The sequence below is a fragment of the Pollicipes pollicipes genome, unplaced genomic scaffold, assembly GCF_011947565.3.
Source record: "Pollicipes pollicipes isolate AB1234 unplaced genomic scaffold, Ppol_2.1 Scaffold_7261;HRSCAF=8764_pilon_pilon_pilon, whole genome shotgun sequence".
Classification (NCBI taxonomy): Eukaryota; Metazoa; Arthropoda; class Thecostraca; order Pollicipedomorpha; family Pollicipedidae; genus Pollicipes; species Pollicipes pollicipes.
In genome coordinates this window covers 39071190-39142594 of record NW_023597054.1, presented here as the reverse complement: position 1 = coordinate 39142594, position 71405 = coordinate 39071190, and the positions used below count along the sequence as shown (strand labels likewise).

Below are 71405 nucleotides of genomic sequence, written 5' to 3'. Positions count from 1 at the left end.
GGGTCGGAGGAGGGGAAGGACCGATTTCGGCGGTGCAATGGCGGAGGACATACTTGGTGGTACCGGGGCAGCAGCACCATTCGGTGCAGTACACATTGAACCACACATTGTGAACCATTGAGCAACGCGAGCAGATTGCATCTTGCGGCAAGTGAAATCCACGGATGGGAAGTAAATGTAGACTTTCACTTTGTCCCAGCCCTTCATACGCCAACAAACGTACAAACATCTGAACAATCACGAAGGTATACGATTCCTTTTCTGGAAAGTAAACCACTACATGCCGCGCTTATGCTATGAGGCATGAGCGATCGGTCCACATAGCAGCGAATCCTCATAATATGTTAAAAAGTTGTCGAAAGTCTAACAGCCCCTGTCAAACAAGTCGAAAAGCCCCTGGCAACAGACCAGGAAAGTGTCATGCATCGCTCACAGACCACCAGCACAGCGAACCAGCGGAATCATTTGTGTTACATTTGTCTGCAGACGTGGCAGCTCCTCGCTTCAAGAGTTTCATTAGTTTTTTTTTTCTGCGGGTGGTTGGGGACAGTATTTTGGCGCCGTCATTAGGGTCGAGCATTGCGAAACAATGCACCTGAGCTCAGTGCTCACTGTGACTTGTTCTGCAACATTCGGACCGACACTGGATACCAAAAAAGGTGATTTTTCTGGAAGCAAAGAAGTGACTAAAATTCAACCAGGAAATATCATCGGTATCATTCTATGTCACTGGTAAATTACTGTGCTATTAGTGAGGAGGAAAAAAGTGAAGAGCATATACATGTTCACATAAAGCACGACCGACACCATGCAAACTACACAAACAGTGGCGTCATCTAACCTGCAAAAGCTTCTGCAAAGAAAACTTACGATGTTATGGCTTCATTTTTATCTGAAAGCGGAGACAGCGGCCAGCACTTTAAAAACGACAATTCTGGGCCCCACACCTATATCGCCTATATGTTTAATCCTGGGTCACCACACGTACTATCGTCAGTACGCTGATTCCCACCCACGCCAATACACGACCATGGGCCCAGGACGTCACACCAACCGGCTGCCACACTAGGCCGACTCACGTATGCCTTGGTGGCAGCGGCGACGGCGTCCTCCACGCGCTCCTTGACCTGCTGCTCTGAGAAGCCCGAGCCGACGCCCTGCGCGTCGGAGCTCTGCTGCATCTGCGAGGCCGTCTTCTTCTTGTCCAGCACGTTGGCCTTTTTCACCACCTTTTTTAGCTCCTTTTTCGGTGTCGAGAACACCGGACCGTCTGCAGCACGGGCCACGACGTGAGGACATGAGGACATGAGGACATGAGGATATTGGTCGAAAGGGTACCGACGCTGCCGAGAGTCGGGAACTTCTGCCACCACAACATAAAGAACAATGGATAAGTGCCCTACAAGGTTGTGAAACAGATCGTAAGATGATAGCCTGGTGTGTTTGGGTGTACGGCCCGGAAAATGACCAGCCATTATAATCAGGTCCGAAAAAAGTGCAGCCGTTTTCTTAGCCCCGGTGCGAGCACGTAAGGTTGGTACATCACTCGAACTAGTGGGTTCATTTCTACGACGCAAGTACAGCGCAATGAGGGAGAAATAAGCCGCTTACGAATCGCCATCAAACGTTTGAGTGTACGTTGCTTTTAACCACGCAGCGCCAATAACCCGGCACTCCATTATCTTCTTCCTCCCCCGTTGCATTATTAAAAGGGATCCAGCAAGTGACATTAGCTCTGAGACATGCGGACATTTCGATCTTGTTGCCCACTGCCAAGAGTTCCCATTCTTCCTTATGCTTAAGCTTATTGTCGACATTCTCCGGCGTTCAACGAAGCCGACTTTTCTACACAGCCCCCAAGCCTGCTTTTAGCTGTTTCTAAACGGAAAGTACGCACTGCTCGACCCGACCAACCAGCTGACCGCGAACGGTGCAGTCGGCGCGTCCGGCGCCGATGACCCGCGACCGAGACCGAGGCGCTCGCACCAACTGCCGCTCACCTTTGAGCGAGACCAGGATGGGCTCAGCGTTGGCGCCCTCCAGCCACTCCTCAGCGGTGATGGCCGGAGTGTCGCCCATCGTGTCTGGGTACAGGTCCTCCTGGAACAGCTCCGACTGCAGCCGGCCAGACACCGTGCGTCAGCGCCAGCTGGCCCGCAAAGCACACGCACCACACACCGCGGGCCACGGACCGGTGAGCGGCCCCGGCGCCGCCAGCGGCGTCACCACATCCGTACGCCAGGCAGTCGCTTAGCTCCTTTGACATGGGATGGAGTGGGTGACAACCCGCATTCAGGTCAAATAACCAGGGCGCATGGCCACCGTGACGTCATTAAATTTGGCACGCAAGATTGGTGTTTGGGTTCTGGATTCAATTGAGAAAGTTTGACGACGTTCTTGATAGTAGTAACGAAGTTACGGGTGGCTTAAATATTACAGTTCAAGATACGTGCCCAATGATTAACCGCCAGCCGATGAATATCAGATAGCATGACACCCTCGAATGCATGAAGGGTGGGCATTTAATGAAAAAACGACCTCTGTGTAAGTGACATTTCGTTTCGTTGATCCCGAAGCCAGGGGCAATCGAGGATTTGAAGGCATGATGTCAACGTGCATATACAGGAATTTGTTTCAAGCGCAGGCAACTAAGTGCTTCATTCTGGCTTTAAATGTGGTGTCTCTGAACCGCTGTCTAGTGCAACAGCTGGATTTGGCGGTAGTTATGGCCACGCGGTTATGACGGCGATTTTGGAGAAGTTCAAGCGTCGTCGTTTCCAGACGCCACAAAGCTCTGCATGGCAGCTGTGGGAACAAGATGAAGTTGTTTTCATCATATGTCTTGTTCATTCCCACCGGTGCGTGCCAAACGCAACTAATGGCGGATGCATCGCAATGACGCCACTCGGCTTCTCGTCGCCAAACGACCCCGGCGGCTGGGGCGAACTACGTACATGGCCTGCGGGCGGTCATGGACGGGCCGAGGACAGCGCGTTTGCGGGGTCCGCGGCGACCCGACCTCTGTCCGGGGCGGGGCGCGTCCTCCCCTCTCCAGTCGGCCGCTCTGGTCATGTGATGTGGCGTGGGGACAGCCCCACACTCTCATCTCTCACCTTCCGCGGTACGACGAACGGGTGTACGGCCACGAAGCCGTTGTTGCTGACGCGGTAAAACCGCGAGATCTCGCATGCCTGGACGTCACAGCCTCGTTTGGGCATCATTCCTACGGGTGAAGCGACCGTTGTCGTCAGCAGGGCGAGACCATGCCAGGCGCGGCTACAACGGGAGACGGGCCATGGCAAGATGGGCAAAAAGAACATTGGAAGATGGACACTCGCAGCACTCGTTAACAGAAACACCGCTGATATCTCGATCAATCTATATTAATCGATCGTCTGGGTGGAGCGGCGGCATCGCACGACAGCATGAAGACTAGCAACAACTCATGTTGGAAAGTTGAAATTCAAATTCCGTTTCCAAAAGCATAAACGGGGCTGCTCCTCTTTTGGTTTTTCTTTGCATTTGGGAATTAAAGTGAATGCGTTTATGTCATGATTTGCATATTCACGTACGCCTTGCAGGGTTGCTTTCCAAAGTATTTTTCATGGCACCAAACGTGAATATCTCTTTCAATGTCAGCCAGGGAAACTGTGCTGTAATGTCGTTTGCTATTGTTGATGGGAGTATGCCGCCTCTTGGCACTTTTGATTAATTACTAGATCAGGCGCGTCCGATTTTATAGGAACACCAGTTTTAAAATAACGTAGGTTGTTCAGTGCATTGGCGAGGAACATTATTCGCATAGATAAGACTGCAGTATTAGCCTTATTCATCGGAGAAAAAAACCAGGAGAATGGGGGTATAGTTTGGTTGATGGTTGGCGACATGACTTTATCGCTACAATACCAGAAACAGGCCTCTGCTATTGTTTAGATAAAGGCATGTTGCCGAAATATCAACCCAACTATATCTATTCTCCTGGTTTTTCTCCGAGGAATAAGGCTAATACTGCTGTAATATTTATGTGAGCACCAATTTTCTCGAAATCATTCTGAAAAGCCCCCAATTTCGAAAGGAGGTAGCCACTCCGGCGGGAGAAATGAGCTAACTGAACTACCTCCAACATGAAAGTAATACTTCTCATCTGGGCTGTTTTTTCTCTAGTGGGTGTGAAACCGGAATGTTTGCGCAATAATTTTTCAAAAGCTCAACATACTCTAATCAGGGAGAAGATATACAAATATGGTGCTCTCATCATACAAAATGAACGAAACGTATTAATATGGCTTTGATTTCTCCCCTGTCGCGTTTTGCACCGTGGCCCTTTTCGAATCACATTCTAGCTTTGGGAAACAGAGTCCCACACGGTCTCTAGTGACGCACTGGTCCAAGGTCCACCGGTGCGCTTCTGGTAAATGGCCGTCGCCGCCCGCGGTGCCAATCACAAACGTTCACTTGTACTGACGCCAATGATACCAGTACAGGTGCCATTTTAGGCCCGCAGGCACGCACTGCGCGGGTTACACCGGATAAAAAGTGGCAACTCTAGCCTGCACCAGCTGACGACGGCCACTGGCAAATTCTGTCGTCGTCACGACGGCCACAACTGACATGAAGACGGCAGTCACGACAACTTCGGTCGTCGCTGACTAGTGGTACACTCTGGGGGTCACCGCGAAAGAAAACGTGTAGTGCTGGGACAGAACGCTGACAGCGAAATTGGGAATGGGAAATAATTGCAATTAACCTCCTCACTTTATCCTGGTGGTGCTACAATAACATAACCCACCAACGTCCTTTGACCTAGCTGGTCCCGACGTTACGCCGGACCATGTTCTTGAAATATGCCCCCAAGGCGTGACATCCCCTTTCGAACTTCATATAGAGGTCGCAATTCACATTTCTTTATTGTTGCCATGTCTTCATAAGCTTGAAAGTTTGCTGCACATCGTACACCCCCTTCAACGGCCACACAAGAATACGCTTTAGGATGTCAAGCTCGCGCCGGTTGGCCCCAGGTACCAAGTCATTCCATCAGCTCCACAGTCCATCTGATCACAGTTAACTTAATCGAGTCGCGCCGCTGGTCACTGCTTCTGCAGAGCTGCAGCGCCAGCCCGTCTCGGCTAGGTGGTGAGCCTCCTGACTCGGACACCGACCTATTGCTCGCTGGGGGTCGGGCGTCTGGAAGGTATTGATGTAATGGACGAACGGCGGCTCTGGTGTGATCTCGAAGTACCGGATCACACTGTCACCCTGGCGAGCGGAGCACAGGTGAGTGAGTACACCAACGTGATGCTCACTCCTCGTGCGATTACAGCAATGCTCAAAGTGTCGGTGGAAACATGCAGTTTGAGATGCATTTCACAATACATGATCTACAATTTAATCCACCTTACTCTGTTCACAAATGAATATAATGATCGGTGTTTTACGGGAAGCAAGTCACATTACAGTACATGGTTGCATCCATACTTCAGTTATGACACGCACAAAAGCCTTCTTGCAGAGTACACGGGATGAAAACATTAACAAATTGAGTTGTAGAAAACTAGTCACAACTTTGGTCAACATCAAATTTGTTTTCGAGTTCGCATTTTCCACAGAATTTCGGTTGAAAACTCAATCGACTTCTAAAATTGAACAAGCAAAGACGCATCAAAAACTCTGGGTGTCTGCGTCATTCATAAGCTCCGTTATCGAAAAACGATCACAACCACTTCCTTGCCGGATATGTTGCACTCATGCCTTCATATCTGAAATTGCCACACAATTGTGGCCCAACCATCTGCATAGCTTTGAAGAGGTATCACAAACTGGTCAAAATGGATGTTCATAGCTGCGTTGTTTCTTCGAACACATCTTCACGCGACAACTAAGGCTGGCTGATTAGGTTTGTATGCGGACAGCGAAACGAAACGCCGTTTTCCTTGCTCCGACATTGACCACTGACGACAAACTATTGCATCTAAAGTCCTGGAGTTATTTCCAACTTTGCCAGCAAAATGAACAGGATTGTAGTGTTCCAAATGTGGTATGGATGTAATTATAACCAAGTCAGCACTACAACAAACCTACATCTCATGAAATCACAAACAAAGAACCTAGGCATTAAATATCTGGCGGAGTCGTGCGTTCGCACGGCAGCAAACCCGCTTCATGAGGCGAGGCCTGGCTCGCGCCGCGCCCTACGGTGATGGTGATGATGATGATAATGATCTGAGCTTGCGGGCGCGTCGACGGCAGGGGTCATTCTGCGCCCATTTGCGCCGGGCCCTACCTTGCCACACAGGTAGACTAGGTTGGTGTCAGGGTCGTAGAGCGGGAACATGACGCCGTTGCTCGTGTCCAGCTCCACCATGACGATGGGATCGCTGAGGTGGCCGGGCGCCCGCAGTGAGTACTGCCTCTCTGACATCCGGCTGAAGCCGGTGGTGAACACCAGTCCGTTCTTCAGGAAGATGGCCCGGGAGCCCTTGCTGCCCTCGTGCGACACCGCCTCCTAACAATGGCCAGAAAGCGTCATGCACTTACATACAAGTGTACTCTGGCACAGGCAACACCCCCTGTTTACGAACTAGCTGCTGGTGAGACCGCAAAGATAGGGCCGAGGCAACCACAAGTCAGTCATTTGATTTGGTCACGGAGGTAAGCTTACTGGAGATGGGAATGAAAGGGTGCGGCAAACGGGGCGCGGCACAGTTGACATACAACACAAACCGCGGGCCAGCTGTCACGTCCGATGCACTAGGACTGCATTCCGAGATACCGACTCGTCAGTAGCTTCACGGCAATCGCCATGGGACTGAATATGACTAAAAGGCAACATGCATATCTGATGGAGGACTCGGGTTCTGCGCTCTCTGACTAACTCAGTTCACTCTCTAGTTCACTCATTCTTATCGTTCCTTAGTTCGCTTCTCATTCCTTTCCAGCCCGCTGAGCGCGTACAGAAGTCTCGGGGGCACGCGCGCGTACAGCCGTGCCCACAAGCCTCGGGGGCACGAGCGCGTACAGTCCTGCCCACAAGTCTCGGGGGCACGAGCGCGTGCAGCCGTGCCCACGAGTCCCGGGGACACAAGCGCGTACAGTCATGCCCACAAGTCCCGGAGGCACGAGCGCGTACAGCCGTGCCCACAAGTCCCGGAGGCACGAGCGCGTACAGCCGTGCCCACAAGTCCCGGGTGACGCACCTCCTCAATCTCGCCGGAGCGCGGGTCGAGCACGCGGATCTTCTTGTCCTTGCTGGTGACGAGCAGCTTGGAGCCGTCCCACGCCCAGCTGGCCGACCAGATCTGGTCAGGCACCGTGTCGATCACCACCATGGCTTCGCCGTTCCCAACGTTCCAGACGACTATCAGGTTGTCGCTGCCGGCGCTGAGCAGCACGTTGCTGGCGGAAGGGTGCCAGAGCACGAGGCCCACGCGCCGCTGGTGGTACACCAGGTCCACCACTGGCTCCGTCATTGTCCGCGACAGCCCGTAGTCGTACAGCTGCCATACTGCCGGACAAGGGGAGCTTTACTGCAGGAGGACACGGCACGGTAGCCACTCCAACCACGGCTCATTCAGGGAACGCAGACACTCAGCCAGCTCGGCTATGAGCATTCGTGGAGCTTTGCGTCTGTGTAGCGGCCTTGCTATCCCTTCCCCAGTACCTGTGTGCTGACCTGTGAGTGACCTCACGCCTCAATGCTGAACCGATGTAACAAAAACAAAACAAAAAAATCTCCAAAAACGCAAGAACGCACAAACACACGCACGCACGTACGCACACACACACATATACAAAACAGAGAATGTGCGTGTTGGTGAAGGTCTAGCCCTTGTCAGTGTGTTTCTTCAGTCAGTAGTCTAGGTCAGTGAATTTAGTGACGCCCGCCGACGGGTGCAAGGTCAGCTCCGCACCGATTCACGGCGCGAGCGCGCGTGACGGGGGCAGGCCAGCGGCGCGCCGGGGCCGGCCAGCTGCCGGCACGGCGCCGACCCGTCAGCTCCAGGCGTGGTCGGGAGGCCGCTTCTCAACGCCGTCTATGCATAGCCAACTTCACGTTTCCGCGAGTCATTGAAGGCAAGCTGGGCATGCTGACTCCCGCAGAGAAAACAGACAGCCTATGTAACACAATATGATGAAGAAATTGGATATCATCGCCGAGTGTGGAGGATGTCCCCGACGGCATCAAGATTTCTGTTATTCCTACTCTGCCCGTAATAGAGTGGCGACGCAGAAAAACATGTGTCTGCGCCCTGACGCAGTTGAGCATGACAGCTTCTTGGCAACACTGAGACGCAGGCGGCACTGTGCCGCCCTGCCTATCGGCGGCCGCGTTTGGAATCAGCCCGGCTGGGCTGGGCCGTCGCCATGACGTCACTGCGCCGGGCGGCGTCCGGTGGCGCCGCGTGGCCGTATGCCAAATACGGCAATCGGCCGCTCAGCGCCCCACTAATCGCCCCGACTCGCAGCGCGTCCACGTGGGTGAGGCGGGCCACGACGCCGGGCCGGGCCGACGGCCCACAAAGCGGCGCTCGCCGCCGCCCCAGCACCGCTGCACGGCCCACTAGTCGCCCGTGGAGTGAGCGGACCGGCGGACCGGTTTTTACGAGTGGTCCTCGAGCGGGCGGGCCGGCCGGCCTGGCACGGCACGCCGCGTGCGCCTCGGTTACGTCTTCCCTCATCTGCCGGCTGGACCGGGCAAATGGAGCGCCCTCCACCGAGTGCAGACCACTGGCGAGCCCGGCGCCCGGACGGCCGGCCGACCGTGGGCAGGCGGCAGCTCGGCTTCAGCCGCCACACTCAGCACACCACGTGGGCGATACACGCGGGGGTGCGCTGTGCATCCAGCCGCCACACTCAGCACACCACGTGGGCGATACACGCGGGGGTGCGCTGTGCACCCAGCCGCCACACTCAGCACACCACGTGGGCGATACACGCGGGGGTGCGCTGTGCACCCAGCCGCCACACTCAGCACACCACGTGGGCGATACACGCGGGGGTGCGCTGTGCACCCAGCCGCCACACTCAGCACACCACGTGGGCGATACACGCGGGGGTGCGCTGTGCACCCAGCCGCCACACTCAGCACACCATGTGGGCGATACACGCGGGGGTGCGCTGTGCATCCAGCCGCCACACTCAGCACTCCACGTGGGCGATACACGCAGGAGTGCACGGTGCACCCACCCGCCACGTTTGGCATCCCGCCCCGGAGCAGAAATCTGGGACCTGGACGGGGGCGTAAGCCGACCAGCAGCGCTTCCAACCTTGCATGGAGTCACCGCCCCTGCTTCCGACGCGATAACGGTCGCGATCGCCTATGACAGCCATAACCAGAAAGCACCTCGAAGAACGGGTATGGATTGCGAAAAATTCAACTGCCAGTGTCAGTACGACGCACGAAGTGTTACATCAGCAGCACCGAGTCTCACAAAACCTTCAATCATTGCACCCATCTTTCGAAAAAGAACAGAATGAACTGACCTCTAAACTTCGCGGTGTGCTGGTCACCCCACACAGTGTAACAGTCCGTTCCATTACGTGCCGTAGAGCCCCGCCGCTCGCTGCCTTTGCAGGCGTACATGGGAAGCCCGCGACTGCAGCAGCTGGGTCAGGCCGACCCGACCCGACACCCGACCAAGTCTCACGACACCGGCCGTCTACTCACCTTTGACCACGCAGTCTTCGGACGAGGACGCAATCACGTTGTCGTTGAACGGATCCCACGCAATATCTAGCACGGGTCCTTTGTGACCGCCAACGATGGGCGCATCCGGCGCCTGTCGACCCATCTGTGGACACCAGAGGTCAGTCAGAGGTCACGCTGAGGCCCGCCACGGATGACCCCTGACCCGGCACGCACGCCGGCGCAGCACTGCGTCCAGCTTGGCCGAGCCGGGATGGCGCCTGGCGCGGTCCCCAGCCGTCGATCATTTTTGGATGATGTGCAGCGGCAAGAGTCCGGTCCAGCGCGTGTCGGGCCTGCCCGGACGCGCCGAGGCTGTACGAGCGCGCGTCACCGTCACTGGCTCGGCCGGCCTCCTCAGTGCCTCATCAATGCTCAGTCGGCGTCGTGCGGGTGTTTGTCTGCAGTAGAGGCCCTCACGGGTCGGAATGATGCGCCGGTACCCAGACGGAACGAGTGCAGGCCGAGTCGGGTTAGGAAAGATCCACGACTGGGTACGGGTACAGGTGCGGGTGGAGAAATGAAGAAATAGAGTAGTGACCTAGGAAATATTTTACGACTTTGTCATGTTGTTTGGTTACTTCCGGTCCTCTTACTTCAACTCAGTTGTCAAACTCCCAAAAATGGTTCCAAATGGTTCGCAGAATGGCAGCCGGCCGACATGGCCTGTGATTGGTTTAACGCCGAGAACCCCAGCGCCCGGCAAGCGCCGACGTGGTTCTGTGTTTAATACGGCATAAAAGGGGCTCTGCGGTTTTCGGCCTGTAGTGGTAGTGCAGTTCGAGATCGAGTCTGGCAAGTTGAGCATGGCCCTTTCTTAACCATCTCACAAAGGGTGATCAAGGGGAGGTGTTCCCGCCGTCGCGCCACGTCAGGCCGCCTCGGCACTGCCTTAGAGGCTATTTTCAGCCGTCGGCCCGCGGTCCGGTCACCCATATGGATGCCAAGGAGCTAGCATTGGCTGCCATTGAACGTGTGACGGAGATTTTGCGGGAGGGTGCCAGATTCCTTTTCATTGCGCTAACCTTGTTCTCATTACATTCCGCCAGTGCCGGGACTGGTGGACTGGCGACTCCGGCCACGAATATGTAGGATGTGTCACTAAACATGGTAAGGAGCAGCATCCGCCAGTGCGCGCAGAGGCAACTGCGGTGGTTCGGGCTGATGGTGGCCGTATCGCTCACGCGTTGCAATCAAAAATCGGAAAAAAATAATTACGTTTACGCGTCATATTTCGTAGCTGGTAGCGGAAAGACGCATCGACAAATTCTCTGAAACTCCGCGCGTCCGTCTTCACTGTATTTTCATTTCACACGCAAAACACACCATCTATTACCTTATTTTTCGAACCTTAGATCTTAATTTGGTTTCTAAATATTTAACTAGGTATCGCAACTGGAGGGGGTAGGGGGAAGGGCCGACGCAATGATTGCTGTCAAAGCCCTCCAACTGTACTTGTTCCCTATCGGCGTCAATTTGCGACCGCTGATATCAATCTAGGTCATTGTGATCACGCATGTTTTGTATTGCTATGCAACTGGTATATTTGAGTATATTACCTACAACCATCGGAAAAACGCAACTTGGATTTTTTGGCACTATGCCACTTGGCAATTGTTCGAATTGTGTGCTCCGTCTTTGGTAGGTTAAGGTTCAACCTGCTTATGAGGCCAACTATTTCGCCCATCTGTCACGTGATACCTCCCACGTTGCGACAGGATTACCGACGTTCGGCGCAATATGACGAACGTTTCAAGATGATTCATGCTTGAGTACATGTGGAAGACGTGTCAGATTTAAACCAAAGCTGAACAAACAAGCACGTTCATAAAACAAACAAGCAGCATGTCCCAATCGCCAACAAGTGAAGTGCATTAATGATGTAGTAAAACCTGACTGTCATGACTTTCGCATATGTGTCATGGGTCACGACCCATTCGGATAAAAGAGCTGAAACATTGACAAGATGCGTTAAAACGCCATTAAGCCAGCCAATGCAAACAGACTGATCATTCAACGGTTACCACACTATTCAACAAAAACCTCAGGCTAATTTACATTAATTTCTATCGTCCAACAAACCGTCTTGAACGACTTTTTTCTCCAACACCCACCAACGATATGTCATCAGTCGTCACCCACACCCCAATCGCAAAACCTTCTCATCGGGTCTAGTTTCCTCTGTGTTCTCAATGCACATTATATACGGCAGCTGCGCACCAACCTTGCCTACATTCGCGTCTGCGCGCGCCGGAGTCGGCCGCATTGTATACGCCAGCCCCGCGCCAACCTTGCCTACATTCGCGTCTGCGCGCGCCGGAGTCGGCCGCATTGTATACGCCAGCCCCGCGCCAACCTTGCCTACATTCGCGTCCACGCGCGCCGGAGTCGGCCGCATTATGTACGCCAGCCCCGCGCCAACCTTGCCTACATTCGCGTCTGCGCGCGCCGGAGTCGGCCGCATTGTATACGCCAGCCCCGCGCCAACCTTGCCTACATTCGCGTCTGCGCGCGCCGGAGTCGGCCGCATTGTATACGCCAGCCCCGCGCCAACCTTGCCTACATTCGCGTCCACGCGCGCCGGAGTCGGCCGCATTATGTACGCCAGCCCCGCGCCAACCTTGCCTACATTCGCGTCTGCGCGCGCCGGAGTCGGCCGCATTGTATACGCCAGCCCCGCGCCAACCTTGCCTACATTCGCGTCTGCGCGCGCCGGAGTCGGCCGCATTATGTACGCCAGCCCCGCGCCAACCTTGCCTACATTCGCGTCTGCGCGCGCCGGAGTCGGCCGCATTGTATACGCCAGCCCCGCGCCAACCTTGCCTACATTCGCGTCCACGCGCGCCGGAGTCGGCCGCATTATGTACGCCAGCCCCGCGCCAACCTTGCCTACATTCGCGTCTGCGCGCGCCGGAGTCGGCCGCATTGTATACGCCAGCTCCGCGCCAACCTTGCCTACATTCGCGTCCACGCGCGCCGGAGTCGGCCGCAGACGTCCCCGGGAGCATTCCCCCGTTCTCGGGGTTGTCTCGGAGACATTGCTCTCCGAGCTCGCCGGCGCGTGATCGGCTATTGCTTGGCGTGGGGGGGGGGGGGGGCGACATTGCTTGCGTCATAAGTGGATGCCCATCTGTTATGAAAACAAATTGCTTACGAAACCAGAAAGTGGCCCATGGTGCCGCGTATCAGTTCGGGTTTCATCGGCTCATGTGAGATCGAATATGGTAGAAAAGGAAGAAGCGCGAAACCCATGCCGATGAGTAGCTTCTCAACGCAAAGAGCGAATGGAAAGGAAGGATTACGAACCGCGAGGTGTACGACGAGAAGGCCCATTGGGATCACTGCAAGCACGTTACATTCCGTGTTTTATGCATTCGTGTACATGGCTGAAGATTTCGTACACATTTTACACCATAAACATGGGGGTATTTCGATAAGTGGACAAGACTGGATGCCTAGACCGCTTTGACCCCATGGTATCCGATGGGAAGTCAGCGGAACAAAACAGAAGCCCATCTAAATTTGATGAGTTCAAGCGTTACGTTGCTTACGAAAAAACACCTTTTGTTTGTGCTACTGAGAAATGGCTTACTGAAGAATGTTATGAACATGCTGCAAGGTTTTGAAATCGAGAGGCATTCATTCTGTGTCAAAGGGATATGCATCAATGTGCACTAGGAAAGCTTGCTAGAGCTGGGGATTCACAGCATTTTATGATTCAAACATTAGGATATGTAGATTTGGGTTTGAATTCGAGCTCAGAATTGAAAAACGTGTGTTCAAAAAATATTAAATAAAGAGGAAAAAATCGATAAAAATTGTATCTAAAGAAATTGGATCGAACCCTTGCATCAAAGTCTCGAACTAGCACTGATATACAACCAAGGAAAGGACCTGTAGACTAGTCAGATGGAGAGCCAACCGATTCAAATGTCTTTGTTTCAGTTCCCGGAATGTAATGTTCGTCTAAAAGGCAGCTAATATATATATATATATATATATATATATATATATATATATATATATATTAGCTGCCTTTATATCTATATATATATTTACATCGGATACATGTAAATATATATATATATATATATATATATATATATATATATATATATATATATATATATATATTTCGAACCTCTATCATGGCCGCGATGTTGAATATTCCAAACTGTTTAGACAGTTTCAAACCCGTCCATCAGTGTTAATCAATAACAATCAAGTATTTAATTAAGTATTTAGTTAATTAAGTAAGTTAATCAAGTATTTCAATCCTACAGATCCATATCAATAACTCTAAATGGGTGCTGTTTGGCTGTTCAGGTGTCGCATACTCCTGGGGATAGAATGAGAGGCTGGGAAATGGTTAGCTGTTACTCCCCCCCCCCTCCCCACCCGAATGGAAGTTCTTATAAATACTTGAAATGTTCTACTTCCCTGCATCGCGTTATAAGAGCCAGCGAGTCGGTAACTACTATTTGACCTTGTCTTTTGAGCTACTGACTTTGTTCAAGCTTCTTCTAGGGGAGGGGCTGGATACTAACATGGAAGGACATAAGCTCTCTGACTAAATCTCAGACACACATGGTCTCGCAGCCCTCTCCCGTACTTACACACATGACCTTACGGAGGGTTTTGGGACAGAGGTAACGGTAAAGGAAGATGTAATGTTCAGAGGTTGCATGCGGGCCCAAAGGATAAGCTCTCCAAGGCTTCAAGCTGTAACCAGGCACATTAGCCCCAAAAGAAGTGTTCTTGAGGCAGTGAGATGGGAAGCAATGTTAGCAGTTTGTTTGTGAAGTACACATTATTCAAGCCTTCGTTAAATGAGTCAAAACATGTACCTGGAAGCATAAACACGACACAATTAGGGTGATTTGATGATCAACAAAACTCGCTGAGGCAGCTGTTAATAAACAAAACACACGGAAAGTGAAGCGACTCAATCTTGCCAATAAACTATGATTCCACAAGGCAACACCTTCCTTTTTACTTGAACTTGCATATGCAAGCGGACACAAAACTTCACCTCCAAACTGATAGAGAAAAACACAATCCGGCCCTGAGATCCCAAATCAAAATTCTCACTCCGCGGGTCCTCTCCCCCCGCCCCCCCCGTCAGGAGAGGGTTGATGTTTCCGTTTCCGTTTGCGATGACCAATTTGTGCTAAGCGTCTGAAAATCTATCAGGTAAAGACAAAAACGTTGAATTGGTCACTACTCCATGTCAGGTCCATATACGCGCGAAGACAAGAAGTCATTAATGCGAGCATGAACGAGCATGTCTACAAGCGAAAGACAATAAACAACCCCGAAATGCACTACAATGATACAAATTAAAACAAATTCGATTTCAGCCAAATATCTCTCTTTTCATTCGTCCAAATATGTCCACACAATACTGATTATTCGGGATGCACTACATAAACACAGCTGAAACCTGGAGAGAAAGAGAACATATCAACATTTAACAGAAATGGGTAAAGACAGGAACTTCAACTTTGCCAGTACTGCTCGCATGCATCATGTGGCTCACTTCACCGATTGAACCAACATAGGTGTCTACACAGCGCATGCGCAAGCCTACATAATAACGTCATTGAAAACATTAGCCGGTGTCAATAAAATTCTGTACAATGCTAAGTGCATTCAAACTAATGACCCAATGAAGCCATGTCAGGAACGTGCTACACAACTTAAATTAAACGCGAAAAATTACCCACAATAAAAGAAGACAGCAAGGTAAACAAAAATACACAGATCCAAATGCAACCGATTTTGGATAAATTTATCACCACAACCTGCCGGGTCGAAGAAGGAATCACCTTCTGCCGCCTGGAATAATATTGAACAAACATCCTCACATGAGCCGTCTTTAACACGCGCCCGGGTGTCCGGCTAGATACCCTTCGCTCGGGTGGGGGGTGGGGGTGGGTCAATTTGACCTCCCCCCCCGTTGAGATCTCGGGAACTAAGAAAGCTAGAGACACCAAGTTCACAGGGTGTGTTGACCTGTACGTGAACTCACTTAGGTCAAAGTTTTAGGTTCCTAGGTCATCATCTCTGGGTCGAAAAGGTCGAACAAGGTCAAGTTCCAGGTTGGTCTCCAAAGTGCCCCCAGAACCTAGATAACCGTTTCTAAGCAAAAGGTCACATGCCTATTCAAGGTCAGTGACCTTGTCTGACCTTTTGAAGGTCAAGGTGACCAAAATCATGCAAGATTGCTTTGAGTTTTGCATTTGACTAAGCGAGAAAGATTACGCTAGGCAGCATGTTCCTAAAACAAAATGTTGACCTGGGTCATTTTAGGTCAACGACCTATTCTGACCTCTAAGAAGTCCATAGAAGATGTATAATGTGGTTCCTGCTATCAATCAATTCGAAATGAGCACCAGAAACTATCCCATACAGCAAGCCCTAGAGTAACAAAGCAGGCTGGTTTGATCTTGGTGTGACCTTTTACCTGACCTAAGGTCAATATAATTTCCTCATTCAACCGTTGTGTTGCCTAAGAAAACATCTCAGAGATGTATGGCTTCGTCTAACACTCCATTGCTAGATCAGATTGAAGGATTTCCTAGAAATTGCCTTCGCTGAAACCATGGTCTGACTTCGACCTGCCATAGGTCAGTGACCTTACAACGTATACCTAAATTTTTGGCGCCAAACGATCCGCTATTCAATTGTCTACTGCTATGAAAATTTGGCGCGGCTACGCCGCGACGTTCAGAAACCACTCTGGAAAAACCTTCGGGGGGAGGGCAATTTGACTCCCCCCCCCCCCCACCCGAGAGCGTGTTAAGTCTGCTATTTCATTATTATCGGGATAAGCCCCCAAGGACATGGTAAAGCAAAGATCTGGAAAAGAACACCGGGCACCGCGCGAACATAGAAGCGTCGAATAAACAACGGCTTATCGTCATCACGCACACTTATTTCCAATGTCACAACCGAAGGGCGGATCACGCTATGCAAATATTACCAAAAGACCCTCCCGTGCATAAATGTGCCAGAATGACAGTCCATGTTCAGACAAGGTTTGCTAGCTGTTGCTTAACAATGACTGGTGAGTACGACCTGGTCCAACCCAGAGTAATAGGTACCGGGTATAGCGAAGTTCAGCACATAATTTAAAATATAAAATTAGAAATACTAGTTAAGCAATGTAGACTTAATTTCTAGTTTACACATACAGTTGGCGGCCGGCAACCGAAGGTACGAGACGCGGCGCTACAGTTGTGAATGCGTGCATCACTGAAATGCGTATTTTACAGAATTACAGAACTTTCGCGAGAAACTCTCAACAAACGATAAACTTCATAACACTGACGGCGTGCATCGACTATTACGAAACAATTCAGCATATTTCATTGGGAACTTCAAAAAATTAAAACACACGACCATGGACACACGACCTCTCGGTTGTGGATCCGGCACGTTACCAAACGAGCTACTGTTATCATTCGCACGCCTCGAAAGTCGGAAACTTCAGAGAGTACTGCGCGTGAAAACTTTTTCAGTGAGGTGCATGCATAAAACTGACCGATTTGTGCCACCAGGTTCCTGGCGTGCCTTGTCTGCCATCGGTTTTTTGTCACTGGTACTCTTGCTATAAAAAATAAAAATATGTTTGTTTCATGATTGCTTTGTGTTTGGCAGCAAACTCTAGCTTTGGGACGATTTCAACTTATGAAAGAGCAAAAAAAAAGTTATTTTGCGCGTCAAAATTTTTGACTCACAAAAATCCCGCAGTCGGGCCCAAAACAAAGTCGAAAACGTGCGGGTTCTTGCGAGTCAGAAACTGGCGGGCTGGGAAGTTGCATTCCGCATGCATGCCTATTACCTACTGATGCGCTCCGCGCGTTTGAATCTCTCTCTGCCTCCCTCCATCTCTGCCTCCGACGATCATGATACCGATCACGACCATGCTCGACTCTCGCTCTCACTCCCTGGTGGCTAGCTCAGCCCAGCTACGGTTAGGTTCGGTCGTCAAGACCGGAGCACGGAATTCTCTCTCGCCCGCCCCTCAAAGCGGCCGCGCACCGCCTCGGCTGCTACCGCCAGCGCGCCTCGACGCTGGCGGCGGAGCTGGACGTCGCCGCCGGGTGCCACCGTGGGCGGCTATCGTGCCGCCAAGTTCGCCTCGACCGTGCAGAGGGCGGACCGATAACAGCCATCGGCGGCAAGGCGTCTGTCCTCCCTTGCACCGCAGCCGCTAAGACAACGGCCCGGCGACCCCGACGTAGCCCACATATGGCCCACACATGGGTCGTGCCGGAGGCGGCGCGCCGCTGGCCGGACCGGCGTCGGCCCGCCTGGGGCATCGGCCACCCGGCCGTGGCTGCGCGCGACTCCGCTGCCCCGGAGCCGGCTGGGGGTCAGCGGGCGGCGGCTCGGTGACCCCGGGTGAGCGCCGCCGCCGCCCGGACGCAGACGGGGCGCGGTGAAAGTTGCCGCCCGACGGCCGCGGGCTGGAAAACCGCCACGCCACTGATCGTTCATGCCGTCATCGCTGCGGCGAACGTGGCGGGGGCAACACGGGGACAACATGCCGAAAATAACGGGCCGCGTCATCAACAGGGCCATGGTGCCGTCAAAGTGGCGGCCCGCAGCGCCGACTTATCTGGCCGGCGGCGCGTGGGACCGCCCGGCTGACACGTGACCGGGCGGCGACGGATCTGGGACAGCCCGCAAAAATCGACCCGCCACGTCCGCGACGGCGCCGCTGCCAGCCGCGCCGCCTAACCTTGGCCGACAGGTCGAACACCCCTGCGCCCCTGGTGGCCGGGCGGCGCCGACGCACGCGCCCCGCCACCACGCAGGGCTGTCCAACCCGGCGAGGTCGCCGCCGCCGCGTGCGCCGCTGCCCATATTCGGTGATGTGGCCCGGTGGAGGACGGGGAGGCGGCGGGCGGGCTACTCATGCTCACTGATAGACACATGATGCGCGCCGTGTGGGCTGCCGCCTACCGTTGGCCCAGGCAGCCATATCTATACACGATGCCGGCCACATGCGCCTATTAATAGCGGTGAGTCACCGCGGGCTGGACTGGCGCCGGCTGGGTAGGCGGCGGGAGGGAGAGGGGACGGGCAGGGGCCGACACAGGTGGGGGCGTGGCGGCCACGGCGCCCAGGCCGGCGTGCACCTACCTGTGACTGCCACCGTCGCCTATGGCCGCACAAACAAAGAGCACACACAGGTCATTGAGCTGGCCACTGCTCAGGCGATGAGGACGCCGCTCGGCCGGCAGTGGCACCAGCTCGCACGAGCTCGCAGGCCGCGCAGTGCGTGAGGCGACAAAACCACTGACATCAGTGACGCACACGAGGTACAATGTGCGCCGGAGCACGCCGGCCAGCAATGAATTTGGCACGGCGAAACTGAACAACCGTGTTTAAAACGCACTTGCCGGACGGGCCTATTTCGCATCCGGCGCGCGGTTCGATTTATATGCGCTGGTTTGTGCGTATAAGTTGCAGTTCCGCTTGAGGGTACCGGTTGCGAGAACGGGATGACGAAAGCGATTCAACGGATCTGGTGGTCTTTTTATTACAAGATAATGCAGCCGGCTAGGTTCACCTGAAGCAGAATATAAATCATACTTGAGCGTTTACAAACACTGTGGATGCTGAACCAGCGACGTCACTCAACTCGATCAATCATAAGATGTCAGGTAAAGTCGCCCCGTCCACAAAAGAAGCTCCCCCGTGACGGCACCAGAGCGCGAAATAAAACGATTTGATATCAAGGCGGGAAATTATGCAGCGGTGCAGGTGATTTTCCTAGAATCAGCACTTACAGGTACGCCATTCCAACGCTATATGACCCCGTGACGTCGCATGTTAGGACCTAAGTCTCACTATAGGCTGCTACACGGATGGATTAGTCATACCTGGCTATCAAGATCAGCAGGCACCGTTCCAACACTAAGTGACCTCGTGACGTCACATGCTAGGACTTTATTCTCACTACAGCCTGATACACGGATGGATTGGGCATAGCTGGTTATCAAGATCAGAGATGCAACTCAGAACAACCGCGGGTACGGCCCAAGCCTACGTTCAGGCACAGCGTACCTGGGGCGGTGATGGCGCTCAGGTAGGCCGTGCCTATGCCGTACCCAACAAAGAAATGGCGGACTACTGAAAACCGTGGTGGCATAAAAGTTGGTGAGTGAGTTGAGTTGAACAACAATATCACTTCACCAAGGTGGGCAAAATACATGTTTACGTAAGTTGCTCAATACATTAGCGATGAGGATTATTCACATAGATAAGACGGTAGCAATAGCCTTATTCCCCGGAGAAAAACAAGAGAATGGTGATATAGTTGGGTTGATATTTCGGTAACATGCCTTCATCAAAACAATAGCAGAAATGAATAGGCTCTTCTAATAAAGGTCTGACTTCTCACCAACCGTATGTCAGCGATCTGACACGGTACATCTAATTGTTGTGAACCAAAAAATCTACTATGCAATTGCCTATAGCTGTGCAAGGTTTGGTACGGCTACGCCACGCTGTTCGGAAACCATTCTGGGAAATCTTCAGGGAGAGGAGGGGTCAGATTGACCCCCACACCAGACCGCGTGTAAATCAGGCGACCATTTCTGGAAAACACAATCCTTTAATTTTATGCACTGGTTTCATACGTTGGCCTATGGGGTTGGAGTACGGGAATGACTTCGTGATTTGCGGAAGGTTTATGTAGGAAAACAGAAGATTGGTAGAACGAAGCTTGCTATATAAATTTCAGTATTGTGCTAGAAATCTAAGTAGAGTAGGTACCAGCCTTCTACCTTCCCCGGAATATTTGGCAGCCCCTAATTGGCGGCAGCGTGGTGCAGAAGTTTCGCTAGCGGATACATTTCAAGTATGAGCGGGTGCCATGTCTTGAATGTTCGTAAGACAACGCCATTGAGATCAATGCTGTATCATACTGGCAGCACGTATCGGCTGTGTCGGCTAAGAACCCAGCAAATTCGATAGGGAACTGGAAGAAAGGTCCTGGTCAACCCGTGCATTAACGCGAGACCTCCCACTTATGGCCGCGGCGCGCTGCTGACTGCGTCGCCGAGACCGGACGGTGCGGCACTCACATTAACGCAACCGAGAGTCGACCTTCTTTTCAAACATTTTCCGTCTAAGCGTGCAATTAACAGAAGAAACGTGCCACCACACAGCTTACGTGACTGGCTTTTCGAAACTGACGTCTGTTTGCCCTGACACCAGATGTCATATGCTTACATCGTAAAGAGAAGTTTGCCGCCGGCCAAAAAGTCCGTAAGTTTGACTTACAGACTTCCATCGTCACGGGTCCTTACGCCAGGTGGCATATTTTGGCTGGAGCTAGTGCAATCAGTGGATCGCAATCAATTGCAATGTAAATGGACGGGACCTGTAGCCGCGTTGAGAACTGCTGAGTGCGTTGGTGAAGAGAAAGGTTGCTGGTACGGAGGCTAAGCAACCCTTAGCGCTGGTCTCATTGTTTGATGTAATCCACTATCATTGATCAATATCACGATCGGCTGCAGATCGTGGCACAATGCGCAGGAATGCATATCATCACCATACACATCCACATCAGACAAAAAGCTCTCAAATTTTCGTCACTGTCAAACAAAAAAGTAATTACAAGCACTTGCAACGCACAAGGTTGGTAGACATGACAGCAATGCTGAACTCTATTGATGCTCCTGCACGGATGAGCGTGGGAACCAAGTCGAACGGTCCTATTCTGCTTCTATTGTAATTGCGATCATTTCAAATATGTAGTTAAAGGAAATGTTCCATGTTTGTATGACATTTCAAGCCGAAATAGCCACTTTCAAGATCCTTCGGTACAGCTCGCAGTCCTGGCCGTCTGATGATCTAAGCCCTAATTCTGAGCTACACGGCCACGGAGATATGCAGACTTTTTCCAGATGACTCTTTCCGGATTATCCAAGTATCCATGACGCGATAATAACGACGTCCAAATCCTGCTGTTCCATTAGCTATGCGGCGGTCTAAGCCCATACAAATGTGATTGTTCAGCTGTTCATCTCGCGATTGTGAGCAGGATTTTCAGATATGACGGCCGTAAATTGGCTCTCAATCAACATTGTGCGAGGTACGACCACGTAATGAAACAATGACTTATTAAGGGGCGTATTTACTACACTGTGAAACTGTGTTGCCAAGAGCAGTCTTTTTCTTTTAAAAGTATACCAATAGCTATAAGTGAACTTATCTCATCATATCTGATGCTCGCTTCAATACCTTCAAATGTGAAACATTTCGTTTAATAAAAAAGACACTGTGAAGCACGGCGACTTTCTAAAATTGATTTTTTGGCCTTTGTATCGAATAAAATATCCCTTTACGCAGGGATTGCTTTCAGGGCGCAGTCTATTACACAAACAATAAAACAAGCTGAATAAAAAGGCCTCTTGCAAAGAAATAGCGTTACGTGTTATACGGATTGATGGCACCACTTCGACATCACCGACGCTACTTTAGGCACATTTAATGGCGGTACGCGACGTGTAACGCTCGCCACGCAACGCCAAAACATTCTTCAACCAGTAATGGCAGATGTGCTGGGGTGCCCGAACAAAACAATCGAGGGGAGAGTACGGTAGACTCACCACTCGACGAGCAGGATTAGAGCGAACCCTAAAGCTCGGTTATGTTACAACGGACTTTCGCTTGCCGTATTATCCAGCACAACCAACCCGATGAATCTTGCCTAATGCCGTTAAGTTACCTACTTGCGCAACAGAGCTGCGCAAGTAGGTAACCCAAAAAAACCCACCTGTTTTAATGGGAAGACGATGAAGCCGCCGCCGCCGCCACATTCAACGATTATGGCCACGAACTTGGGATTGACCGCACAAAAGGTTGAGTCCCAGGATGACTTGGATACCCGGATGTTGTCATAGCACTGCTCCTTCTTCAAGCGTCTGGCCATAGACGTGGCGGAACTTGCTGCTGCGTACCCGGAACGACATGGCTGCCGATGAAGAGGGAAAGCGGTTAGAAGATGTGAGCAGAGACCTCTGGCTCTGTCTCCCCCTCTGTCTGAATAATCTTTAAAATATGCCGAATAAGCAACAATGCAGAAGGATAAAGACCAAGGCAAAAGTCAAAATGAAAAGCAGGTAAGGGAATGCAAGTCTAGAGGATGGAAGCCAAACGCAGCCAGCTAAACAAAACGTCGCTTCGTCAAAAAGCTGTTCAAGAATGAGGTCTGTTCCGGGATCGTGGAGAATCGAGAGATCGATCGAGATCGAGCCTTCATGGGCTCCTGGACAAAATCCGGGTCTCTCGCCACCCTCCTCCCGGCCGCGAGGCCTGTTTGTCCCATGTACTTGGATCCTCGGACCACAGCAAATTTACACCAAAAGGGGCCGTTTTGTCGACAAGGCCCGGGGCGACACAGCCGGAGGAGGATGGGGTAGGTTGCCTCTGCTGGTAGGCAGAAGGCCAGAACATGCATCTGTCACCTGCATTTTTTTTTGTACACTTTTACCCAAGCTGAGGTTTTGTAGATTTACATATTTTATTCAAATTCAGAGGCCCCATGGTTGAGCCAGAGGCGTACGCAGCATTTTATAACTGGGTGCCCGGCTCAAAAAGTTTCACTGAAAACCGAGTTTAGCGTTTTAGGCTAGCACAGCAGACGCACACTGTTTGTTGCGTGTTCCCCATATCCTTACTTTTACGTACCTGTGTGTAATTTAGGACTTGCAATATTAAGACATGTACATTTTAAGGAACACGACCTTTATCACACACAATAAATGCATGCCATCAAGTTGGTGCGTGCGCCCGGAGGCGACGATGTGCGTACGCTCTGAGCTGAGCTAGGAGATCCTTGGTTTGTTTCAGGAAGCTCTTTCCTGCATCAGGAGGTCAACTTTTTGGATCAAGAAGCCGCTATATTGACGAGTTAAATTCTAAGTAACTAGGCAGGGCGTCATTTCATAAACTTTCGGGGGGAGGCCGCTGAGCCCCGCAATGCTGACTCGAGCCTTACCCCCCCCCCCCCCTCCCGATGCTCCTCCGAGCCACTCTCAATGCAAACGAATGAATAGGGGATACCGGGCCAAGTAAACGCAAAACAATTATATTACCAATGGGCGAATGTGTGTACCTAGGCACTCGGTACCCTAAATACATCACTGTTAGTACCATATTAATTCTGTAGCAAATGATATACTGAAGGCACCCAATGTACTTGTCATTCCCAAGACCCTTAAACGGGTCATACTAACTCTTTCATAGGCTAAGCCAGCCTGCAAATGTCTGACAAGTTTTCTAAAATGATAACGCCTGGATTCGGAAAAAACAACTGACTGCAATATGTGGCGGCTTTCAAAGTCCACGATGGCCCAGATACGACTGAACACATGCTTTCCCCAACAGTAGCAAGTGTATTTGCCGCATGCCCGTGGCTGTGGTGATTATACAGTCCCCATCAGCGACAGCAGTCGTTATCGGTGATCCCTTACTAAAGATTGCAAAGATATTTTCCTGTAAATTACACCCCATTCTAAGTTTTCCCAAAAAGACAGCGCACATTAACTCGAATGGTTAGTCATTTCTTCACGGGAGAAAAATTTTTAATCTACGAAATATTAGGAAAGTTGTTTTTTGTTCAAACATCGAGGTGGCAAACTTAGGTGGCCGAAATCCCGAGAAAAATCATGTTTTAGGGGTAGGTTAGGTCAATCTTTTCGGCTAAGCCCCTCTTCCCTCCCCAAATGATTTTAGAAGTGACACCTCCGAACCATGGTAATCGAGAAGTCGTCCTACAAAACACAATTAACGCTACGCCGCTGATGATGGATCAATACTTGCCAATGGCTTTTAAAAGCCAGACTGTTCCGCAACGAATAACAAACCAAACCACGTTAAAAAGCTGAAATTTTCACGCCCTAATACTGTCCAATAAAAATGTCAGGCCACCAAGCCAACACCAAAAAACGTCCGTAGATATCATTCGTTTGAATTGATTGTGATATACTAACATTCTCTCATCAACCGACAAAACCAGCTTTTCTCTGCCACCCCAGACCCAAAAGTACTGTAAGAAAGGCGAGCTTCAATTTCTCCAAACTAGGAAAGTACACTGGATACAGCTTGGATAGAGCATGTTGCAATGGGAGTTCAATTGCCCTCTTCTCATCGGATCTTGGGAAGCCCTTTGGAAAGTCACGCCCAGGAAACTCTCCTCAACACCCGAGGAGGTCCCATCTCGACTGGGAGGTCCCATCTCGTCTGGGAGGTCCCATCTCGTCCACGAGGCTCCATCTTGTCTAGAAGGCCCGATCTTGTCTAAGAGGCCCAATCTCGCCCAGGAAGCCCCATGACAAAGTCTTCCCTCCACTCAAAATCCATCACGAAGCACGTAGAAGTCTCCATAACCATGAGCTACCCTGGCCGAAGGGCTGAAGACAGACTACTCCTCACGTATCACATGGCGAACAAAATCCTCGCGAGTCAAGAAGACATCCAATTTCGCGCGGGGAGCCCTTCTGATCTACATCCAACCCACCTCTGCACCATCTACGCAAACACGAGACCGTTAATGATCTGGGCCCCACTGCTTAAATGAAGCCGCGGTTTTTACCCCCCCCCCCCCTTCCCCCAGCCGCCGCCCCTGGACCATCAAATGAGTTTGTATCTCGCACGTAGGGCGAGACCAAACATCAGCACTCCTGCACCATTGTCGCCGACCCACAGCTGCTCTCCCAACGGCGGCGGTGCCCAGGGCGGTGACATTTGGCAGCGGAGTGCCGTAGAACACTCCTGCACCATTGTCGCCGACCCACAGCTGCTCTCCCAACGGCGGCGGCGCTCAGGGCGGTGACATTTGGCAGCGGAGTGCCGTAGAATACTTGTCAGTCGATGAGTGGCAGTTTTGTGACTCGATAGTTTCAACCACAGTGTACGGGACGCTGACGCTGAGGTGCACCCCCTCTACCGCGGAAGTTGCCATTTAACGAATTTCTTCGATTTAACGAATTTCTTCTCTAACACGAAGGCACACCAATATTGAGGCAATCAATGCCACGATGTGACCCGCATGCATGTGACCAAGCTTGACTTGGGGTTCCCCACGCAAGGAGGTCATGACCTTCTGAGCATGACCTGGGACCCCAAATTTGGTAGACATATCCTCAGACAGGAAGTCTGATCGTCACCACATAAAACTTTCCAAGTCCCAAAGGTGCACGTGCGGTACACATTGCCGTCTTCAAGTCGCTATCCGGAGGACCTCACCAAGTACTGTTTGTATTTAAAGCAACACGATCATTAACTGCAGCAGGAATTCAGCGAGCGTGCAACAAAATTACAATGAATAAAATGAAAAAGAGTCGAGAAGCGTGAAGAAAAAAGACATGCGAACAACGTGGAAGTGAACGCCGGTGTTTACTTTCCGTTCCACTCTCACTGTAAAGCTCTACACCCAATTAAAATGATCCATACAAACTCCTCTCAGCTTGTTTAAACCATCCACAAAAACCACCTACAAAGCGTGCGCTGACGTCATTATTGTGCACCTTTTCTGGTACGATCAACGAGGCACTCGGGCAGAAAAGCGCACATGGCAATTAGCGTTTGTTTCACGTGTGAGATCTGTGTGAGGCAAAGATCTGCACGCTCCTTTTCTCTCCGTACACGCTTTGATTCACTCCAGGTGCAGGCACGTGAGCACGTAAGCCACCTGTGACGCCTTTCTGGACTAAATTCACCCGACGTTTTCTAAAGTATACGCGTGAATGATCACTCCCGAGTATTTATGCTGCGGTTGCCGCGAGCTACGCGCGAAAAGACACAATACGCATTATTTTCCCCACTACATTCTTTGTTCTCGGCACAAATAAGTGTTGTATGCAACTCGGGATTATGCACCATTAAGTGTACCAAATTGGTAGTAGCAGTAGTAATTGGGCTTTGGGCATACCAACGTGGTAACAAATCATCTGATTTAGCCAAAGTGTACACAAGCATTGCGTCTTTGAGGCGGCAAAGCTGGCGCACAGACAAAGGGTTAGGGCAAGACGCGGCGTGACACGCGCTGGTCACACGTGTCGTGATACGCGATGGTCACACGTGGCGTGTCACGCGCCAGTCACATGCAGTGTGACACTTAACAGTCACACACGGTGTAACACGCGCCGCTCGCACGCACCGTGACGCGCGACCGTCATACGCGGCATGACACGCGCCAGTCAGCCGCCACACCACGCGGTCAACGGGCCTTGGCCCACGCACTGCCTGTGTCTTCTAAAGTGAGGCGGCCATCACATCCAAACCAGCTCCACTCTGCCTGCCCACCCATTTATTTTGCACTTAAAGGATATGTATACAACATAAATTATGATTCCTGTGAGCAGATTCCTGATATCCCACAAAATATCAGGTGCAACCTTGACCAATATTGGGTTGAAAATGTTAGGTGGGTTCAAGTTTCCTGATTGCAATTGCACCCAGCCTTCATGTTTATATTGTCAGGCAGGCCTGTGCCTGGAGTTGCTAAAAATTATGAGGACCTGATTTCAGGATCTCTGAAACACAAAATCAGATGAGAGCCTGGACCCATCCTCAGGATCCAGGCACATGTCTGCATGGGAAGTCCTGAAACTGTTCCAGTATCACATTGTGTGAGCAGGATAAATTTATCGCATGATTATGAATGATTGTTGCATCAGATCAGACTGTGGGGCCTCCATGGTGTTTTCAGAGTGATGGGAGTGTGAGGTCTCTCTTTACCCACATGTACTGATGTAAATGCTTTCAGTCAAAATGAAGGTGTTTTGTTGTGGCTTCAATACACTGTTTAACAAATATTTGTAGATTAAGTAAAGCTCAAGATTGGAAAACCAACATTCTAAGGAGTTGGATACAGTGAGCAGGTATGTAGTTAGGGGTGTATGTTACAAATTAGTGAAACCTGCCAAAGAGGTGCTTGGTACATGGGTCTAATAGTGTCTCAAATAGGGCAACCAGCTTTTTTGCTTGTGGCAAGAGCTGGTCTGATGATGACTATCTCTGACCATTGCCAGGTGATCCAAGTTACATGTTTCTCCTGATAATTTTTATATTGCTTGTGTTTGAGGAAAATGCAAAGCAAACCAAACTGGCAATGCAATATTTTGCATTATAACTTTGCTTCATCATAAGAAACTATCTAAAATTGTATGGGCCACAAATACAAACAATAAAACATCACCATTTTTTAACCTGTCAAGCTTCCTTGCTCTTTGTCACAAATGTTTGTGGCCAGGTTGCCTGTTCGGTTGCAAAGAGAATGTGTTCTGCTTGCCGCCATTTGTCAACCTAATGCCATAATTTGTTATGCATCTTTGACAAGTCATCACACAAGCAGTTCCATACAGGACATGACAGTTATGATGCAGATGAGACCGACATGGTATATTTCATAGTGGGGCAGCCATTGCTTTAATAAAATGTCTCTGTTTTGAATAAACTAGTGTTCATTTAGCATTCCCACCAGGCCTGCAACAAGGTAACATAAGCTTCTGTGCCACCTGCAGCAGAATGAACCCAAGTGGTATTGAGCTAATAATTTTAAATCCTGCAGGGTCCCACACCTTGCACATATCTTGTGATTGCACATGTCCAGATGAGTGGTAGCTTATGTAATACTGAGTGATATAATAAATCAACAATGATAAGAAAATAATTCAAGCTGAACAGTGATCGCAAAAAACACTTTCAAAGATTGCTGTAAATGATGAACACACAAGACCTTGCATACCACATACCAACACTCAGCAGAATTGAAGTGTTTGGCATGATAACATCTGTAGAGACCAGGATATTTAGTCACCAGAAAGGAACTCGCAGAATTAGTGGGAATTATGGAATGGGATGCCCCCGGACACACACACACACACACACACACATACCATCACCATCAGAAAGCAGACTGTAACAAGTTTTGGGCAACATCTTGTTGGAGCATTGACATTGCCCCCAAAGGATCAGAAACTGAGGCCGGCACAAGCATCCCGCTACTCTCCTTGCCGCAGCCCGCACGCAGGACGCTGGGTGCAAAATCACCGCGGCAATGTCCCACACTTCTTATTACCGCAATCCACGTACATTCTCATCCAGACATGAATGTCAAACATCCTGCTCCTACATACCTTACTTCAACCGCTCGTTCCCGGTCCAAACCTCACCATAAGCCAATCTTTCGGCACCGCCCCAACGCGCACCCCACCACCCACACACGCACACCCGCCCTGCGCACACCAACAAACCGACGGGCGACGCCTCGACACGACTTCTTCTTATCAAGCGCGCCCCACCTATGTAGTGTTACGATTGCAGCGCGCTGTTTCCCGTCAACACCGTATGAATCTGGGCTACTAAATAAGTGTCAGTACATGTGGGGAAGCGTGGAAAGGCTTAGAACATGGCAGCAGGTCTTGCACGGGTCGGAGGGTGTACTTGCTGTGCATGGCTTTCTAGACGATCACTTAAAACGCTAACTTACTAGTCTTGTACAGATGGCCATACATCACTGCGCTTACGGCACACAAGAGACAGATATTACGCTTTGGATGGCCATGTAGCAATGGGACCCATTCATAGGATGTGTTTATGTTTCCCGTCGCACCTGTTTTCTTTGTCCTCTGCGATGCTTGTTGCGGCGTCCTGTGAGGCGCTCTGAGGGGTGAAATGACCTGGATCCCTTTCCCTTGCGAATAAACACTCAGTAATGTACAGAGGCTGATCCAGGATTTCGTCAAGGCTGGGGCATGCAGTATTGTGGGGCCCTGTGAGTTTGGGATCCCTTAGAAAAAATCCTCGCGTTCCGGTCAGTTGGTTTTTAGATTCGTATATCTGCCATTTTTATGCACGAGCTTATCTTATTGTGCGCAATTTCTGTGAAGGTGGCGACTTGTTCGGCGATTTATTCAGCGACGAGTTTCAATTCTTCTGAAAACACGTCACATGGTCAATTACGGGACTAGAACATCGAAAATGGCGTTTATTTTGCAATACCGTATGGCTTTCAAATTCAAAAGCAGTCAACAAAAAAGAACCCCATATTGCCAAAAACTTAACTTAGCAATTAGAATAAAACATTGGTCTATTTTAAATTTGCGAGCATCAAAATATCCACAACCGTACAAGGCGGCGTCCGTTAAAAAGTCCTGACATCTCAAAGTTACCGCTCAAGGTAATTTTGAGATGTCCTCATCGGTCCATATCCACACTGAGGATCAAGGAGCAAAACTCAAATATATATATATATATATATATATATATATATATATATATATATATACATAGTCAATCGTTTTAAAAACGTGGCATTCCTGACCTGGTAAATATTGACTGCCTGGAAGGGAATTTTGTGAAGCTAACCACACGAGCCAACTTCTGTCTTCCTCGCTCATTGGAGCATATTGATGTGTTCACTTCGTACAAACCCTTTACATTTACAAACTTCTTACAAACCCTTTACATTTCGAGCGTTTTGAAGGTTCCGCTTGTATGCCAGATGGGCTGCACGCTGGAAAGCAGCACTCGCGTCAAGCGTGTTCACCATGGCGTGTTTCGTTTTTGTGGTGGTTGTTTTCCGCTATCGGTTTAGTCGGTGTAACTGTTCCATTGAGTATTTACGTCAAAGTGTAGGTCGGCACATTTCAAGGTTTCCCCCAACGTGCAAGATGAATAGATTTGTCACACTTTGTTTAGACCGTTCTGTCTTCTCATGGCGAGCGCTTAAGCGCCATCAGGTAAACTATTTTGCTTCCAAGATTTTAACCAAATCCTGTAAAAGGAAGGAATTCTGGGACCAGAGCTCGCACTAAGCATTGCTTGTTATGTGAGCCCTGGCCCTACCATTCCATCGCAAAATGTCAACCAAGGGTAGAATTTGGTGGCAAAAGTCGTGCGGCAATGCTCGACACAATCCTTCCTGCCCTCTGCCGTCTCCTGAGCTTTAGTGCGGCCGCTGCCACCGGCCGCAGGCCATAGCTGTCAAGGGCAAACAGCGAGCACCTATAAAGCGACTCGAGCCCACCCCACCACGGATGGGTGGATCGGAAGGCATGCGCTCTAACCAGCGGAGCCATCGGAACGGACAAAAGTGAGATGAGGCTGTACATAAGTAACATTATAAGGTTTCGGTTAATTCAACATGCTTAGCTGCTTAACAAATTAAGGACTTATATTGAGCACAAATCTTCCAGTTTTTTATTTGCATTGCAATGTACATCGATTCGAGCTGCGTCGAATCACATAAATAACTCCAGTCCTCCAAAATGGCGTGGACACGTTACCGTTGTTTGCATTCAGCGATAGTGCACTGACAAGACATCGTGACAAAATAACGCAAACCATTGCAGGCTGCAGAAATTGAGACATCGCTTAATAACAACATACCAAAGCAGTGGACTACAGCCCACAAGACACGTGAATGCTGTAATTAAAAACGTATATAATTCAACAAAAGCAAAAATACATTAATACAGGAAGGTTACAAACGCTGGGTTCTGAACGTGCGGATTAATGAGTCAGCACTAGTAGCAGATGGCTGGACATGCCATCAAAGCTCGATTTTTCAGCTCCTTTTCAGTTCAGGAATATTTCTTAGAAATTACATTTCACATTCATACAATCCTTAGCTCCCACCTATGTGAACTGCATCCACCTGCGTTCCAAAAGGTTGGGGAGGCAAACTCATCAAACTCATTGCAAACTGGGTAACTGCTTACAATGCAGTTGCTCTCTCTCTCTCTCTCTCTCTCTCTCTCTCTCTCTCTCTCTCTCTCTCTCTCTCTCTCTCTCTCTCTCTCTCTCTCTCTCTCTCTCTCTCTCTCTCTCTCTCTCTCTCTCTCTCTCTCTCTCTCTCTCCCCCAGAGCATTTAAAGATAGTATTTATGAGGGAATTTACTTGAATACGCAACAGAAATCGGATGGTGAGTTTGACGTTCATAGAAATTAGGAAGTTGTATTTGAGGTAAGGATCAGTCGTGGCCGAAAGAAAACAATTTTTCTGAGCCCCCGAAAATGCTACTACAGTGTTTGACGGTCATCTGGGGCACACAGCATTGCAAACGCATCACATTCTCCATGGGGAATGTGCTCAATATGTGCATATCTTACAAAACGAGGTAAAGTGGAGCTTGATGAGCTGATTAGACAAGGAGCGCTGGACGAGTCAAATGGATGTTAGGAGCTAAACAGCAAACGGTCGTCACCGATATGCCTGATGCGTCAGCGCGATGTCAAGGCTGGATTCTCTCTGGAGGGACGGCCGCACAGTCGCTTTAGCCGGTTTTAGCCAAGGAACTGGGTCCCGGTTGGAGGCTGGGGTGCGCTGCTTCTAAGCCGGGGCGGGATAATTGCTGGCTGAGGTGGTCACTGCGACCCTCGAGGACCTAGGTGCTGTGTTCTTCTTTCACTGGAGCTTTTTCCCCCAGCAGCTCGACATACCCGGGTGCCAAGCACTCCTCCGACAACGGCTGATCGATGACATGTCATGACATGTCATGACATGACATGCGATCTGCGTATCACAGACATGCAAATCCGAGTAGCGCACAATGGAAGACCCGGAACCGGACTCTGCTCCTCCAGGGGGGCTGTCGGAAGACCCGGGTGCTGCATTCTCCTCCAACAGCAGCAGACCCCGGCGCCGTACTCTCCTCCTGCAGCAGCCACAGACGCATGTACCGCACTCCCCCCTCTAAGAGCGACAGACCCGAGATCCCCACTCTTTCTTTCCAGCTGCTGCAGACCTAGGAGCCCTACTTTCCTCCTCCAGCCGTAGCAGACCCAGGCGCCGCACTCCAGCAAAGGCAGACCCAAGCGAGCAATCCAGCGAAGCAGAGAACCCGGACGCGGCACCCTCCTCTCCAGCAGCGGTAGACCCTGATACGCACTCCAGCAGCAGCAGACCAGAGTCCACATTTCCAGACCCGGTAAACCAGAGCATAGGCGTGGGACATTTCAAAAAGTGTGGGAGAGGGGGCATGCTCAGAGTATATTTGAAGAACTTTTTCTAGGAAGCAAGCCGGGTGATCGGGAGGGTGGGGGGTGGAGTAGGAAAGGAGACTATTGTCTGCTCTTAATTGATGTAGCATATGTTGGAACTCATGGAATGTCATTGCTGGCTAGATATACATCCACAGCTGTTTTGCACTGGTGCCCAATCTTGACCATTCGACTCATCTATGTCATTCGGTATAGAAGGCTACCCACCTTCCCACTATTTTTCGTCCATTTCAACATCGCTCTCCCTGGGGAAGCGAAATTTCACGAGCGGGTGGGCGTTTTGGGGAGGCATCTACCTGCATAGGGTAGATAGCAAAATGCAACCTCGACGTCGGCTGGTCAGAATTTTGAATGCGAATCGATTACCAAAGTGCGTCTGAATTCTGTGAAGTCTGAAAAAGTCACAGAATAAAGACTCTTCTGTCATATATTCCTTATCTGGCCCAGCTATCCCCCCCAGAACTGACTGCGAACTGATCGTATGGCTGCTCTGCTGCATATTTATGGATCAGCATTTCTACTTATTGGTGTGCAAAACATAGATTGGACACCCACAGCAGTATCTTTTTCCGAATCATCTTCGCTTACATCACACCATCGCAGAAAATCTTTCGGGAAACTGCCGCCCTAGGCATGAATTGGTCCAACGGACATTCAGTTGCGCCTCATTTACGCAGCCGGCGTTTGTATGACAGCGAGGCGTAACCATAGCCTTGCCAAGGCGGCACAAGGTTCACAAAAGCCAACTTGATGGTGACCTCTCAAAAAAGGTCGCCGGATTTAGTTTGGCTGTTAACAAGGGACAATCATATTTTCGTTTCATTGTTATTTTTACCTTATAACCAGAACAGAAACAGAAAGCAGAAGCTACCGCGAGATCCACTCCGTATGTATTTTGAAGTCCAAAGCTGCAGAGATCAGGCGTCGAACAACTGCTTGAAACAAATCACCGGCGTGGTTGGTTCGGCGGACTCTTTCTAAACCGATTAAATTCAGAACCTTCGTCAGATTTTTGTGTGGGTTCTTTAGCCATATTGAAGATCCTGCGAAGATAGATTGCAAATAGAAATGTGTAAAAATGTGTATTGATGTGGCCAAACCATTTCTGTGGAGAAATTTTCAATGTTAATTCAGAATGATTAGCGATGCGAATAATGTAACGCAGTTTTGAACATGTGCGCTCACAAATCTTAGCAAAAGCCTCGCCGCCAAGTGTTGCAGTCTCCGTAGACCGCGCAGCGCCGGCCCAGTGGCCAATACTGAGCCGTAGCCAACGTGTGGATGAAAATGACAACGCTTCTGAAAGAAGTAGCTTTGAACACTTAATTCATTAGTGATGCGACTTTACATAGTTTAGAGCATGCGCGCGCGCAAATGTTAGCGACAAAAACCTCGACGCCAGGCGTTGCAGTCTACGGTGGCTGCGCGGCGTTGACCTAGTGACCAATACCGAGTCGTGGCCAACTCGATTCGTGGTACAACTTATGAACCGTAGTTTTGAGCATGCGCGCGCGCGCAAATGTAAGCAACAACAGCTCCGACACCCGGCATCGCAGACCTCAAAGACCGCGTGGTGTTGGCCCCGCGGCTGTGACGCTGAGCGCTGGCCAACGAGCAAACGAAAAAACATGACGCATCTTCGGGAAGATGGCTGGTGAACTAGGCAAGTCGGCATGCATGTTTATGGTCGTACAAAAGTAAGCTCAACACAACTTAAATCTGAAGAGTTGGGGGAGGGGCAGCTATCGTTGCTGGCCCCCCACGTTGAAGAGTGGGGGGGGGGGGGGGGCATTGGCCTACCGCCATCCCCCCTGTTCCTACACAAGCATGAACCAGAGATCCGCACTTCTCCAGCAGTTTCTGGCCCGCTGCTGGACTAGCCTGTTCTAGCTGACTTTGAATTTTTGTGGCATTGACTTTTCAGAATCTACAGACCAATGACACTTTAAGACCGCAGTCAACAGGCCCCTACCCCGCCTAGCCGGTCAACCCTGACTCGACAATATTTGAAAATCAAGACAGTCGTTGGGTTGTTGTTATGCGACTCCCAACGGCTGACCCCCATTGACGTCACTTTGGGATCGTTGCTAGCAAAAGAGGCTCTCCTATGGCCCACAACACTGGTGAGAGCTCATTGTTGTCAATATAAGGCCCCCCCCCCACACTGCAGTGTTCGATTGGCCCGCTGCTGCCGGAGTGTTGGGCGTGGAGGGGTGTTCTGCGTGAGCGGTGCGCCCCGAATGTCAGTTTTCTGCTTTTAAGCTGGAGATGAAGTGGCTTTTCCCCTAAGACTGTTTTGATTTCGTCTTTGTAGAATACAAAACATTTCATTTACCCTGTCCTACTCCTGGGGTTAAAAGTGTCGGGGGTTGAAGTTGAAAGGTGGCATTATCAATAGGTACATGAGTATATCCATCCCATTTTCAGTTTTTGGCTGATTTTTGGTTGACTTTGATTGATTTCAGTTCAGTTTATGGTTTTGCAGGTTTAGAAGTGTTTCATGGCTAAATGATGTGACATATGCCTTGGGTATTTTGTTGAAGTGATACTGGTCTAACTTTGGGGGTGGGTTGTGTGTGGCTGCATGTGCAAACAAACATGTAAGAATCCCCTGATACACCCAGCAATGGTGCCTGTCCTTCAGGTGGCAGGTGACACATACAGGCCTGGCAGCTGAAGGTGTTGTAGGTCACCAATGGCATTACACACAGAACCATATTCCCACTCTGCTGGGTACTTTGCCATTTGGATGGAAATACAGGTAGTCTAGGATGTGGTCATATATTTCCCCTGCACAAGTCACAACACTTGCAGGCATGTGGATTCCTGCATGCATGAAATGCAACTCCATGATCCTTCAGAATGTGTGAACTGTTGCTGGATTGCATTGAGTGCATGAGTCCTGCTAGATTTGTTTTCTTATTGCTGTATACATGTAGTGCAGTGAGGCCCTCTGTTCTTTTTAGCAATGTACACTATCATTGGTTAGCACTGCTGGCTATGGAGTGCGTCCTAAAGCCCCAATCACACACACATACCTCATTTAAGTACAGCTAAACATGTTATGCCCAAGTCTCAGATTTAGGAGCTTATGAGTTTTGATGACTTTTTTACAAAGCCTTTTTATTAGTCTAAAGCATTTCTTGTTCATTGTTACTGGCTTCTTGTTTTAGTGACATTCCAAAGGTATGCCCAAGGCTCATGGATGATGTCTAGCATGCTAAAAGCAGGCATCATAAACCTTTTGAACATTGATCAAAGTATCACATGTACATTACCTGAAACTGAATTGGGTCCTATTATTTGGTTCAGGACTCCAGGTAGTGTGTTGTCTTGTTTTTATTCTTTGTAGCTCAGTTTTGCAGCATGTTCAATAGCTTGTGCCTCGTTAAACAAAATGTATGATTAGGTATGTGCTTGCCCTACACAACATTTCTGCCCAGACTCAACCCAACACACTTTGTTATGTAGAATAGCACATGGTAACCTTTGTTCAATATTTTTGGTTTGTGTTGAAAGCTTTACCTAAAGGTATCTTTTTTGCTGTGGAAATGTACCTGAAGCTCTGATTTAAAGGCTTTTGTTCTTCAGACATGTTCTTATACATCCAGGTTGATAAAAATTTAGTTGCAGCATGTTCCATGTTTCAGACTGGTCAAGGTTCCTGAATGATGGCTGTTGGAATGCATGAAGCACAGTCTTTTGCGCTATCATGCATATTCTCATCTCCTGAAAATAGATCTATCATTTTTATGACTGCAACTGAACGGCAGGGTGCCATTGCTGCCTTTTGTTGGGATGGTAGCATGGTATCACTGCCAGGACCTCACAGCAGCATATTGCCTGCAGATCATTGCTGGCCCATGGACAACCGGCACAGCTCATCACCTTCGCCGGTCATGGGCGCTAAGACAGTCCTGTCAGACTCAATGCTGTCATCACCTGGCTGTGTGCACACGCCCTCCAGTGGTGGCAGCACGTTCGACCTGCTCCTGGAGAGCCGCGAGAAGGGCTCGCGCGAGGCGGATGGTGGCGCCGACAAGGAGGCAGGCAGCGCGCTGTTGTGCTCGGCCGCCAGTGACGACATGTTCTCGGTGGGTAGTGGTGTCGTGTGTCCAGCGACTAGTGGGGTCTGGCGGCGGCTTCGGTTGACGACATGTTCTCGGTGGGTAGTGGTGTCGTGTGTCCAGCGGCTAGTGGGGTCTGGCGGCGGCTTCGGTGTGGCACTAATGGCGGCTGTTGACGCTCCAGTCATGGTCTGCCGATATAGCCGGTCAGAGTCAGAGGGGGGTGGAGGCTGGTTATTGGAGTTGGATGGACTGTTGTTTGAAGGCAGATGATCACTTTCTTGGAGTGAAAGCATAATATCACAGATTGATTTCGGTTGAATTTGATGTCCTATATAAAGTTGATGTCGTTTTAAGATGGCGTCGACACATGCCGGGCGGCCAGTTGAACGGCGACGCGCTCGGGTTGGGATAAGTTGGGATTGGTTTGGGTGGAGGAGGGGGTGGGGGTGGGGGGGGGGGAATTTGAACCCCTAGCATCCCAAAAACTAAGATGGCTAGAGACACCAAAATGCACATGGTAGTTGTGTCTCCATATGACCTCATTTGTATGATACTTGTGGGTTTCTAGGTCGTGACATTCCAGTCGAATAAGGTTTAACAATTTCGAACTCGCGATCAATGTCTGAAGTTCCCCCAGACATACTAATGCAACCAGGTTCAACCAAGTTACTTTACCTACTTTAAACGTCATTTAGGATATATAGAATCAAGGAACCTATATGTTGAGAAGGTCAAAATTACCCAAAAATATTAAGGTTAGTGTAACGTTGTAATGTAAAGCTAGCATCAAGCACAACCCTAGGCAGAGTTTCCTAAAGCAAAAGAAGGTGACAAGGTCCAGATCTCAAACCTAGATGATGTCATCGCCTTGAAATCACAATTCAATAAAATGAACAAAAAGCTCAGAAGGCCAAAATGGTGTCCAGTCTAGTTAGTGGGAACAAGCTGGCGTCGGTACAGCGTGACAGTCTCACCTCAGTTGATTGTCACGGTCGTACCTCAGTCTTCTGAGACAGTTCAGTGTCGTCACTGAATACAAATAAAACAGAATAAATAACAGTGCAGGCTGCCATGTTTTCATCAAAGTCCAGAATGTTTCATTGCTCTCCCAGCTAGAGTAATGTGCGGTCGTGTATGGCGCTGATGCAACTGGGGGCTGTGTATAGACTCGCGTGACCTCCCCCAGATGAGCGGGGATGCGGACAGTCTCATATTCATGGAGGCGCTGGCTCTGGCCGAGGAGTTCGCGACGTTGGCTAAGGAGGCAGGTAAGGACACATGGCGTTTCCATTGACTGCCAAGGGTTACCATGTACGCAGCATAAGGTGCGCAGCATAGTGAGTGCCGGGCTTTGGCGATTGATGGGGTGAGCAAAAACTGTTGTTACATGTAGTGGCATGGCAAGTAATTGTGTTGGCAAATGACACTGTTCAGCAGCTTATGTTTTTGGTACTTCGTAGCCGGTTTCATTAACATGGAGGTTGGAAAAACACCTGCTAATATGTAGCTGTTGGTGATGATACTGCATACAGTCGATGGAAAACCTAACCAGAGAACCAACAGCCTGCCAGCGACCTTTTGAATCGGGGCTAAAAATCTGATTGCATGTTTTATTATCGGACGACAAATAGTTGGCCGTAGAACTGACGGTATACGTGTAGGATCTTCGGCGCCGCTACGGCCTGGTATCGAACCGCCATGAAAGGCACGTCGTTTCACGTAGGCCCGTGTTTTGTGTGGTACGTTCGGCTGGCGTGTGCTGCTGTGCCGATGTCGGCGCCGGCGTCGTGGGATCTGCTGCTGCTACGCTGATCTGCCGCTGTGCTGCTGTCGTGGCTTGTGCCGATGTCAGCGCCTCCATGTGGCGATGTGGGGTCTGATCAGCCATGACGGCTGGCCGGCCGTCCGCAGACGAGCCGGCGGCCGAGTCGTCCGGCATGGCCGACAGCTGGCAGCGCCTGACGGCCGGCGCCGCGATGCTGGCGTCTGGCGTCCAGCCGTCGGCGGCGCCGGCGCCGGCGCCGCCCGGCCCGGTGCCGGACGTCGTCCCCGTCTCGACGGCCGCACTCCCCGTCTCGACGGCATATGCAGCGCTCTGCGAGAAGGCCTCGGCTGAGCTGCGCCAGCTGGAGCTGCAGACGCAGGAGGAGTACGAGAGCCTGCAGTTTGAGGCGGCCGAGCGTTTGGTGGCGGCGGGCGAGGCTGACCCCGGCCGCCACCGACCACTGCAGCTGATACCGTGGGGCGCCGACGCCGCCCGGCCGGCGACCGGCGGCTACGGAGTGGACGGAAGCTGGCGCGGTACATACCGCGTGCTCAAACCATCGGTCGGGCCGTGTCTGGCGAACGAGTCGCCGTCGGAGACGCGACGGCGCCGGTCGTCCCCGGCCCCGCCAGCCACGCGGCATGCGTCCGGCCGTGCCGCGCTGGACCGCACCTTCCGCTGCGACGCCCGGCCGGACCGCACCGACCGCGCAGAGGCGTGGCTGGACACCAGTGACGGCCCCTGTCGGGAGCAGCGCGAGCTGACCGGCAGCACGACCCAGCAGCGGGGCGACTCGCCGCTGGTCACAGCCGGCCGGCCGGTGCGCCGTGCCCGCGTCTCCCTGAACCAGACATGGGACGTCGACGCCCCCGACAGCCGAGCCAGCAGTGCTCTCGGCCGTGTCAACTCCACGTTCGACACCGACGTCCTGAACAAGACCTTCGATGCTGAAGGCCCAGCTATTGCGTCAGCGGGCGCGAACGGCCTCCTCAACAGCACGTACGACGCAGAAGCCTCCCTTCAGGGTGTATTTCACGGAGACGTCGGCCCGGATCTGACGCAGGACGCGGCGGGCGCCCTGAACCAAACGTTCGACGCCAGCGTGCGCTCAACCCGCAAGTCAGGCGCGTACCGGCGGCTGACGTGGAAGTCGGACGTGGACGCCGTCCTGAACCGAACGTTCGACGGCAAGGACTCGTGGCAGCGGGAGGCGTCCCGTGCGCTCGGCCGGCCCCGAGCCTGACCAGCGGGGTGACACGCAGGGCCGGGACCGGTCGGCAAAGGTGCCTGGTCCAGTGGTTAGCAGATCCGGCCTGGCCACGGCGGAGCAGGTGAGACCAGCCACCTGCGCACGCCGACCGTCTGACGTGGGCACCTTCAGGACCGCAGAATTGCAGCATTGCATTGAGCAGCGGAAACGCTAGCGCTAAGCAAAGGGGTTGGGGTCATGCATAAATAAGTTTAAGCGTTACAGCTATAAAGACCGGGGTTCTTCATTCATGTTGCATCTTTCTCTTGCACTGAGTTCACTTTTCACACCGTGATAGGGCCCCAAACGCTTGGCTTCACTAACCTATGGAGAGATGATTACCCCGTAGTTGTAACTCCTGTGCGGCGATGTCTTAGTCTGAAGCATTGCGGCGCGGTAAGACGACATATTGTCAAGCGATTCTCTAACGACATTAAGTTGGTTTAAAAGCGTAGAAATGGAATTAGAACGTATTACTCTTGTCGGGAAAATGTCACCGCAGTTTATTTCCATAAGCCCAACTTATTTCCATAAGCCTAACTCCGTCGATGCCAAACCGGATAATGCTGCCTTTCTCCCAGACGCTGACAGGCAAAATGTGCGGCCGCAGTGGGGTGATTGTAAGGTGATTTGTGAATAGAGAATTTGAGCAAGTATCTAGAGGCCAGGTGACCGTGTGCTCATCCGTTGTTGACAGTTGGGATCGGCAGACCGCAGCTCCTCGTCCGAGCGCGCCGCGCCACCACCGCCAGTCTCTCCGCCGCGGCCCGGCTCTGGTGGCAGTCGCTCCTCGTCCGAGCGCGCCGCGCCACCACCGCCAGTCTCTCCGCCGCGGCCCGGCTCTGGTGGTAGTCGCTCCTCGTCCGAGCGCGCCGCGCCACCACCGCCAGTCTCTCTACCACGACCCGGCTCTGGCGGCAGTCGCTCCTCGTCCGAGCGCGCCGCGCCACCACCGCCAGTCTCTCCACCACGACCCGGCTCTGGCGGCAGTCGCTCCTCGTCCGAGCGCGCCGCGCCACCACCGCCAGTCTCTCCGCCGCGCTACGGCTCTGGCGGCAGTCGCTCCTCGTCCGAGCGCGCCGCGCCACCGACGCCAGTCTCTCCGCCACGCTCTGGCTCTGGAAGTAGTCACTCCTCGTTCGAGCACGCCGCGCCGCCGCCGCCGTCTCCGCCGCGGCCCGGTTCTGGCGGCAGTCGTTCCTCGTCCGACAGCGGTGTAGCGCCGCCGGCCGGCCGCCGGCGCCGCCGTCAGCCCGGCCCGATGACGTCCACGCCTCTGCGCTCGGCTGGCGGTGGCGGTGACGACGGTCTGCCACCAGCCGCTGAGGCCGGCGAGAGCGCCCGCGGCGCTGAGCAGCGACCCACTGCAATGCCGTTGGCAGCGGCGGCGGCGCTCCAGGGCGTCCGGCGCACCAGCGGCCTGGCTCGGCCGGTGCCGGCTGCCGGTGGCGCTCTCCAGGCGCCTCACAACGGACTGCTGCGGCCGGCCGGTGGACCGCAGCACCATCGGGCGCTGGCGAACGGCCTTGTGCGGCCGGACGATGGGTCGCTGCACCACCGGGCTCTGGCAAACGGCCTTGTGCGGCCGAACGATGGGTCGCTGCACCACCGAGCACTAGCGAACGGCCTGGTACGGCCGGACGATGGGTCGCTGCATCACCGGGCACTGGCGAACGGCCTGGTGCGGCCGGACGCGGCTGCCGCCAGCGCCCAAGCGGTTCCGCGGAGCCTGGTCGGGCCAGCCAGGGCCGAGGACGGGCCCGATCGGCGTCCCTCGGAACCGATGCGGCTTCATACGCCCGACGCGGCTGCCTCCGGACTGCCTCAGGGCAGAGCGGCTGGACTGGCGCAGCCGTCGTCCCGGCCCCGACCAGCGTCTCTCAGGCAGCCGGCGGCGTCCAAGCTCCGTGCCCCGAATGCCGCTGGGCTGGGCGCTCTCGCAGCTTCCGGACTCCGTGCCCCTGTGGCTGCAGGACTCCGCGCCCCTGTGGCCGCCGGACTCCGCGCCCCTGTGGCCGCAGGACTCCGCGCCCCAGCTGCTGGACTTCAGGCTCTCTTGTCACATGGACCCCGCGCCCCGCCGGCCGCTGACCCTGGCGCTCCACTGGCGAGGGTCGGCGCCCCATCCGCCCGAGTCCTGCGGCCGCCGACCGACGGGGTGTCTGGACAGCTGGCGGCGCGCGACGACGCCGTCTACAGGGTACCATCACCTGCTGGGAGAGCAGCGCCGCCGGATGGACACAGGTGAAGCCCGTCACACCGGCGCTGGCCCCACTCGCAGGGCGTGCTACTATGCACGGCGAGGTGTCGGTGACAGGCCGCGGAGCTGGAAGTACTAGAACTGATGCGTAGGAATACCGCTTCACCAAGTTTAAAATCACTATTGAATTAACTAATTGATGACGTCATAGATAGCACAATGGTAATAGCCTTATTGCTCGGATAAAACCCGGGGGAATGGAGATATAGATCGGTTGATATGTCGGCAATATGCCTTTACCAATTCAGTAGCAGAAGTAAATTTGAGATTGCCTGCCGATGATCCTACTCGATTTTCAGGTTTTTTTTCTTGAAACAGCCAGCCACAGTTTTTACAGGACACCAACATTCGAGAGATAAAACAGGGAGCGATTGCCAGGCATTACCACGATACAGTGCATATCTAAGAATTAGAATATGCGAACATACTCGTACATGCAAACGAGTTCAAGCAAACAGGCACCACACATCACGCTTCATTCAAACATGCAAGCAAGCTGACGTTAACAGGCATCACACATCACGCATCAGTTATACATGCAGGTGGTTTCAATAGAACAGGCATCGCGCATCACGCGTCAGGCAGCACTTACACACGTTAATTATTTTAAACTGGCACTCATCACACATCAAGGCACATGTCACGTTCGCATAATAGGCCATGACTGGGCTCATCATGACCAATTATGCGAACGTGATGTGATATGAAATCCACTTTGCAATAGTCTGGAATCCGTTGCCCTTAGTCGAGGATCCAGAACTCAACAGTCCAATCCAGTATTAATTCCTGGAATCCAAGCAGATGTCTGATATAAGCATCCGTGAGTGAAACGGTCGTGTGCAGCATCGCATTCTTGGTGTAACGGGGAGACCTGTACACCTCAGAAAGCACACTCGCGTGCACACACGCACACGCACGCACACACACGCACCAGGTGGCGATTCATCATAGTGAAATAAGCACTTACAAAGGTGTGCAAACAACCTCTTATCGGCATAATACGATGGGACGAATGAACGTTGTAGTGTGCACCTATTACCTGGCTGCGAATCACTCCGTTCACTTCGACATATCCCCCTCAAGCAAGAGGAGGCGACATATATGATCAACTGAGGACTAGTACGCTCGTTGCCGCATCATCTATATGTATCCACATAATTGACACACATCACCACGTGTTGAGCGTCCTCACCGTCTGTTTGCGACGTGAGTATGTTCAACCGTGGCACTCGCGGCCACTTGGTAAATTCTCGCTCACGTGGTAAAAGACACAAGTTGTACACGTTTTTCGGTTGGCATGTTTCGGCGTTATGTTCAGCTTTACCAGCATTCGCTGTACATATGTCGTCACCGTTCCGTGTTTTTGGTTCGTGGAGGTGAACGTCGACGAGGTTGGCCGTGTGCTCCAGCACGCAACCATGGTGCAGTTATTTGCATTGCATCCTAATGGTGCAGTGACACCCAGGGTGAAGGATACGTTCGCAACACTTATGGGGGGCGGGGGGGGGGGGTCAATAGATTTACTTCTTCCAGCCTGAAGCGTTAGATGTCTGGCCGCCTTGTGTTGTCTACAGTGTGGCATATTCGGGTGCTCCGCTATAGTGCCTGCCGTGCCTGTCGACAGCACGGAGTGTCCGAGTGCCGTACCCAGGCTGCCCGTCGGTCGGTCGTCCAGATTGCCGGCCCCGTGGTCTTCTGGCCTGCCCATGGCGCGACCTTCTGGTGTACCCACTACCCGAAGCTCACTTCTGCCGGCACCAGCCTCGAGGATATCCGGAATCCCCGGTACGTACTCTGCCAAGGCAGGCACCCTGGTGTCTGGGGTCACCGGTACGTGCTGTCGAGACAGGCCCCTGGTGTCCGGAGTCGCCGGTACGTATCGCCGAGGCAGACACTCTGGTGTCTGAAGTCGCCGGTACGTACTGCCGAGACAGACAGCTTTATTCTACGTAGACAGACACATGTTATTCGCCAAGATAAAGTATAGGTTGCGTTGCCGCCGTTTTGACACAGTGGGGAGATTTGGCATGAATGGCAGATCGCGGTTGACACGCTCAAAGAACGAGATTTCCAGGGGTATTCGAACCATGGCAGAAGCGCTTGGATTGATGTATCTTAACACGGGGTGATTTTTGGAAGGGGATGAAGGCCAAATTCGGGTAAGTTTTCAGGCATAGTATACGCCTTCTAGAAGATTGGTCTCGAAGTTTTGATCGGGTCTTTGAAATGCGTTGGGAATGCATGGGGACTGGGACAAATGATGTGTTGTCATTTCCCGGAACTGGGAATGCAACCATCAAAATTGTAAAATTTCCCGGCAAAATCTAAGCCCAGGGCAGTTTATTTTGATACTTTTTGCTAATTTTATGTTGCTTTTTTAAACGTAAGCTGAAAAAGCGTGTGCGGGGTATAGAAAGTAACAAGCATTACGAAAAAGAGAGGGCCCTTACTGTGCACGCGAAACACACCTGAAATCTAAGCTGGAAGTGGTTTTATTCCACTTGACAAACTCATTACCAACATTCACCGTTAGTTCCTACCTGCAAGGAATACAACGAAGTGTCTATTGCTTACAGTAAACTGTCGGAGCTGTGCGAAACTGTATTAGAAAATAATGTGCAAAATAAAGCCGCCACAAATGATGCACTATCGTGCATGGCAAATTGTTAGTTTCCACTTACATTTTCGTGCACCATTGCTACGTATGTTATTGCATTGAGCCATCATGCTACACGCCTATCCTAGACGCTACCTGACCATGCAATGGCATCGCCCAAAGGAAAGAATGTTTTATTAAAGTTATGCGCGTGTTGTTTAGCTTTTACTATGTGCTCAAACGCCACGGTTTTTTGTCAGGTGTTGGGAGGTCGAGAGTTCCTGCGCCTCCGTATCGTCCCCAGGTTGGCAACATTATGTTTGTCCATAGTTAAGCCTCTAAAGCCGCGCAGTACTCCTGTAAGTGACGCCGTTTTACCATCGCAGTGATATAAACCCAGCCAGTGCATTGGCTTACGTATTGTAAGTTAAACGGTCTTGTATCGTGGCAAATACTGTAGGCGTTACGCCATATCGGCTTAATGGTGTGTGATCAGGTGATCCAAAGGTCAAATGACGTGGTCTGAACTGGGGCGCCGCTGGTGGTGTTGCTGTTATGAGGCTGTTGGAGTGTGACTGTCCTGTTTAGGCATGCATTGACCGTCGGCGTGCGTCGTCAGGAACGGCTATCCCGCGGCCGCGCCGGCCGCCAGCTGTAGGTCGCGCTGGCCGCCAGCTGCAGACCGCACCGACCGCCAGCTGTAGGCCGCGCCGGCCGCCAGCTGCAGGCCGCACTGGCCGTCAGCTGTAGGCCGCGACGGCCGCCAGCTGTAGGCCGCACTGGCCTCCAGCTGTAGGCCGCACCGGCCGCCAGCTGTAGGTCGCGCCGGCCGCCAGCTGCAGGCCACACCGACCGCTAGCTGTAGGCCGCACTGGCCGCCAGCTGCAGGCCACACCGACCGCTAGCTGTAGGCCGCACTGGCCTTCAGCTGCAGGCCGCACCGGCCGTCAGCTGTAGGCCGCGCTGACCGCCAGCTGTAGGCCACACCGACCGCCAGCTGTAGGCCGGCGTTACCAGCACCCACCGACTCGCCCGCCCTCCGCACGGTCGGCCCCTGGGCGGGCACGACCCGGCAAACCGAGCTTCGGGCCTCCAGTGGACACCGCCACGCCGTGTGCACAGCGGACCGTTAGCGTCAGCGTGCGCATAGCGTGCTGCTTTCCGTCGCTTGTCAATGAGCTAGTCCAGTTGGCCAGACTTCCACGTTTTGTGATGATTTACCAACGCATACACTCGGCGCGGCTGTGTGCTCGTATATTGGTTTCTGTCGCGCCCTTTAGTGCTTTCCCACGAATCTCCTGGACGTCGTGTGCGTCGTCATCCGACCGACGGTGTTCAGCACGCTCTGTACGCAGCTGTGGTGTGACGTGGGCCTGGTGATAGACATACCTTGCTTAGTCGCTGGCTGTAATCTTGCCATTATGCCAGGCCATGCGGCCATTGTAATCAGTCTCCGTTTCTTGTCAGCACGCAATGAAAACATGTGAATCCACCGAGCATCTATGAGTGGTGTCTGGAGCGTGCGGAGCTCGCCAGGTTGCTGAGAGATGCACCAGGAGCATGACGGCGTTGCAAGTTCGAGCGGAAGGCGGGCAGGTGGCGACATCATTTAGACGTTATTTGTGAGGCGGGCAATCCACATAGGTGACTCTGTATGCCCGCGAGTAAACACTTGAAGCTGTCAAGGTATTTTACGTATGATAGATGGAATCACACAACCACATTACCACCGAGTCGCACGACTTAACTGTAGATGCCGGTCAGTATATGGTGATCTGTTGCGTTCGCCCGGCTCCGTCAAGCGGAAGCGTACAGCGCCCCACATGCTATCACCGGCTGACGCAGTCTCACGGAAAAGCAGGCTGGACTCGCGCAGATCGCAATACGGTAACTGGCCGTCGATTTCAGTTCGTATTCTTAGAAGACAAAATTTGTGCCGTGCGAGTTGCGCGGTCGCATCGCTTTCAATAAGGCTCTGCGGTAGTACTCCATGGTGGCCCGCTGCAAATCCTCTATGGGCAGCACGCCCGTGCCATTTGTTTTCTTGTCAGCCAGCGGAGCTTTCGTGACGCATGTATGTGATAGTTTCGTCTATCGCTGATCTCACACGCACGCAAGGTGAGCGGTTTTTCGCAATGTAGATGTGTTCGAGCAGCAGGGTTGGCATTTCAGCGGGCTGAGGCTTGGCACTGCCATTTAATGGTTGTTACCGGTTAAAACCGGGATAAATTGATAAAAGCTCAATACACAATATTGTTCTTTTTGTTCATTATATCGCAACAATTTAGCTGCAACATTTCCTGTGCAGCCAGAGTCTCAGAAACGACGATCTGACAAAAGACTGCTTCCAATCGATAGAGACCACGTGATGCTTTAAATTTAAACAAGTTCCAAATGGCACGATATGATGTTATTGCTGCCTCGATGATGTACGCATGACGTCTGAAACCAGACTCAATAAGCATAAAAGGCGTGCACTGGAATCAAGTTCGTCAACCACTTCATATTTCTCCCCTGTTCAGTCTTAGTTCCACTTCCGGTTTAGGAACGAAGCATCCAATGCGGGACCGGGCCGGACCTAGGTTTTATTCGACACAATCTGAACGGACTGCACCGAGTTCAAATGAATCGGATCGCGTAAAGCGGTTTGGGCCGCGTTAGTTCAAACTGGACCGGCCCGGAAGGACGAAAAGAACCACGAAAACTCGGTGCGCGTCATCCGCGGCCACCTCCCTAGTGGTGTCGGTGGCGCCGCGTGGTGGTCAAGGATTCAAATATATATTTGCGCACAGTAAATTTTGTGCAACCAAAGGAAAGTCAATTTGCGCACATACTGTATGCGGAAAACAGGCTGCCCTATCTCGTTTCCGTCGAAAGTCAGCCGTGCCTGACCTTCGTGAACTGACGATGTCTGTCGGTCACTCGAGAAGATGCCAGCAAAAAGGTTGCAGGTTGTAGAACGTCGCTATTCCCGTCAGAGTGGTTATACCATAAGGTTTTGATGCTAATGGCATGGTACTGGAAACGCTGCTGTTGTCGGTCTGAATACGTATAACCAAAAATTGTATTATGACCCTGCACTTTGAATGGCCTTGAGATACCACGGATGCGCGCTAGTATGGATTGATCATTGACTCCTTTTCAGGATATGACAGCCTGACATTTGTATCGTTTTCTTCTCACCAGTTTCTTTCCAAAATTGCAAAAATTGGGAGCAGCGTGAGGTTAAACAGTAGCCCGTAACCAGAAAACTGGTCGCTGTGCATCCTCCGTGGTCAGTTGGGGCTGTTAAGTCGTCCCTTTCATCACGAGTTTGCGCAGTCTTACAGAGTAAGCAACAGGCGGCTCTCTCAACATAGTGCATTCCATTGTGGCAGGTACTTAGTGACCCTGGGTCATTCTGTGACTTTAGGGCTTAGATCATGGTGTGCGTGATGCGCTGCCCTGTGAAAATATTTCGAAAGAGAAATTGTCATAAGCCAGAAGTCATTGTGTACGCAAGGTGCGACCTCGTTGATCTGCTTTTATCTCTGCAGGTCAATCCATTAATGTGCTGCACGAATGCTATGTCACGTGGATATCTATGGTGAATATTCCATGAGGTTGTTCGACCTAATCACAAGGTGTTGCGAAGTCGTTTCTACGTCTGAAAGCATGTCTGGCAATCGCGTCGCAACCGTAAATTTTACGCGGTTTTGAAACATCGTTGACATGCAGCGGTATCATTTGATCATCCCTACTTTTTTCCAAATATCACGTGATGTTTTATGGACTTCTTACCTCACCTGGGATATTTCCCTTTTTCAAACTTCCGACGATCAGCTGAGGTCAAAAGTGCCAGTTAGCCACATCATTACCCAGTGTGCATCATATGTGATCGGTTGGGCCTCCTCCGTCATTACTTTCCTCACCGATATTGGTATGATCTTGAGGATTGCGGGGCGCGCAACAGCCGCCCGTTTTAACTCAAAGGGCGCCATCTCCTGAGATACCTAGCGACTTGAGGCCAGTCATTGGTTTCTGGCGCCAAGATCTTTAAATGTGCACCGTTTCGGATCCCGTTCTTCGAGCAGTTCCTCGAGCGAAAGACAAAAGATGGCTGGTACGAGACGAACGGACGCCACGTACGACACTCCACGGCGCCGTGGGGGTGCTGTGAAGCCGTGGACAGACGCCATGTGTGACACATCGTCGTGGGGGTGCTGTGAAGCCGTGGACAGACGCCATGTGTGACACATCACCGCAGGGGTGCTGTGAAGCCGCGGGCAGACACCATGTGTGACACATCGCCGCGGGGGTGCTGTGAAGCCGCGGACAGACGCCATGTGTGACACATCGCCGCGGGGGTGCTGTGAAGCCGTGGACAGACGCCATGTGTGACACATCGCCGTGGGGGTGCTGTGAAGCCGCGGACAGGCGCCATATGTGACACATCGCCGTGGGGGTGCTGTGAAGCCGCGGACAGACGCCATGTGTGACACATCGCCGTGAGGGTGCTGTGAAGCCGCGGACAGACGCCATGTGTGACACATCGCCGTGGTGACGCTGTGGTGAAGCCGTGAGCGCAGCGTTCACTCCTCGCCGCACATCGCCCCATTATGAAACCCAATAACAGCAAATCTGTTAGCTCAATTTGCACTGTATTTCGGTCACTTGCAACGGTTGAACCTTATTTAATAGCTCCGCTTACATCACATAAGCATGCCGCCGACTTTCGGAGCCAACCATCAATAGCTTCTGAACGTTGCCATCGGGCTTACGCTGTAAAAATAGTGGTCCTGCTACATGTCTGTATCGCTAGAAAGGAGTCTCGCGATTTTTTTCTTCACCGGGCTGTCAAAAGCAGCTACTGTCTACATGCAGCAAGGCTGACTGCCATGCGCCGCGGTCATTGACGCATTTTCCGAAATGCGAATAACTATTCGATACACTGCAAAATGGCACGTTCCAAGATCAGTCGAAAAACAAAACATGTTCAGCCGTCACCGTCATCGAACGGAAAGCCTTGTATAATGGCACTATGTGACTTAAAAGACGGATACCACGAACACTGCAACCACGGCTCAAGGGCAGGGCCGTTAGCGTACGCTCGCCTCGTGGGTTCCACGAAACGGCCGACGGTGAGCGCCACTGCAGTGACCATCGCGACACGTAAGCCGCCAAAGGGGAGGAGACGGTCGGCGCAGGGGCGCTGTCTGCCTGGTCTGGACGGCTGGTGGTCAACAGAGGGGCGACACTGGCGAGCGCGCGCGGCCCGGCGCTCAGGATACAGAGCGGCCGTCTCAGGCGCCACCAGCGCAAACAACTGGTGGCAGCCACTTCATCAGCGCAGGTGCGCAGACGCATCCGGTAGACTGTCGCGGCCACCGGCCACCGTGATGCTCTCAGTCCACCGTCATCAGTCACCCGGCCATACTGTGGCAGGTGACGGCCAGCCTGGCAGCGCAGCGCCAGCCGACGCAGCCCGTGCACGCCGGCCGGCTCCAAAAACGGTAGCGGGCGAATACGCCGACGACTGAGACCGGCCGGACAACGGGGAACGCTCCCCCCGAGCCGACCAGCGCAAGGACACGGATCGACGAGATCGGTTCTGGCTATGCCCACCCGGCGACAGCCCGTATGGCACATACTGCAGGCACATGGCTGATACGCTACGATCTAGGAGATGCATGGTAAGCTCTCAAGTCGACAGTACAGGGCGGCACTTCCGACGGTACTGTCGAGCTTGGCTCGGCGACCGCCGCTGCGCCGCAATGCGGCGACATAATCACACAACAGGCCGCCTGGAATACAATGGGATAGAGACGAAACCAGCACCGAGTTCCCTTCAGCTCCGAGTGTCAATCATTAAAAAATAACCTGGAGAGATCAAACCCGAAGCAAGATCAACGGAAACCAGACAGCGACGTCTGCTGGCCAGGAGAAGAGTGGCCAGCTCAGATCCAGATGGCGAAGAAATTAACCTCTTGCCCCCCCCCCCCCCCCACTCCACAGAGGCATCAAAATGCGATGGCACACCTGTCCACAAAGACAGCGCTAGTTCTGTACGGCCGGGGCCCGTGGCTCGGCGTGGGGAGCCGGCCCACCGCACTCAGGGACGACCGGCGGCCGGTGGACGCGGCGACAGCGGCGGCGGCCCGGCTGTCGGCGCCCGCGCCGGCGTCGGTCTGGGCGGCACAGCCGGACTTGCGGTTCGAGCCGCCGGCGACGACACGGCCGGCGGCGTGGGAGACGACACCAGGCGAGCCATGTGCGCCGGTGACGTCACGCGGGACGTCGTCGCCGGCGAGAGGGAGCGGTGCGCCGGCGACAAGACGGGCAGTCGTGACGGCGCAGGACACGTCGCTGGCTCCGCGGCCGACCCGGCACCCGAGCACACGCCGGAGTCATCCGTTTGTGGCTTCTGCTTCAGGTTCCGCAGGTGCTGGATAGACAACAGCATCATCAGCGCTGCACAAAAGCACATGCGTCAGCAGGACGGAAAGGACTGGACGCTAATCACAAGTCGGTTGATACCGATGCTAACCTGAGACGAGTGGCGCTCGACAATCTGCAGCATCTGTTGCTCCAGCCGCTTCAGCTTCACCTGATACTTTCTCTTTGTCTTCTCCAGGGCATCGGCGAGGGCACTGTACACAAACCAGACCGTGCACAGTCACACTCAGCGACTGATGAACAACCAACGCCATTTGCAGTGCAAGTGTGCAATTAATGCGAACATTCCAGGAGACGCACCCGCGATCACTCCACGGCGGCGTCACGTGACGAGACTGGGAATGCACGCAGGAGAGTTGACAGCACGCATGACAGAGTTGAAATAACACGCATGACGTGGCAGCCACGAGGCTCAAATGACGACATGAGAACGCCACATCTGACATACCCCGCTTCACACAGTTCGGCTTGGCAAGACTGCACGCTACTGACATGAGTGCCTCAACGGCGTGAGCAACATACGAACGGACCACCTGGATCCATGCTGGACCATGTGGGAAGAATGGGCATGAACTGAAGTGCGCGACGATCACAGGTGTTTTGCCTACCCAGCTGTTTTTACGAGACCCCGCGGGTGTTTTGTTCGGCTGAATGAGCTATGGGGCAAAGAGAGCCAAAACAGGTGCAGAGGTGATGCGGCCGTCCGGGCGCGCGCGCCGCCGCCTGAGCCCTCACCCGTTGGCGCGCTTCAGTTCGGCGATGAACTGTTCGGCGTGCTGCTGCCGCCGCTCGGAGGCGCGCGTCACCTCGTCCAGGCTGGCGCTGAGCTGGCGCAGCCGGGCCTGCGCCGAGCGCCGGCGTCCACTGGGCGACACGCCGCTGCCGGAGCCCGCCGAGTCGCTCGAGTCCGCTCCGGCCGCCACCTGGCCACGCCCGCGCGCACAGCGTTACACCGGCCCAGCCCGCAGCGCGCAGGCGGCACCTCCAGGCTGCTCTGGCTCAGGGCAACCTGTCTGCCTCAGTGCACCGCGCCTGTCTCTGGGCACCGTGCCCGGCGACTGATAGACTTTCTCCTTTTTATTGATTGTACCATATCGGACGTAGAAAGTTGACGGTCCTGCGCCCTAGGATCACCAGCACTTGATGCCTGGCTGCTTAAGTCGCCGGTGTCTGTAAATACAGAGTATTCCGCGCCGAGCACCGACCGCTCACGAGCGCAAATCCCCGTCCGGGAGCGTGCGTCGCGCACCTCCGCTCCGGCCGAGGCCGCCAGCTCGGCGCCACCGCCCACCGAGTCCCAAGTAAGCGTACAACAGAGAGGTTATGCCCGCCTAGCAACAGTATCAAGCTTTAAAGAATTAAGCTGTCCCGGACGAATCACGTTCCAAGAAGCTCGCAATGTGTGGGAGGGCAGGGTTAAAGCATACAGACTGTATGCCTCTTAGGAGCATGCTACCGCGAGCGAAACACATCCTGGAGCGCCAGAATCTCAAGCTGGCGTAGAGCACAGAGGCCGAGTGCGCCTCGTGTGGGCGAGTGTGCATATCCGGGATTACATTTTCACGCGATGTCAGGGCTATAGTACTGTCCTTGACGTTGTGCAGTGCACGTCGCTGCCCAAAACTAGTGGACAATTAACGTCTAAGCTACAGCTAACGTATTTAATCCTGAATTGAGCCTCGCGGGGTTTGAGCATAGAGACCGCAGACCAGTTGAAGAGCGTGATACCACAGGCAGCACACATCCTGGGCCACTGGTATCCTCCGAAAACGTACAATACATATGCTAGGGCAGCCTCATGACAGCGAAACGCACACACCTGTGGCAGACCACACAACGTCGGGGCTACAGTTTGTCACTTGATTACGGACTACATCGAATCACCCAGACTGGCGTGCTCAGCAGCAACCTAGTTCAATCATACCTTTGCGAGGGATATGGGCGAGATGGTGATATTTTCACAACAGGAACATTCGAACAGATGGTGATCAACGATGCCAAATCCCCTCCTTAACAAATCTTGGGGTACAACCTAGCCAGCACTCAACCGAACACCCATTACACACTTTCAAACGTACGGATTTTTGTCAGAAAAAAAACAGATCATACTGATGTGTGACAGGGCACAAAAACGCAGTGCTGATCTGCTGGCGGACCCCTTCTCGCACAAACGCGGCGTGTGCGTGTGTGTGTGCGCATGTACGGCGAAAACACGGCAGCACAGCGGCGCGCAAACGATATTGCTGCACGTTGCGCGATTTTGCAGCTTTGAATGGCATATGACCCTGCGGGTCTAGCACAACAGTGCATGGTGTCCGACTGTGCCGCGGCACACGGCGCCGGTCAGCCGGACGGCGCCGCGGACGCCTGTCGGCCGGCTCACCTCTGCGGCAGGCTCGGCGCGCAGCTGCTCCAGCTGGACTCGCAGCGCCCGCTCACTGGCCACCCGCGCGCCCAACTGCAGCTCCAGCCCGGTCTTCTCGCGCTCCGACAGGAACAGGCGTGAACGCAGCTCGGCCCGCTCCTCGCGCAGTGCCATCAGCTCCTGCCCCAGTGTCAGTGTCAGTGCACGCAGGCGTCACGGTAGAGGGGTGGCCGGGCTGCGCCAGGCCGTCCAGCCGGCGCCGCCGGGCCAGGCAACAAACGCGGTCAACGAACGCCATACGGACACGCAGCAGCCTCAGAAGTCTAAAGATCAGTTTAGGTCCGGAGCGAGGCGTGCGAGCGATTTGTAAACGGAACGGAACGGGAAAAGACAAATCCTAACAGAGCGTTTTTTTGTGTTGCAATTGCGACGAATGAGAACGAAGGCTCACTTCATTACAGCGCCGGTAAGATTCGAGTTCCGTTTGTAGTGGCGATTGGACCCGGACATTGTGACGTCCCCTTCACCATGAGATTTTGGTGCCCCTCGGAGGACGAAAACCTTACGGGGACCCAAGGGGAGGGGAACTGGGGAGACATGGCTTCCTCTGGATTCGCCTCTGCATAAACGGTGCCTGGTATGCAGAGCCTTGCTTTCTACGAACAAACGTTTCATGAAACAGAGCGGTTCTCCGTTACATTTTCGGTTCCTAGTTCACGCTGCGATCGTCATTAGATGAGCGGAGCGAGCCTTATCTATATGGGAGGTTTTATGTTGCGCTCCCACAATGCTCACGCTCAGCTGGCCCTCGTCCCCGGCGTAAACCGGGCTACACTTTCACACGAGGCTAAACAGGGGAGCCGTGAGTGCTAGAACTGGAGCAAACGTGTAAGATGCCTTCGCCCGCACAAGCAGCCCGTATAATTTGCACATACAAACTCGGACCAGTCAAGATGCGAGTCGTCGCATTAATCATCAGCATCCCTGTGAAAACTCATGTTTCTTTTTCTTCTTTCAAGCGTCTTGCCGTGCCTTCGAGTTCCGAGGAGCCCGAGTCGTGCCGCACTTATGCAGGTGTGCCCCTCACCTGCATAAGGACGGCGTGCTCGAGGTCGAGCCGCTGCGCGGCGGCCGGCGTCAGGGGCCGTTGCGCCGGCGCCGGGTGGCACGTGGACTCGAGCCGGACGGCCGTGCGCGCCACCATGGCCCGCTCCACCTTCAGCCGCTGGATGTGCTGGCGCACGCGCGCCTCGTCCGACCGCGCGCCGTCCACGTCGACCCCACTGGACGATGACGAGGTTGTGCTGTCGGCCGAGGGTCGGAGGTCAGGCGAGGCCGACGCGCGCTGCGACACGACCGCGAGCCTCTCGTCGCCGCTCGGTCTCGCGTATCCGGCCGGCGGCTCGAAGAACAATACGGTCTTACGGTCCGATTGTAAATACTCGTACACTAGTGACGGATGGAAAATCACAAGACCAAAAGAACTTTGAAAGCTCTGCACACAGCTGTGCATACTAGAGCTTCAACGTATGGTCAACAGGCCGAGCTCCAGTTGCCCTCATTGCCGTGCGCGAGATGTTCTGGTTTTCCCGCAGTGGACCAACACTTCATAACAATTCAAAAGGCTTTATAAGGTAACTACCGATGTTCGTTGTTGAACACTTCAGCCACGCTTAAGTGCAAGATCACAACTTCCGTAAGATGAAAAGCATCTGCATAGCAAGATCTGAGAGATAAGCCATGCCAACGAGGCAAATTTTCATACGATGGGGATCAAAGTACAGCAAATGGTCTATTCCGTAAAGCAGTTGGATCGGGCCGCACAAAACCTGGGACCTGACCGGACATCTCCAACACGATCGAATGCGATGCAGCCTATTTCAATCGTTCATTTAATTGTAACTGGTCAAACTGCTGCAACTGCCGGTGGGGATGATAACCGCATCCATGCTTTTTAAAGATGTGCCCTCCCTGAGCGACGAAGACTCAAACAGATATAATCGAAGAGAATGAATGACATATTTAATTTGTTACCGTGGGCACTGCAACAAGTCCTGAGTCCGACAGTGGCACACTTCTGGTCAGCATGACGAACACCAAATAACTCGCGTTTACGTCAACGCGTGAAGCATTTATGGTGTAAAATCACTACATTTAAAGATGAGAGAGGACAGGTATAAGAGAAAGAGTAAGACGTGCGCCGCAAAATTTTAATTTAGTTTACGGAGTGTGTGTGTTTAGTTTACGGAGTGTTTAGTTTACGGAGTGGTAGACTCCTAATGACTTAAATTCGAATCCGGTCGCATAGAGTAGAGACCAATCATGTGCTCATGCCAGTAACATTATCTTTTTAACGGGGAAGTATGAAGTAGGGAGTGTATACAGTTTCCCACCCGGAGCAGCAATGACTGGCTGCAATGTCTTATCTTCACTGAAATTCGTGCCAGGGGTTGTCTGATGCGAGAGTCTCCGCGGCACATTATCATGTCCCTCTGACTTATGGGTCCCGAGATAATCCCCGAGACGTTTTCATATCTGGAGTTAACACTGGCATGTTTTCAGCCCGGTAGCACCAATAATAATACAAGGATTATGATCAACTAATATATGCTTGAAATTACAACGATTTGTACAATGGAACCGAATGAATGAAACGCGCATATATATATATATATATATATATATATATATTTGGTTAAAGTGGTGTGACCTAGGTCCATGGTCATCGTTTCAACTTCGTCTAACGTTCGCTCTCAACTTTTCTTTCTGCAGATAACACCTTTCGTATGTCGTCCTTCCAACACAAATATGCCATACGAGGGTACTAACGTCCAAAAAGCCTTCCCCTGGCTCAAAACACGGCCACTTCACTCATTTTGGCACTCGGACGTCACCAAAGTGTGGCGTTCATCTGCCACCTGTCATGCGGCTCTAACGCATCTGTGATCACTGAGATTTCTTTACCCGTTAGCATCAGGAGTTACTGTGTGCGTGAAGTCCACCAGACACAGCATCAGCTCGGTATGACCTACGGATAACTTTGAGAGTTTCGTGGGGCTTGACGCAACGTTGATATGTGCTGACCGCCGCACCACTAACAACACAAAAGTAGCATGACTAACGAAATCAACTCCGGGTGATCGTGACGTGTATCAATGTAGCACCGGCAAAGAATATATATATATATATATATATATATATATATATATATATATATATATATATATACATCGTGACCCGCTGGGCCAGACCGAGCCTAATGCTGTGTTAGGTGGATTGAACGCACCAATTAACCCCTGACGCCAAATTGTAAGTCCCATTTCCATAATGTCCGCATGTCAAAATCAGGTGGAAATGACCACAGTTTCGAGCCGTGGAAGGCTCTTTAGATTTTCGCTCCCTCGAACCTTGGTCTTGTTTGTTTTGTTTGGAAACAAAAATATATATACATAAAAGGTGTTATCTGCAGAATAAAACAAATTGAGAACAGATATTGTGCAATGTTGAAATGGTAACCTCTGACCTAACCTTTGACCTAGATCACGAGCTAACTTTTTCATACTGACCTTCTTCAATTTTTTAACTTCCAGTGTAAAAAAATTTGGCGACCTAGACGGCATAAAATTGGTATCTCGTGTATCATTGTGGGCGCTACGGCAATAAGAACATGCTGATGTCAGCCCAACTATGAAAGCACATCGGAGCGCATCTCGTGACCCATAGGCCAGAGGGACCCAGTATTGTATCGGGTGGATTATACGAATCAGACGCCTTTTTCGTCACGTCGCCAATTTACGGTGAAATATGAGACATGACCGTTTTAAATCGCCCTACTGGCGCTGCACTGGGTACAGACCACAGCAGTTGCTTCGTGCGAAGGCATGGGACGTTAGGAGAGGGTTCTCCGTATGAAACTGTCTGTCAGAAGCCATACGGGAGTCGTTCCTGCAATGGCCTGATGTCGCGTCAGGAATGGGCCTCCACTGACCTGGTGGTCTGGCTGCCGCCGTCCTCTGACGCACCGACCCCACGCTCCAGTCGGCTGAGCGCGTGGCGCGCCACGTTCTCGCAGCTGCGCCGCTGCTCGCCGGCCACGCGCAGCGCCGCCTCGGCCTCGTGCGGCGGCGGCGGCCGGCCGGCGGCCAGGCCGAGGCCGGTGGCGCGGCAGCTGGCCAACAGCAGCGCCAGCTCCGACTCCTGCAGCGCCACCAGCAGGTCGAACGCCTCCGTCAGCTGGTCGGCCTGGTCAGCCGCCAGCTGCAGCGCCACACAGTTGCTCTCGTACTTGCCGACCAGCGCAGCCAGGTGGTCACTCTGCGCACAGGCCGCCTCGAGCGTCAGACCGAGCACGTCGTTCTGCGCCTGCGCGTGGTCCAGTCGCGCGCGCAGCCGGTCCGCCTCCAGCTCGGAGAGCAGCAGCCGGTCGTGCAGGGAACGGCCGGTGCTGTGCAGCGCCTCCTGCGCCGCAGACTCGCCCTGGTACGCCTGCACCAAATGCTCGGCCACCTTGGTGCTCTGCACCTGGGAAGACAAGCGGATGTGATCGGACAGTCGCTGACGGCACCACTCGCTACAGCTGGTGAAAGCATCTAAAATATGCGGATTACTAGCGATCATAGGTGGAAGAACAAGAGAGGGAGAGGACCGAGGAAGCACCTGTCCCCCTACTTTCAGATTAAGGGGGCATTTAAGCATCTATTGACTTTGTACGTGCTCTAACGCGAGCTTTTCACGAACTTCGCACCTGAAACACGCGCAAAAGCATGCAGCTCACAGTTCAATCCAATTATATCGATACTTACGGAGCAATTCTGCCCCCCCCCCCTCCCACAACCTAAAATTCGTTCCTAGATCCCTGCCTGCCATTGATATTGGGTTACAGCAAGTTAGCAACCAACTTTAATATCAAAACAGGGGAAATTGGGAGAACATCAGTGTATGAACCGCGTGTGTGGAGAGCAGACTAACCCCGCAGGCGGAGATGTCTGAGCCGGTGACACCGCTGCTGGACTGACGCAGCCGGACACGTTCAGCCATGCGCGGCACCAGTGGCGCCGCATCGGCCGGCTGCGGCGGCTCAGCCGAGCCGCGCGACCGGGCCGAGCGGGCCGGCGACGAGCAGCCCATCAGCCGCTGACAGTCCTCCAGCTAAAACACCAGCAGCTCGTCAGCCGCTGACAGACCTCCGGCTAAAATATCAGCAGCAAATCAGCCGCTGACACACCTCCAGCTAAAACACCAGTGGCCCATCAGCCGCTGACGGTCCACCAGCTAAAACACCAGCAGCCCATCAGACACTGACGGTCCACCAGCTACAACACCAGCAGCCCATCAGCCGCTGACGGTCCACCAGTTACAACACCAGCACCCCATCAGCTGCTGACGGTCCACCAGCTACAACACCAGCAGCCCATCAGCCACTGACGGTCCACCAGTTACAACATCAGCAGCCCATCAGTCGCTGACAGACCTCCAGCTAAAACACCAGCGGCCCATCAGCCGCTGACGGTCCACCAGCTACAACACCAGCAGCCCACCAGCCGCTGATAGTCCACCAGCTACAACACCAGCAGTCCATCAGCCGCTGACAGTCCACCAGCTGCCCATCACACGGCCGGCAATGTGACACACCCGAGTGTACATCAGCACGTGATATTTGCATGCAACAGGACCGTCATGACAACACGCTCACGTGCAGTCTACCAGCAAGCGACACTCGCGCGCATAACGTCGCCATCAGACCACCACAGTGAAGTGCAGTACATCATTAAATGACACCAGCTGCAAATGAACGTAGGCCCCGATTACATAGGATCATATGCGATTGCCAGATTCACAAAATGTTAAGCAAAATTCGAACACGCACAAGGCGAAATGATACTAGGATGTTCTTTTAATGTTTTCTTTTGTCTTAATTGTTGACAGAGTTTCAAGAACTTTTCCGGCAATTGTTTCCTTCAGACAGTGTTAGACAAACCCTGGAGCCTTCGGGCTCAGCCCTCTGGGGATGAATTAACCCCATGGGAACTTTGTTGGTTCGTTGGGGAGAATATATAACAATAAAATCACAACTTCAAAACAAGTCAAAGCGACATTGTGTACGCACAGGCCTAGCTAATCAAAATTCTGTCATGTTGGTTGAGTTGGGTCGTGTACCATCTAAAACGTGATACGTTTATATGAGATACAACGGAGGAAACATTCACGGGCGAGGTGATGATGGTAAAGAAGCTGTGCGACCAGTCATGGACGACAAAAACTGACCCTTTCAGCGCCCAAGATTCCGACCTCTCGTATTTTAGACGGTCAGTCTATCACCATATCGAGTGCACATGCGGTGCAGTGCAGTGCAGTGCAGTGCAGTGCAGTGCTGTGCGGTGCGGTGCATCCGTGGACCGGCACCCAAAAGATTATGACAGGAAACTTACGTGTGGACAAGGCGGAGCCGGTACAGGGCAACCCCTTCCACACGGTGCTTCTTATGGCTACATATCCACTCGCCTATTGCAGGTTTTATCTCTTTAAACCTGCTGGAGTCCACATTCCACGTCCGCTGCCAAACATGACGACGAACATATATGAACGAACATACATGATGCACACATATAGATCCCGTACACTTCAAATTCGAAAGAGTCATTTCACACAGAAGCGGAACGTCTCCCCGCCTGCTGAACTGCCGCGTTTGCAAGTTCGTTGCCATGTATACCACCACGATGCGGCATGAACGAGATCACCTCCTTACAACCCGCAAGTAGTCGGTATGACAGTAGACAGATATTTCATTGCAGTTACGGAAGCAAGAGAGCGGATTCATAGATGACACAGGTCAATGAGTCTGTTAAGATCAGAAAGCGTCAACATCGGCGCGTCTTGATGAATTTCAAGGCTGCGTAAATCGCATACAGCTTGGCAGTAAAAACAGTCCAGTCTGTTGGTAAACAGAAACGCCTGGCAGCGTCATCACAGACGAAATCGTGCGCACCATAGGATAAGCTGACAGAGATATTTGCTCGATCGCCAGCTGCCTCAGTTCGCTGGCCGTCATCGATGCTTTTTGTGCTGACCAGAAGTTACATCAACAACGGGGCGAAACCGACAACTCCCGGAGATATTAGACGCCAAGGCGAAACCGACAACTCCTGGAGATAATATTAGACGCCAAGACGAACCGACAACTCCCGAAGCTCGACGAGTGAGTCAAATCGACAAGTCCCAGAGCTCCGCGAGTCAAAACGACAACTCCCGGAGCTAGGCGGGTCACTCAAACGGACAACTCCCGGACCTCTGCGAGTGAGTCAAACCGGACAGTCTTTTCAGTTGCCCAGTCCAGTACGCAGACACCTAAATACGGAGTATCATGCTGCTCTTCGGAGGGAGCCTTCAGTCAGCATACCATACGGTCTCCGAAAGGTCCGTTGGGCTTTTCGGGGTCTCCAATGGGCCTGTTAGTCGTCGGTCCCGGAGGCCCTAAGGGAGGTCACAGGCCCCCAGCATTCCCCTACCCGAACCGCTGGGGCGTTGCTACTGCAGGCATCAAGTGAAATCGGATTGCTTTTGCACTCACGATCCCACGCGCCAAGGAACATTCCTGGTGCCACTCTTAAGAAGCGCTCCACATTTGTATGGTGTTTTGAACTGAAATAGGCATCTTGAAGGTCATTCAGTGCAGTTCAAGGCCCTCCATTCTAATCCATAAATCCCTAGTCTCTGAGCACACGCCCGCGAAGACGTGCAGACTATTTTGCGCAATCCACTTTAAAGCCATTTAAGGCCGCGACGCCACATCAACGTCATTCAAATTCTGCCAACCCACAGGCCATGCGGCGTTCAAGGTTTGGAAAAATATTATCATCGAGCCGTTCAGACCTGACGTCCGTCAACACGATTTCCAGATAACGGGGACGTCAAATGGCTCTAAATGTTGAGCAAGCCGTGAAGTTTCAATCACGGATCACGTTTTGTACTACACAATATAAGACGTTGGACGTAGTTGCTAATTATAACGGCAGAGGACTTGTAATTGAATACGCAAGTTGTGAAGTGCATCTGCGAAGAACATTATGCATACAGAGGTATTATGCATGCATTATGCATAACGTTCAACTTCTTGTATGATGTAGCGCAAAACATGAGTTGTCATTGCAACTTGCACAGCTTGCTCAACATTGATTGAGAGCCAATTGACGTTCACATTTAGAAATCGTGCTCACGGACGCAATATCAGAACGGCTCAAGGACAGCATTCTTCTTGGCCTTGAACTTGAATGGAGTGGCTGGATTTGAATGACGCTGCTATGGCGTCATCCATGTCTGAATGGCCTTAAAATAGTCTGCATGAAATAGCCTCCACATTTTCGCGGGCCTGCAATTTGAACAAAAACAAAATGCAAAGCACGGTGCTATGTTACGCACTGCTGTCGGAATGTGACAAGTTACGTCTGCGTTAGCCCCAGATATGCCTACGAGACATTCTACCAAACGTCTTGAGATTTACTTTATTGGAGAGAACGGCTCAAAATCACTTGAAAACAAGTACTGAAAAACTCGGAACGTGATACCTTTCGCACGTAAAAATCCCCTTAAATGCAATCCCATGGTGACGTCACCATGAGATTGCCAAACCTACTTCAGACTAGTTTAACGCCACGCCCCCCCCCCCCCCGCGGTTGTGAAAGCCAGGTAGTTTCCCGAGATCCTTGCGGGGGCCCATAATGACACTGCTGCTTAAGCCGGGGAGAAGTAGAGTGAACGCTCTTGATTACCACCCCATCGCCCTGACATTTTCGCTTTGTAAAGTTATGAAGAGGCGGGTAAATATGCGGCTAACATGGATTCCAGAGCGCCAAACATTTTTTGCAACATACAGCGTAGTTTCGGAAAAACGGAAGCACCGTCGGCAAAATTTTGACTCTTGATACTGCGACACGGACCGGTTGCGGAAATGTCATGCCGGGCAATTTTTTAGATAGAAACGCTTAAGATACGACACGGAAACATTCGACTATGCTGAAGTTTTCGATTGTGGTGTTGGCAGCGATGTAGGCATCGTTTTCAAAAGCTTCTTAAATGACTGATTTTGGGGTGTTGGCGTTGGTTCCTATCTCTCTAGCGATATCTGCAAGAAAATAGTGTACCTCGGAGCACTGTATTAAGTGAGATACTCTTCGCAGTCATCATCAATGACAGAGGGAATACATTCCCACAAGGGATCAGTCGTTCTGTGTTTGTAGATGACTTTGTTATTTGGTGCAGTTCATCGACACCTCGCAAGATGGGGCAACAACTGCAGTTCAATCACACGTCTGGAGAATGAAGAGTTCTCAACGGGTTCCCGTTTTCTACATCAAAGGCAAGCTGCGCCCATTTCTGTGCCGACACCGCCACTGCCCTGAAATGGAAATCAGCCTGTGCGGACGACATCCTGAGTGCCGCCTGAGGGTATCGCCAAATACCGAGGCCCACTTCCACCTGAATGGGACATTTCAGCGGATGGGTTAAGACAAACAAAATAAAAATTGATGAATTTTGGGCCTCGGAGCTGCCAGGCACCGCGCTGACAGCCTCGCTGCTTAGTCCAAAGGTGGCATCGTATCGCACTTCATTACCTTCCCTTCCCAATGGCGCTGTGTGCGACGGAGTCTTCCCTGAGCTGGTACGGGATCGCACCAACCCATGCTACTCCACTAAAGCTGTCCCCAGCAGCCTGACTTAAAAAGTGGCAACGGCAGTCAACAGGGCTCACTAGCAGACTACGGAGAAAGGCTCCACACAGCTATCACAATTGTTATGCCTACAAAATCAATTAACTGGTATTTGTCTGTTTCACTACCGTACACAGCACACGGTGTTTAACGAACATTCGCCTCGAAAACGAAGTAATGACGGTGGTAAGAGCATATTTGTATCTGGCTAGGACCACATTACGCACTGGCAATTTTTTACGTATCATCAGCATATCTGGAGTGAACTGGATGGTTTCCCATCCAGCATACTGGTGCCATTAATTCAAATCAATGCTGTAAGTGTGACCTGGATGGTTTCTCATCCAGCATACTGGTACCATTAATTCAAATCATTGCTGCAAGTGCGCTAAAACATGGACGGCAACCAACGTTTTTCCTTTCCATGCAACAATAAGATTTGCATATGAACCATAAAGCTTTGCTCGTGCGCGCAAGCCTACAAATGTATTATATGAATAAATGCGCACATAAAAACGCGTCACTATTGGGTGCGCAAACGAAACAGTGAGCTACTTGGGATGAAGAAAATGAAGTGTGCGTATGCCATGTGGTGTGTAAGCTTGCGCACAGTGCGCTTATGGTTCTCATGTTGACCGAGACACACTGATGCCTCGGGGCACAACTCAGATACGAAGTTCAGGAAACTAAGTTTGCGAAGGTGAAATGTAATACGAGGCATTGGGATATTAAGCCCTGTTCTGAACTCTGGTGGTCGATACTCTGCCAACTCTGAGCAGACTGGAGCCAGCCGGCCACTGCGCGGTCCGGCACCGGGCGCTCCGCCACGCCACCGTCCTCATCGAGGTGCAACTCGCTAGCACCGCCAATATCCCCCAGACGCATCACAGTCTCCAAACCAGTCCCCCTTTTATCACTTTCTCGGTCTCAGTTAAGGTTCCGGCCCCGGTCTCGGTCTCTGTTTCGGTCTCTATTTCTCTGTCTGTTTCTCCCTCCATCCTATGACACGTTCTCACCTTCCGTCGGAGCTGGTCCCGCTCCTCTGCGGCACTTTCCGTGCTCATGCGGCACCTATTGATTTCCGCCTCCTGCCGCCCCAACCGGTCCTGAAAAAAATAGAGCGGGAGCTGGGTCAGACGTACACACACACGCACATAAATCAACACTTCACAACAACATTGTTCCGGACGGAGACACATGAGTCGCCACCACATAACGCTCAAGTCCAGCTTATGGCGGTTTTGGTAGCCCCGGCGGGTGCAGGCGCTGTGATAGACAACTTTCGAATGAATATTTCACCAATCCCAGGGTCATAATGGGGCCGCAGGCCGTCTCATTCTGGAGCAAATAGCAAAAGCTTAAAGCGACTCGAACCCACCGCACCACGGGTGGTTGAAACAAGGCTGGCTGGCACTCGAGCCAACTGAGATTTTGGGACGCAAAATTTGCACGTCTTTTACCAAAAGTGACGGCCTAGTGGGTCACTTATAAACATATCTCCGGCTTTATTTATTGTGTGGGAGAAATTTACCAGTCAATCCACAGCGCATGCAAAACACGAATATGAAATACGTCACGTAACTGATGACGTCACACGTCACATAAAATGCGTCAACCTCCGAAATCGTCTCACGATGATGGTGACCTTTCGGGCCCATTAACACAAGATATGATAGTTGCATAGCTTTGGAACAGCCACCAAACGAGAGGGTGTTCGTCTGCGTCAGGAACACTACAATGTCAGCAGAGCCAACGTAAAAGTAGCCAGGTCAGTCATGTCAGGGCCAGTTCACCTCATTAAAGCGCCAATGCGAACAATGCTTTCGCTGTCACGGCAAGCGGCACGAAAAGTTCGGTGAAATTCGGGTTGGTGGTGTCACATTGAAGTGAGAGAAAGGAGTCTTTTGTCACAGTGTAGCGTACAATCGTGTTAATATGAGCACTGAATGTGTCGAGTGGTTTAAAACCCTAAATTTGCTCACACAATAACGGAAGTCCCACAAGCAGTCGGATGTCTCACATGTAATGTGATTAATTCTTATTATTTTCGCGCAGATGAATGGCGTATTCATTTAACTTACCAAAGAGCAACTCTAGTGGTTTTCGTTGCAAATAGCTTATGATAGTCAGAATGCATTGTCTACTTAAAAGACCCATCAATAAGAAAATTGCAAAATCGGGCTGTTCCCAAGAAACGCGAGCAGTGGTACTGCAGCGTCAGCGGTGGGCCTGGGGCGTATGTATTCCCAGTACACCAAGAACGTTCCAATTCCACGTGATGTCACGCAGAATATTTGCCGTAAGTGTTGGCAGCGCGGCCCAGCCCAGAGCCAGCCGGGGCCTGCCTTTTTACTGCATTTCGGCGATTTTCGTGACAACTGCGCATGTGAGACAGTGTTTCTGTCCTCTGTAGTTCACTCGGTCATTCAATGTGGTCACATTAAGTCCGAGTCACCGCGAATCCACGCTTGATATCTGGCCGGGACGCCACCAGCCGAGTGGTGCCGGCCGCGGCCGCCGCCCTCAGCTGCCCGACCGCTGAGAGGCCGCCTCCGTCGGAAGAGGCAATCCTGGCGCTGATCCGGGCGCGGCCGCGCTCATCCGGCGCTGACACCGCAGCCGCCGTCCCATCACTCCGCCGAGCACCGTGCTCAGCGCTAGAGACGCAGTTTCTCGGCCCGCTGACTGTGATCAGCGTTAGGGACACCGTTTCTCGGCCCGCCAACTAGACGCATCTGATGCGGCACAAACGTGCCGTTACTTACCATGTTGTGGCTTAAGCACGCCGGTCCTTTAAGGGCTAGAAACGCCAGCAAAATTTTTAACCACAAATTTCTTGGGTAAATATAGAATAACGATTTTGGTGGGGTCACATGCACGTGATCCACAAAAGGCAACGCCTTTGCAATTAAGGCTACCCACCGCTGCAATTTCTGAACAAGATTCGCGATGGACTGTCGGGCATTGCACTGCAATACGACTGACGCGAGATGAGCGCAATGTATTTCGACGCACAAGGTGAGAATTATACGGCGTGGAAGCTATCATAGCACGCAAAATATGAAAAGCGGTATAAAGCCCAACCATTTGCACTCGATTTAACAACCTGATTACGTCATGTAGAGAGAGACGGGAAGTTCTGTTTTACAACACAGTGTTTGGTGGTTGAGCACAGAGCCAGAAGCAGCCTTGTGATATTGCGTGCACCACAATATTAGTAACACATATGAATGAAGTAAGCCCGGCGCACAATTACCCACTTATTTCCCAAAATGCGACGCCTGTCAAACTCGGTCGTTTGCAAGACAAAACTTCCGTAGTCATTGGTCTACAAATCAAAGTAATGGACAGCAAAGTCATTCGGATCTCAGTTGCGGTGCTCCTAAATAAGGTGAAGGGTGCCTGAGGGGTTCGTTTGTTCGTTCAGTTCCGGTGACGATGTTTTGATCGTGACAGTCTCCAGAACATAAAGGTTCCTCCTGGTTCGTTTGTTCGTTCAGTTCCGGTGACGATGTTTTGATCGTGACAGCCTCCAGAACATAAAGCTTCCTCCCGTTTGATGATGATGCTATGATGCTGGCGTTTCTGGTGAGGTCGTCTCGGGCGATGTTCCGGCCGTGCTCTTTTCTCAAGTGCTCTTTTGAGGCACCCTCTATATATATATTGCTGAAAGTTGGCACCTATCTGTATCGTTTCCTTAAACATGGCATATCTAACCTCTTGGCACGAATTTAGCACTGAGGCATATTGTGTGAACTACTAAAATCTATCACTGTGTTACAGCACCTTACCAGCTGATGCCACGTATCCCCGATAATGTTGCGGCAGAAACAGCAGTATCCATAATGACAAATGGCCTCACACTAACTTCGAACACCACAACTGGTCTTCTCTGGTACAATGGAGAGAAGTTAGTTGCATCGTCGCAGCCCAGCAGATGACGTGCCGCGGAACTAGGACCCTACAGATTCGGCAAATGATGTGCCGGGGAACTAGGGTTCGACAGGTCCGGTAGACGACGTGCCGGGGGGGGGGAGGGGGGGGGGGGACTAGGGCCCGACAGCTCCAGCGGAGCTCGCCCCGGCCGGTGCACTTCCGCCAGACCAATGTGACAACTTCAGTCACCTGGGGCCCAGGGAGGCAGATATTTTTCATGCTACTGCACACGTGCCTTGTGGTCCATCGGCTGTTGCTTCCCCCTTTGCTCAGGATCGACCAATCAGTGCCGAGCCGGATGACTGTCAATCCAGCATCTATGCGCCTCGGGCAAGGCCAATCGGACAGGCAGGTCAGCATGTGAGGGTTCGCGTCAAAGGGCAACGCATTAACAGGAACGGAAACATGGTGGAGGCGGAGGAACCGAAGGAGACTGATGGCTGATGACATGAATTCATGCTGACATCCCTGGCACCGAACTGAACGCGTTTAGCCACGCGGCGCCATCAGGCCGAGGCGAATCAGCCGTCCGCGGACCTCGCCTGACCGCCTTCAGCTGTCGGCCTTATGTGGGGAAGGAGTGTAGGCTGTGTCCGCTGCGACCCGGGCGACAATGAATATCTGCCGTCGGCCTCATTCATGATTGTATATCCCGTAGTCTGCGCCCTTTCTGTCAGCGGAACGATGCCAGATCAACGGCAGAACTTGGAGGCAAAAGTTTAACGTGCCGCAATGCTCGGCCCGTCCCATCCTGCTCTCTGACATCTGACCTTAAGCGTGGCCGCTGCCACCGGCGGCAGGCCACAACTGTCGAGGGAAATAGCAAATATCTTGCGTGTTGAAAACAACACGTCGCTTGGTGCCAGCGGCAGCGACACTGGCTGGCCAGAAATCCGTTTGGTCGGGACGGGACAGGCTGCCGACTGGCTCGAGGGAAATCGTTGAGTCCCTAGTCCGCGCCGCTTGGAGCGCGCACGGACGGAGCGCTATTGCACTTCAGCCGCCCCGCCCCAATGTTTACGGTTCAATGCCAGAATCACGGCCGACACCCGGCGATACAAACGCATCACACTGGGCAGAGGGCAGGCACCTGGCATCACACTGGGCAGAGGGCAGGCACCCACGCGCACGGTGCGGCGTAGAACGCGACGCTCTCGCAGGCTCCATTGCTGCGTGCCGCTCGTGATCCGAAAGGCACTGGCCGCAGCCGCGCGGTCGGACCGGCGACGCTGCCGACGGCCGGCGGGCCGATCCCATCAGCTCGGCTGCAGCCGCGGCCCGGCCGGCCGCCGCTGAGCCGAGCTATCGCGACCCGTCGGCCGGCCGGCGGCGCGCCAGCCGCCACTCTTAGCGTCCGCGCGGCCCCGCGCGCAAATCTCCGGTGGGGGTGTGGGACTGCACAGACGCTTTTGACTGCACAGAGCCACGGGCAGGCCATATAAAACCACCCGGACACCGTCCGCCCCAGCGCTACAAGATGGACAAACAAGCGCCGGACAGGCCGCGCTACACCAGGACAGCGGCCAGAGGTGGCGGCTGCCGGACTGCGGCCGTCCGGCCGGGGAGGACCGCACCGCCACCCCGGCGGCGGTGTCGGCCGGCCCTGGACGGCGCTGACGCCGCGCCGTCGATGGCAGCGGCGGCGGGCCATCGGTCAGCGCGCAGACGGCCCCGGGGCCAATCAATGCAGCTGGCGGCCCCGCGCCCGCCGGCCGATTCTGGCGAGTGGGCCGATCTCGCCACCGACGCACAGATACTCGCCGCCCCTCCTCACGGGCGATAGCGGCAGCGGGCTGTTCAGGAACAGGCACAGATGGACATTCACCAAGGGTCCATAGCAGATGGCCTTTCCCCTGGTGCGGCGTGTCCAGATCAAACAATGAAGGGAGAGACTGGGTATCACGGCAGCTATGTCCGCCGCACATACGTCCAATGCCAACAAAGCACTTCTGCCCCACGCACGCATGCACGCACTCACGCACGCACTCACGCACGCACACAAGCAGCGTATCGAATAGGTGCCCTGTGTGGCCGACACGTACAGCTCTTCCCGACCCTGCTAAATTTATTACTTGTATTGCTTGCCTTGCATGTATGTGTTGCGCGATTCATTCCTACGGCTGCGCTGTACGCATTTTATTGACTTGTATGAATCCCACCGACGTTCCCTACATTTTAGCTTTCGACGAGAGGACGTACTAGCCGCAAGCCAACTGCGAGTGCCATCAACAGCAGCCAGTGCCCGCGTCTTGTGTCCATGCAGCTCTGCGCTATCCGTCTTCCAGACTATGGCCACCTGTTTGCCCATCATATTTGTTCGTGTCCGACTCCCTGTTCTTCAGATGACTGTCGCACCCGCTGATCCATCATGTACTCATCCTAGCGCATCCTGGTCCTGAACGAAAATACGACCTCATTATATATCTGCCAGGCAGTTTCTCGCCCTCGCACTGGCTTCCAAATCGCGAGGCTGTCTGGCAGCATCGAGATGTTTGCTTTGCAAACACAAGGGGCCCGCAATCAACGGCGTCCGGGCGCCCGCTCCGCCAAGGATTGTGTGACACGACGCTAATGAAAACGCCAAAATCACATTGGACACGGCAAGAAATGTAAGCCATACCTACCAGACCGGCATCCAGCCGGCTCCACACACGGAGCTGCCTGCCGAGCTAGCTATTGCAAATGGTCACTGGTTATTGGCTTATTACAGAACCGGTGATCTTTGAAGGAGGCGGAGACCCAAATCTCCGTCAACCTCTGCTATCGCATAAATTCGCAGTGTCATGTCGCAGAAGCAAACAATCAATGCTTACTTCAAGAATCCGCTTTCTCGTTATAAAAAGGTTTTAAACGTGCAATTTCGTCAAGCTAACTGTAATAAAGTGAATAAAAGAGTACAGGTAGCTTGTCCGAAAAATGTTTTCGCAAGTCTAAACCACCACCAACTGACAAGAAGCAGTACTTTAAAACAAATATCCGGCACCATCGCGTCACAGTGACGTTCTGTTTAGAGAAAAGTGCACGCAGCCCGTATGCGTCTGACAATATACTTCTATTCGAGTTTCAAGCAAATCGATCTGCTGCAACAGCAGAAGTCTCAGGGCGGCCGAACACGCCATCAATGAACTCGTCTCAAACTGCGCCATTCTTGACCAGCTGTTGGCCTGGCGGCATCAGCCCAATGCCTGGCTGTGCGGCTGTCAGGGAGGCGATCCGCACAGCCCTGTGACACCTGAACAACGAGGCAAGCCCCGCTGGTAGTGTGTGAACTGTCATAAATACCTGTCGTCCGTGCGACGCCGCGCCCAGCGAGGCGAACTCTGAGACGGACATTAGAGACAACCAATGTGCTCACCGGCTTGATCTCAGAAGTGAGCCCATCATCGCGCGACCACCCGTGCTCCGAGAAGCAACGGCGAAATGGTGAGATCTGTTCTCCGGGTATCCATAGTGTGGAGGACACAACGAAGGACGGAAATCGGGACGTGTGTCCTCCATCCGTGATACCGACTGTAGTCCTGCTGTGCACTCACACGCCGGCTGGCAAACAATCTTAAGCTTCCAATAGGAAATTCGGCTTCCTAGCACCCACCTTTGGCGAGTGAGGTACAAGCCAGATTGATGAGCATATGTCGATAATTTCATGTGCAAGGTTCCAAGAAAATCGCAGGTTCAACCGATACGACTTTTCCGGAGCCCACAACTTCCCTCGAAACCACCGGCGTTTTGTGTTTGCACCGTTGTAGTTGGGTCAACGACAGTTTCTAAAGTCTCATGTGGCACAAACTCTGCCTAAACGTGTCGTCGCTACAGCGATAACACTCGATACGTAATAGTTTTAGGGGGTATCGACCCCGTAGCCCTACAGGGCTTTTCTACCGGATTAGTGGGCATTGATTGATGGCTTAAAGAGTGTACTTTGAATAAAATTGCAGGGCCATCCCATAAGCATCATCTTTCGAGCGTCTACCGCGCGTCTCCTAGAGAAGAGAGGTAATTTGTCTCCGAACCACTGCCTTTGGAGAGAGGGGAGATTTCGTTTGATATGCAACTCGGTCACTGCGTGTCTTTACTTCAGGATCAGGGCCCGTTATGCAGCTTTCCTAGGACATCTTAACCCCGCAGAATTCCACGGCCACTTGAGCATCTTCAGCCAGATTGATGAGCGTGTTATGCTTAAAAAGGAGTCCCATCGGCGGCGCCACTCATGCCACTACGCGTAGTGACGGCGAAACTTGGTACCTGCACTCACGGCATTACCAGATTGGAAGTCCACCACAAAGGACGGATGTCGGGACGTGCGTCCAGC

General features: G+C 52.3%; 3 protein-coding genes across 7 annotated transcripts in view; 1 reads left to right on the top strand and 2 right to left on the bottom strand.

Annotated features, from left to right (window-relative positions):
• The window catches only part of LOC119111404 (coronin-1C-like), a 23447-nt gene extending 770 nt beyond the window's left edge, over window positions 1–22677 (bottom strand). Inside the window, 9 exon segments of the mRNA XM_037235218.1 lie at window positions 1080–1270; window positions 2001–2115; window positions 3114–3223; window positions 5160–5256; window positions 6281–6502; window positions 7194–7501; window positions 9665–9788; window positions 22482–22625; window positions 22627–22677. Of these exon segments, the coding sequence (XP_037091113.1) occupies window positions 1080–1270; window positions 2001–2115; window positions 3114–3223; window positions 5160–5256; window positions 6281–6502; window positions 7194–7501; window positions 9665–9788; window positions 22482–22625; window positions 22627–22677 (1362 nt within the window).
• Window positions 22678–34774: 12097 nt separating this feature from the next.
• Window positions 34775–40580, top strand: LOC119113112 (uncharacterized). 5 transcript variants are annotated; one of them, XM_037237446.1, is made up of 5 exons: window positions 34775–34839; window positions 36566–36810; window positions 37973–38054; window positions 38698–39882; window positions 40498–40580. In XM_037237446.1, the coding sequence occupies exons 1-4, from the start codon at window positions 34824–34826 to the stop codon at window positions 39792–39794; spliced, it is 1440 nt and encodes a 479-aa protein (XP_037093341.1). In that variant the 5' UTR covers window positions 34775–34823; the 3' UTR covers window positions 39795–39882; window positions 40498–40580. The 5 variants fall into 5 exon arrangements, with proteins under 5 accessions (XP_037093341.1, XP_037093342.1, XP_037093344.1 ...); XM_037237447.1 differs by lacking the exon at window positions 34775–34839 and adding an exon at window positions 34877–34958; XM_037237449.1 differs by lacking the exon at window positions 34775–34839 and adding an exon at window positions 34890–34945.
• An 8705-nt stretch (window positions 40581–49285) lies between these two features.
• LOC119113014 (colorectal mutant cancer protein) lies at window positions 49286–57562 on the bottom strand. Its single transcript, XM_037237329.1, has 6 exons — window positions 57445–57562; window positions 54544–54760; window positions 53475–53636; window positions 51827–52014; window positions 51183–51285; window positions 49286–51080 (listed from the first exon to the last, which is right to left on the bottom strand). The coding sequence occupies exons 2-6, from the start codon at window positions 54658–54660 to the stop codon at window positions 50748–50750; spliced, it is 903 nt and encodes a 300-aa protein (XP_037093224.1). The 5' UTR covers window positions 54661–54760; window positions 57445–57562; the 3' UTR covers window positions 49286–50747.
• Window positions 57563–71405: the final 13843 nt, after the last annotated feature.

What these genes read in the sequence shown, in the direction of transcription:
- LOC119113014 (XM_037237329.1), bottom strand. Translation starts at nt 54,660, where the DNA reads ATGGTGGCGCGCACGGCCGTCCGGCTCGAGTCCACGTGCCACCCGGCG. An exon ending in GAACTGAAGCGCGCCAACGG is followed by an intron (nt 51,286 to 51,826) that starts GTGAGGGCTCAG and finishes GTTTGTGTACAG; the next exon opens with TGCCCTCGCCGATGCCCTGG. An exon ending in TCGAGCGCCACTCGTCTCAG is followed by an intron (nt 51,081 to 51,182) that starts GTTAGCATCGGT and finishes TTGTCTATCCAG; the next exon opens with CACCTGCGGAACCTGAAGCA.
- LOC119113112 (XM_037237446.1), top strand. An exon ending in CCAGTGACGACATGTTCTCG is followed by an intron (nt 36,811 to 37,972) that starts GTGGGTAGTGGT and finishes GACCTCCCCCAG; the next exon opens with ATGAGCGGGGATGCGGACAG. An exon ending in GACGTTGGCTAAGGAGGCAG is followed by an intron (nt 38,055 to 38,697) that starts GTAAGGACACAT and finishes GGCCGTCCGCAG; the next exon opens with ACGAGCCGGCGGCCGAGTCG.